General features: G+C 38.1%; 4 protein-coding genes across 4 annotated transcripts; 1 reads left to right on the top strand and 3 right to left on the bottom strand.

The window, feature by feature from the left end:
- Positions 1 to 21,440: 21,440 nt before the first annotated feature.
- LOC109217791 lies at positions 21,441 to 23,277 on the bottom strand. Its single transcript, XM_019382058.1, has 7 exons — positions 22,850 to 23,277; positions 22,714 to 22,797; positions 22,414 to 22,540; positions 22,242 to 22,347; positions 22,069 to 22,175; positions 21,870 to 21,986; positions 21,441 to 21,791 (listed from the first exon to the last, which is right to left on the bottom strand). The coding sequence occupies exons 1-7, from the start codon at positions 23,275 to 23,277 to the stop codon at positions 21,441 to 21,443; spliced, it is 1,320 nt and encodes a 439-aa protein (XP_019237603.1).
- A 1,772-nt stretch (positions 23,278 to 25,049) lies between these two features.
- LOC109217792 lies at positions 25,050 to 26,831 on the bottom strand. The gene is made up of 2 exons (XM_019382059.1): positions 26,354 to 26,831; positions 25,050 to 26,158 (listed from the first exon to the last, which is right to left on the bottom strand). Exons 1-2 carry the CDS (start codon positions 26,829 to 26,831, stop codon positions 25,050 to 25,052), a joined length of 1,587 nt encoding a protein of 528 aa, XP_019237604.1.
- An 18,806-nt stretch (positions 26,832 to 45,637) lies between these two features.
- LOC109217795 lies at positions 45,638 to 49,255 on the top strand. Its single transcript, XM_019382064.1, has 3 exons — positions 45,638 to 45,865; positions 46,859 to 47,447; positions 48,746 to 49,255. The coding sequence occupies exons 2-3, from the start codon at positions 46,997 to 46,999 to the stop codon at positions 48,793 to 48,795; spliced, it is 501 nt and encodes a 166-aa protein (XP_019237609.1). The 5' UTR covers positions 45,638 to 45,865; positions 46,859 to 46,996; the 3' UTR covers positions 48,796 to 49,255.
- A 407-nt stretch (positions 49,256 to 49,662) lies between these two features.
- On the bottom strand, positions 49,663 to 56,701 carry LOC109217794. Its single transcript, XM_019382063.1, has 7 exons — positions 56,615 to 56,701; positions 56,428 to 56,515; positions 56,132 to 56,330; positions 54,596 to 54,682; positions 54,054 to 54,440; positions 51,264 to 51,387; positions 49,663 to 50,720 (listed from the first exon to the last, which is right to left on the bottom strand). The coding sequence occupies exons 2-7, from the start codon at positions 56,493 to 56,495 to the stop codon at positions 49,870 to 49,872; spliced, it is 1,716 nt and encodes a 571-aa protein (XP_019237608.1). The 5' UTR covers positions 56,496 to 56,515; positions 56,615 to 56,701; the 3' UTR covers positions 49,663 to 49,869.
- Positions 56,702 to 72,089: the final 15,388 nt, after the last annotated feature.

The following is a 72,089-nucleotide window of genomic DNA, read 5'->3' on the forward strand; positions in this document are numbered from 1 at the left end:
ATTTAAGAGAAGTTTGGAAAAAAATTAAGAGAGGAAAAACGAGCATGTGGGTCATGGGTTCTAGGGCGGTTTGGAGTTTTTTTATTTTTGTACTGGTTCTTTCTCCTAAAATATGCACGTGTCCCGGCCGTTAAAATAGGGGCAAATATAGAACTTTGATGGAGGGCATGGGTAAACTTGGACGGAAAGTATAACGAGGGATAGGATTGAACAATAAAATAAAGTATAGGGATATATCAGGCCCTTTTCCGTATTCACAATATGCCACGTGTCCCGGCCGTTAAAATAGGGGCAAATATAGAACTTTGATGGACGGTAGGGGTAAATTTGGACGGAAAATATAACGGGGGACAGCATTGAACAATAAAACAAAGTAGAGGAATATATCAGGCCCTTTTCCGTTGTTTGAAACTCCTTGTTTATCGAGAGTGAATTTGATCTATTTTAATTAGGAGTGGGCATAGTTTGAGCAAATTCAAAATTCGAATTTTTTGAATTTTCGGTTTGGATTTTAAGATGATGGATTGGATTTCGGATTTAAATTTAAATTTTTTTGGATTTTATGATTTTGGATTTGGTACTTTAGATTTGTGGATATCTGAAAATTAAAAAATTGTATACTTTATATTTAGTCAATTATCCATATGCCAATATACAATAATAAGTTCAATCATGCATTATCTCATATATTCGATATTAATTACTAAGTTATTATCAGAATACTTTCTAGTTGGACATAGTTTTACTATTGCTACTTCTTATCGACCTTATTAATGTCTTTATTGTATTTTCTTGAAAATGATTTTATTATTTCAATATTTTATTTGAATGAATGCAGTGAGAATGTGGAGCTTTTTAGGTAATTTAACCTGAATACTTTGGATGTTCATTTTTTGTAAGAACAAGAAACATCTAAACTTATAGGGTAAAAACGAAAATCTGAAATATCCAAACCAATTAATCCAAAATCGAACTTTAAAAATCCGATCCAATCTGAGCTTATTTGGATTGGATTGGATTTGGATTGTCATTTATTTAATCCGAAAACCGAATATTCAAACTGAAATTTTCATATTCAATCCGAATTGCCCGAACACCCACCCCTAATTTTAACTACTAACTAAATCACTTTTACTTAGTATTAGTACTCCCTCTTCTTCCATATATTAGTACTCTAGTTGTTGTAGCAAAAACCAACTTGTTATTAAATATTTGACGTTTAAAGAAATAAGATGTCATTATAATATGGACAGAATGGAATGTTTACTTGAAGTTTAAATAACTTACAGATTTTATCATATTAAAATGGTGAAAAATACATTTTAAAACAACGCGCCTAAGCTCCTGTTTGGCATAGATTTTGGCTTCATTTTTTTTTTAAAAAAACATTATTTATTTATAAAATATGATCATGTTTTGGGAAAAAAAAATATCAAAAATTTTTAAGTTCCCAAAAATTGGTTTAGGGCAGTTTTTGGATGAAATTTTTTCTTTCACTCGCAAAACTTTAACTTTTCTTCAAATAAAATCTATGTCCAAACACAATTTCAATTTTCAAAATTATTTTTCAACATAGTTTCGACAATTCTTTTTCCAAGTTTCAATCAAATCTATGTCAAAACGTTAGCTAAGAATCTTATAGAAAACGAACAGTGACAACATTAATTGTGGATATATAGAGAGCTTGGTGATAGATGTGAAGTGAGGTTACTTTTTTCTCTTCAACAATTGATGGAGAGCGTACCCTACAGACAAACATATGACCAAGATGTTGAATCTGCCACCATACAATTTTCTTCTCAACAGTTAATAATTAATGCATCTTTCTCATTTTTCTCATACACTTATCTTCAGATTCTGCACTTCTTGTATCTTGCATGTGTCTCATTTAATGGTGTCACTGCTGAATATATAGTGCAGAGAAAAAAAAAATTCTAAAAACAGAAACTCTAGCTATAAGTTGTCGGCAACACAATTAGTATCTCTTTAATCCAAACCCTAGATTTTAATCTATTACTTATGGAGAAACATTTCTGTTTTATAAATAATTAACTTCCAATTAAACGTTCTCTGTTATATGAAAGAGACTCCGTCTGTGAAAGAAATCTTTTCTATGTTCCAGCTGCTCAGCATAGAAAAGTACCTTTTTATTTTTTTAATCAAAATGGCAATTAGAATTTCTACAATTTACGGCCAATGATTAGTACCAGGAGATTAATGCGTTTTAACTTATTGAGTAAAATAGCTTATCCAAGTAAAGTGATACGTATAAAAACTACGTCCAATAATACTACTAAGGATCAAATATCATTAGATTATGTTGCTGAGCAACTATCTGATCATGACATTTATCTGGAATTAGGTTAACTCTTAATAAAGACGATTCTGCCAAAAGTATATAGTAAATAAAATAACACTAAAAAAGATGGCCAGACATAATAAAACTATAATATCAGTATATGGGTACATCGTTGCTAGGATATTTTAATGGGAGAAATTCAAAAATAGCCAGATTTACAAGTGGTCATTGAAAAATAGCTATAGTTTCAAAAGTAATCGAAATGTATAACCACTTTTCATGTAAAGCTAAATCTGAACGAAAACACTGTTCAAAATCCGGAAAATATTCTAAGTATAATATACTGGAGTTCCAGCATATATAATATACTTGACTTCCAGCATATATAATATACTTGACTTCCAGCATAATATACTGGAGTTCCAGTATAATATACCGGTCCAGCATAATATGCTAGAAATTCATACACAAGTATTCCAATCTCCATTATATTATGCTGGAACTTTCCGCGTGTTGGAGTTCCAGCATAATATGTTGGAAGTTCATACATAGGTGCATCAATCTCCAGTATATTATGCTGGAACTTTTCGTGTTGCAGCAAAATAGTGGCTATTTTTCAATGACTTTGCAAAGGCCGGCTATTTGTCAATTACCAATCCGAAAACTAGCTAGCCCGTACTATTTTTACTATTTTAATCATCAAATCATTTGCTTAGTGCAAAGGCATGAGAAGCAACTGGCAGTTCTTTGTTTCGTTTGATAAGGTGTATTCTTCACGCGAAGAAATAAGCTCAAATAGAAATTATTCACATATCGCCTCGCCAGCAAAATTACACCTAATAAATTGGTTAGTTATTTAAATATTGTGTATATCATCACAGTAAAAATTTTGTGTCGAGTCAAACACCGCCATATAAATTAAAACATGGGAAGTAGAATGAAATTACTTGGTGATGAACTTCACCTAGACCACTGTAAAATTATGATGCAACTTACGCAGTTTGTCGATTTTGTCTTCATTATACAGTTTGTCGATTTTGTGTTCATTATTTGAATGAACAAAATTGTACAATATCGTACTGCAGGTAAATAAGAATTCTTACCAATGAGACGTGTATAATGCTAAAAAACGATGCCTTTCCACTGCATATATTATCCACTAACATGCACGTACCCTAGTTTGAAGAGAGAAACAAACGTCAAATCACGTGCACTACAGTAATGGGAGTGTTAGATTCACATCGCTGTCCAACTGCTTAATTCTATTAAGAGCATTACATATCATATGGTGCTTTGGGACAACTATTAGAAAGGACGACCAATACATGCTTAGGCACATGCAGCTGGTTTATTATATATTCCTAAGGCGGATGTATATTTGAGGACGTAAAAAATGCACTAACTAGAGGAAAATGACACTAACTGCGTACGTGATGCAATATTAAGATAAATAAAATTAGAAGAACTATAGATGAAGATAGCATTCTTGTTTAGTGGGAGGTTCCACGCTATCTCAAGTACGATCCTACCGGTGAAGCAGAAAAGGTATGAACAAGAGTGATTCAGCTAAGCTATCAAAGTTTGTTAATGGAGAAAAGTAGAGGCGGATCCAGAAAATTATATAAGTTCTAGACGAGTGGTATATGCAGGACTTTTCATAAGCGGTGCCACGACTTAAAAAAATGAACGTACAAATCCGAAACATCGTATTGAAAAAGACCATTCTAGTACGTTCCTATAACTCTCCTTGACAAGTTTTCATTTGAAATATACCTCCATAATAGTCAATTCAAGAATAACATCTTGATAAGTAATGTGTCTTTTGTTTTGATGAATTAATAAACTTCATATGAGAACCAGATAGGGGACCTGATACATTTGGTTCCTCCACGTTCAAAGCAACAATTCAAGGTCTGGCACAAGTCTCAATGAAATCAGATAAGGGAATAGCAGAGGGAACAAATAGAGATCAGTTCCTCCGGTCATAGTACAAGTCAACTCTAACAATTGTTAAAGCTGCAACACTGCACATGCAACAGTACAACATCACTGTTGACGCATGCTATGTATTGGACACTCCCTTGCATCATCTTTGAAGACCTCACTTATATAATACCAACATGAGGCAAGGGAACATACACACTTGCAAAACCTAAATATCATATACTCTCAAGTGTGCAGCCATCTTCATTCTCCCAAAGGCATTAAAGAACAAAAAAGCAACATAACGAAGGACCATCCCAACATTAATTACATCGTGTGTCCTTAGTATTGTTGTGTCTTTATTTATGTTATTTACTTGTAACTCCTACTCAACTTAATAAGATGCATCTCGTAGGACACTTTGTAAATCATAAACTGTGTGATTGTATTGACTAGAGTTAGTCAAGTGATTAGCTTTGTAATAGAGTTATTACAAAGAGACTTGCAATATAATTATTGTAAGTAGTTGAGAAATTAAGAGTTTAATTCCTAGGTTACAATAGGTTGTAATCTAAAGTTGCTCAGTTAGTGAGTATGCCGTGATTTTTATTCCCATGAGCTGAGAGTTTTCCACGTAAATATCGTTGTATTATTTACTTACTGCTGTATTCCGTGGGAACTGATAGAGAACCAAGTTCTCTATACAGTTTGGTCGGCTCTTAGTTTATATCAATTGGTATCGGAGCATGTTCTTTCTATAAGGCTAATACCTAGAAAGGATCTACATGGCTGCTCCACCACATTTTGAAGAAGGTCAATTGACCTACCGACCACCAAGATTTAATGGACAATACTATGGCTGATGGAAGACAAGAATGCATGATTTTATCATGTTAGAAGATTCAAAGATTTGAGAAGTTATCTGTGATGGACTCTTTGTCTCTATGAAGACCATTGGCGAGACAACAGTCACAGTTCCAAAGACAAGGAAGGAATATAATGATGCTGATCGTAAAGCCATAGAGAAAAACTTTAGAGCAAAGAAGATCTTCGTCTGTGGTATTGGACCAGACGAGTACAACCGCATCTCAGCTTGTCAATCTGCCATGGAGATTTAGGAGGCTCTACAAACTGCACATGAGGAACCACCCAAGTCAAGCAGTCAAAAATTGACATACTTACTACTGAGTATGAACTCTTCAAGATGAAGGAGGATGAGTGGAAATGTATACTCGCTTTACTTCCATCATCAATGAGCTTCACTCCCTTGGAGAAATTATTCCAAGAAATAAACTGGTCAGAAAAATACTCAGTGTGTTACCTGGTTGCTGGGAGAGCAAAGTCAATGCTATCACGGAAGCTAAAGATCTACAAAAGCTGACAATCGACGAGCTCATTAGAAATCTGAAAACATATGAAATGAAAAAGAAGAAAGATCATGAAAGAAAAGAACTCAAAAAGGAGAAGAACTTGGTTCTCAAGGCAGAAAACAGTGACTCAAGTGGTGATGATGCTGACATGACATATCTTACATGGAGTTTTTAGAAAATGATTCGTAGAAATGGAGGAATCCCTAAGAAAGGCAGCTCTAGCAGAAACACAAAAGGCTATGATTATTGTCACAAATGCGGGAAGCCAGGATATATTATCAAAGATTGCCCTCTCCACAAGCAAGGCCATTACAAACACAACGTGGACAAGACGGCAAAGAGGAACCCGGTCCCCGACAGGAAATTCAAGTGAAGAGATGTTGCTGATAATGTTGTGAAGCAAACTCTTGCTGCCTGGGGAGATTCCTCTAGTGAATCTGAGGGTGATGATGAACAAGGAGACACCTCCATGATGGCCGTTGAAAGAGAAGATGCAGAATATGATTCCATATTTGCCAGGAAAAATCTGATGAGGATGAAGATGATGACGACGACGAGGTAAACTTTCTAGACATTCAAAGAAATTTGAAGTCTTACTCTTAAAAGAAGCCGGTATCTTTAATTAGTATGTCTTAATTGATGCTTACCATAATCTCATAAATGATAACAAATATTTTAACTGAGGAAATCAGAGAGATAGAACATGAGATAGATGATTTGTTGGTTGTAATTGTTGATCTGAAGGAAATAGTAGAGCAATTAAAGAAAAAAATGTCCTCTTAAAAAATTCAATAGAAAATTACATGAACTCCTCTAAAGGAAAGGAAGTGGCAAGTGAGGCACACCTTAAGCTTGAAAATGAGCCCAAAAAGGTAAAATTGAATCTTGTTGCTGAACCTGAAAGAAATGGACAACTTCAGAAAGATTTAAGCATGGTTAAAAATGACCTAGATAAATCTCTGAAGTGGACCTGGTCATCTGACACAATCACTTCCATGTATAAAAGTAATGGGGGGAACAGGTAGGGAATCGGGTTCCAAAAGGAAAAGGCTCCCTATAATCCACATAGCAAGTATGTTACTGTGCTTGATAACTGGCCTTGCACTCACTGTGGTAATACTGATCATTACAAAGACTCATGTAAAGCAAAGTTTCAGTCCCAACAGGAAAAAAAAGTTTTTGTTGAGAAAGTGTGATGCCTGCATGGACAAAAAGAAGTTTGATTTGCCCCTTCCTTCATTACAAGGGACCCAAACTTGTTTGGGTTCCTAAGTCTAATATCTGATTCTCTTGTGCAGATAGTAGTGAAAGGAAGCAGTCAAAAATGGTACATGGATAGTGGCTGCTCAAAACACACGACTGGAAGAATGGATAATTTTCTTTCACTCAAGGCCCTGCAAGGTGGGAGTGTGGCCTTTGGAAATGGCAAAAAGGGATACATCCTGGGAGTTGGAAAGATTGGAAAAACACTCACCCACTCAATTGAATATGTGTATTATGTGAATGGCTTGAAATATAGCTTGCTGAGTGTCTCTCAAATCTGCAACAAAGGAAACAAAGTGAAGTTCTTGTCAAAGTCTTGCACTATCGCCAAACTTATAACTGGTGAAGTGGCTCTGATTGCAAAAAGATTAAAAAACATCTTTGTTATAGACTTTGATTCTCTGAATGGTGGTGATCTTACATGTCTGAGTGTTGTTGATGATGATGCTGAACTATGACACAAAATATTGGGACATGCAAACTTTACCTTATTGAACAAGCTGATCAAGAAGGACCTGGTTCGTGGGTTGCCTCAGTCAAAGTTCAAAGATCACCAGGTGTGTGATGCATGTGTGAAAGGGAAGCAAGTTATGTCCTCATTCAAGCCAAAGAAGGAAGTGAGCACCTCAAGGCCACTGAATCTTCTTTATATGGGTCTGTGTGGACCTATGAGGATGCCTAATAGAGGAGGAAAGAAGTTCATTTTTGTTATTGTTGATGACTATTCCAGATTTACATGGACTTTATTTCTCATAACCAAGGATGAAACCTTTCCAATCTTTATTGTTTTTGTAAAGTAGATGCAAGTGAAAATGATCCATAATGTTGTGAGCATTTGATCTGATCACGACATCGAGTTTGACAATGCAAAATTTGATGAATTTTGTGCTGATTGATAGTGGAGTACCAAAGAGTTTTTGGGCTGAAGCAGTGAACACTGCCTGTTATCTGATTAACAGGTGCATCATCAGGTCACTCCTCAACAAGACCCCGTATGAGTTAGTTAATGGGAGAAAACCAAATATGACTTACATGAGAGCATCTGGATGCAAATGTTTTGTTCTCAATAATGTTAAGGAAGCATTGTGAAAAATTGTTGTTAAAAGTGATGTAGAAATCTTTCTTGGCTACTCTTCACAAAGCAAAGCATATAAGGTCTAAAACAAAAGGACTCAATGTGTAGAGGAAAGGATACATGTCATCTTTGATGAACCACACCACTCAAGCGGGAAAGATTCACATGATAAGAATGGTCAAGATGGAGATTATTCAAAGGTCCCTGGAGAGGTTATTCATATGGAAAACGAGAAGGAAGATCTAATGAGTCAAGTCAAGGAATTCAATGAACAAGATGCATCAGAACTTCCAGCTGATTTGGACGAACCTGGACCCTCCATCACAACAACTGAATCTGACAATAGAGTTGTTGATGCTGTTTCGAGCACTTCTGATGCAAAGCAAAGAAGCGGTATTCACTATTCCATTGATGTCAATGATAGGTCTCACATGGCGGAACCTGGTCCATCACATCCTGAAACCCAAGTGTCTAACTAGAAGCATAAAAGCTCACATCCGCTCCTAAACGTAATCACTCCTTTGGATTCAGGGATTCTGACTAGATAATAAAAGTCAAGAAACATGTTTGCTTTTTCAATGTTCTTGTGTCAAATTGAGACGAAAATATCAAAAAAGCATTGAAAGATGCTGACTGGATTGCTAATATGCAAGAAGAGCTCCATCAATTTGAGAGGAATAACGTGTGACACCTGGTTCCTCGACTCTCAGATATAATAGTTATTGGAACTAGATGGGTGTTCACAACCAAGCTTGATGAGTTTGGAAATATGACAAGAAATGAAGCCAGGCTGGTGGTCCAAAGCTATAATCAAGGAGAAGGAATTGATTATGATGAAACTTTCGCTCCAGTTGCAAGAATGGAAGCTATCAGAATTCTCATTACTTTTGCATCTCATATGGAATTCAAATTGTTCCAAATGGATGTTGAGAATGCATTTCTGAATGGATATTTGAAGGAGGAAGTTTTTGTCAAACAACCACCTGGTTTTGAATTCCATGAGCATCCTGAACATGTCTTCAAACTTGACAAGGCACTATATGGATTGAAGCAGGTCCCTCGTGCATGGTATGAAAGATTGTCCAGGTTCCTTCGGGAAAATGGCTTCACTAGAGGGAAAATTGACAACAATCTTTTTCTAAAGAAAAGAGGGAGGAACATGTTGATAGTACAGGTCTATGTTGATGACATCATTTTTGGTGAAACAAATGATTCCTTATGTGAGGAGTTTGAAAGTAATGTGAAGCGAGTTGAGATGAGTATAATGAGGGATCTGAATTTCTTCCTAGGGCTACAAGTTAAGCAAACCTCTAAGGGAGCGATGATAAGTCAGCAGAAATACATTAATGAGCTTCTGAAAAGGTTTGAGATGGAAAGCTTAAAGACCGTTGATACTCCCATTGTTACTGTCACTCGTCTAGACATGGACGAACCTGGTTCTCCTGTAAGTGAAACTATGTATCGGTATCATTGGATCTCTCTTGTATCTAATAACCAGTAGACTTGACATTGTGTTTAGTGTTGGGTTGTGTGCTAGATTCCAACTAAGTCCTAAAGATTCTCATTTGAAAGCTGCCAAAAGAATTCTGAGCTATCTCAAAGGAACGCAGGACCTGGTCCTGTATTATCCCTCAGGAGATAATTTTGACTTAATTGGGTATGCTAATGCTGACTATGTTGGTTATCTGGTGGATAGAAAGAGCACATCTGGCATGGCACATTTTTTGGGATTATGCTTGATCTTATGGGTATAAAAGAAAATTGTGACCCTCTCTACTGCAGAAGCTGAATATGTGGCAACTGTCGTGCCCCATTTTCTCGCAAAAGCGGGTTTCGACGTGTGACAACTCCTTTTGGATGGGATATAGAGTACTAAAGGAAGAAGATTCGCCACCTAATGGTTTTTGAGGTGCGTTAGGGCACCTATTATGCAGATAACTCTATTTGACTAGTCAACGCCACCGAAGATCGGGTAAGGGCTCAAATTACCTCAAAGAGAAGGTGTTAGGCACTCTTCGAGGTCCACAACTGTGTGTCCCAACCGAACATAAGATTATGTGGATTACAATTAGGCTAAGTGATCAAATAAACAAAGAGAGTATAAAGGTCAAAGAATTTCATTACAACACGATTAGTACAGATCTTAGACGAATATAAGGATACATCCATTTAGATTCTAACAACAAACATATAAAGGAGGGGGGTCCTAAGTTTTTTAGCATAAAGGATCACCCCGTGCAACATAAATAATACTTCGCAACCCCCTTGAGGTAGGGAGTTACTCATATTATTCAGCGGGCACAGACTATCATCTCCTGCTACCCAATTACTATGTTAAAGTTGTTTACCTAAAAGCGCTCTAATTCAATTCTAAGTCGTGCTCTATGCGTGCACTACTTGTCCTATACCTATGGTCCAGGAGGTATTGGACCTCTACTTAGGTGGTTCTAGACCTTACTTAGGATGCTCAGAAATGTTAAAACTAGGCGACATGCAACAACAAATTGGAACTTCAAATACGGGCAGTTAAGGGCTCAAGTTAGCCTCCACACTTAAACAACAAATGCACGCGAAACAAGTTTTTAGGTTAGGCAGTTTTAGAATCAAGAACCTTAAGCCCTATAGACATGATTTCTATGTGACTTTGAATTAAAACACACATGCAGTTTCAGATGCAAGGCGCTGCTCATAGACAAGATTATACAGTTGTTCTATGCTGATTATTGAGGTTGTAGATTTCGGATTATTAAACCTATAGATGTTGTATCTAAGTGATTTATGCAGTAAAGGACAGTGAAATCTGTTGGAGAAAAGCCCAGAATTACTCATGCTTTCTGACAGCGGCATAAATAAGCAGTAAACGGTGTTTGACAAGTTCAACATTAACATTTTTAAGGCGAGTAGTAATACCCTATAGGCAGGATCTCTAACAATTGGTGATTAGAACCAATTTTATTATGCTTAGCCCCCTATAGACATGTTTCCTAAGTGAGCATTATGATACAATAGCAAATGGGGTAATTAAAATCCTATAGGCATGATTTCTAGTAGATATGTTGCAGTTACGCAAATTGAAAGAAAGTTCAGTGGTATTTGTTTCCTATATGCAAGTTTTCTAGTAAGACGTAGCAGTAGGAATAATTAAAGCATTTGAACACATGTTTGGCTAGTAGTCGAGTAGTGTGAGTGTGTGCTTCTCCTAATGACATGATTTCTACAGTGCACATAGAAATTGAATGGCATATATAAAAAATAAATCATTGAATCCTATAGGCATGTTTTCTACCCTTTCATGCAAACATTAAGTAGACCCATTTTCCTATTTTTTACTAACACTCCAATTGTTTATTACAAAGTTATTACAAACCCAATGATAAATATAATTATAAATATTGTACAAATAATGACAGTAGGCCCATAACTAGCCCAAAAGGAAACACCCAGCAATGCCTTGGCCTTTAACAACTCTCACGTGGTATACCCAGATGTCCAACAGGGATCCATAGTCATCGGCACAACCCAGAATCCATAGAAGAACTCAAGACAAATCACACAATCATAGATTAACCATATTACCCTGACATTGAATCACTTGAACCAAACAATTTACATATTCAGTAGACAGTAGGAAGAAAGAATTGAGTGTCAGAGATAACTCAGGTCTCAATAGTAGAGGGAGTGGCTAAAAGACCCCAAATCCTAGTGTGTCAGAGTTCACAAGGGTCTCAAATGGACCCCGAGTAGTGCTCACACTAGGGAGGTCAATAGTAAGAGTCTTGATGGCCTTGGCTTTCAGCTGGCCAAGAATGATAGGTTTAGAATAGCATAGGTAACAAATGAGAGTGAGTGGATAATGGTTAAGGGGACGGATTTGAAAAGATGTACTTAGTTTTAAGAGGCAGACACATCAAAGTTTAAAACACAGAATAGTTAATCGAAAAGGTCAACAAAACTGGGATGCATGTTCTACATTTAGCAAAAGTAGCACATTGGCAGAAATGTATTGAAAGAGTTAGGGAGAAACTAGTTTGTAAGATTAACAAAATCATCATGCGAAGGAACATAATACCAAACAAGTTTAAGTAAGGCACTGACTTAAAGGTTTAAAGCCTAAAAGTCCAAATTATGCTAAGGATTCATCACAATGTCATAAGACAACCATGTTAACTTATATTGTGAAGCAGAGAAGTCTCAAACATGGTATGGAGACTAAAATAACCATTCTAAAGGTTTCAAACAGTTACTAAAGATATAGGATTAAGCAAAACAGAGACATGCTTAATAGGGGAGCAAATCATAGTTGATAGAAAAGGTCATAACAAGGATTAGAACACATTACATAGGCAAGTCTGTTATTACAGAAACTCAGAATAGAGTGGGAAAGTAAACTCATGTCAAATAGTAAATGTAGGCATCCAGGCATTGTCACAGTAGACTAACTAACTAAAGAAGGTCCAAGTTATTCAGATGAAACGCATTCATATCTCAGAATTGACAGCTTTTAGGTAAAATTAAATACTAAAGAGGTTCAAAACAGGAGTAAAGCTGACAAGATCACACACAGAAGTAGCCCAGAACACATTTGGCTAAACGGACTTAAGAGAATCTAAATTATTCAAATTAGGCATAAGCATGTTTCAGAACTGGCAACATTAGGTGAAATTAAATGCTAAAGAGACTTAAAACGAGTGTAAAGCTAACAGAGTCGCACACAAAAGTATCCCAGAAACACATTAAACCATGAATTTCAAAAGTAAGAATATATGCAAATCATAGAAACAAAAAAATGAAATTGCAAAAGTCAAGTGACTTACCCGTTAAACGGACAATAATAAAGAGCAAAATTCCACAAGAACCCAGAATCTTAATGCGTCAAAGTTTTCAAGGGCTTCAAAGGAACCCCGGGCAATGCTCGCACCAAGAAAAGGTTGAATAATCGAATCTTAGTAGCCTTAGCTTTCAGCCGTATAAGAACCAAGGTATAGAACAAGAGAACAGTAAAATGATAACTCCAACTTTTAGTAAAAATCTAGCGATTAAGGTCCGTCTTAAAAGGGAATGGGGAGGGGTTTATATAGTGATAGAAATTGAACAAGTAAACAAGGAAATACTGTAAAATCAAGCATAAATAAGGAAATAATAACATGCAGAATCAATAAAAATCGGATTAGGGAAAAAATTTAGGTAAACCCTAGTTCACAGAAATCAAAGATTCGACCAAGGATTTTGCTGAATCGCCTTGTCATGAACGTATATAGACGGAATACCATCTAGATTTTGAAGATTGAGGACGATTTCCACATGATTCCAAGTCTGGTACTTGCCAAAAATAGGCAAGTACTAAGTAACAACAAAGTCGTGTAAGTTACATGGAGATGGAGCATATATGGAAGGAGAATCATGGAAAGATTCCATGTCAAGGTCGGAATCGGAGATAATTGGGGTGTTACGGCTAGGGTTCATAAAAGAGAAGGGAGTTGAGAACGTTTTAGGGCGGCTGAGAAGAGTGATTGTGAGGATTAGGGTTGGAGTGGTTAATTAAAAGAGGGGGTTAATCGTGGGTCGTTGATTCAGTATCTGGTGTCTCTGAAACCCCAACCGTTCAGGGGTTTGATCTGAATATCTTGTCATAATTAGGTAATGCTCCACCCTCTTTTACTAGTACTGCATTGTTAGATAATGAGGGTGAGAAAGATGAAAATTCTTTGACTGTTGTTGCTGAGGGAAGTCCAGTTGGGGATTCCTTGTCTGGTTGTATGAGTACTAGAATTTAGGGGGAAGAACGTGGGAATAGGGACCAGGTGCCTCAAGGTGACAAGGCACCGGTCAGTACTACGGGGGAGCTTATAGAGGGACCTGGTCCCTCTGCCCAAGAGGAGTTCTCAGCTCCTACTGGGATAAAACTCCATGCTCTACTAAACAGCCCTGGACAGTACTAACCCTACCTCGTCCCCTCACCTTGATGCAACCCCTTTAGACATTGTGTACCCTGCAATAAAGTCCGCCTTAGAAGGAGAAGGGGATGACAGTGAGGAGGACTACGAAACTTTTTCTATAGCCCAGTTTATCGCTTCTAGGAGTGGTGGGACAGCTACTCAAGATCCTAAAAGACCCACTACTAAGCAGCAGAAAAAGGATGCTCTTGACAGTGCATTAAAGGAGAATAAGGAGAAAAGAAATAGGAGAAAACTTGTGAAAAGTAGACTGGTTGATGATGAGGATGTGCCTCCGGCAACTGATGTGGAAGTAGAGGATGAGCAACTGAATGAGGAACATTCTCCTCTTATCCGTAAAACATCTAAGAAGGCTATATTTGTGAAACAGAAGAAGGTATCATCTGCAAAATCTGCTGAGTCTGGTGAGAAGGAGAAGTCTGTTAAGAAGGAGAAAGGTGTTGGAAAAAAGAAGTCTCTCAAAAGGAAACCAAGCGGCTGTGAGGAACTTGTTCCTCAAAGAAGGTCATAACTGATGTGTCTGAGCTTGAAAGGAATGCTAAACTGAAAAAGCAAAAAGTTCTGTGGGATAGAGTTTTTGACACCGACATTCTCGATCGGTGTGGAATAAAGGCAGTTGGTTGAAATCTACGACTTCGAAAAGTAGACTCATCTCTTTACTGTTCAGAGTCCAAAGGTTTATGAGGAGGAAGTTCGTAGTTTCTATACTGATTTGTTCACAGTGGAAGGTGACACCATCTATTTGAAGATCAATGGGGTAGATTTTGTGATTGATGAGGCTGTGCTAGGAGACATTCTTGGGGTGCTTGATGAAGGGCTCTCAACTGTGGAGGTAACCTGTTCCCCAGGTTTTAGGAAGATTATCCTCAAGCTGTTCAATAGGGGGAACGAGTGCACAAATAAGCACTGCTTCCAGATACCAACTCTTGTTCGAGTTGGTGAACAAGGTCCTACTACCAAGAGCTGAAAGGCGATCCATTGCCTCTTTAGCGGACCCACTTCTTTTGGAGGCACTGGACGGCCACACTCCTATCAAATTTCTCGATGAACACCTTGGAGGAATGCGAGTGTGTTGACAAAAAGGGCGGTATAAGCAGCAGTTCTACAATCTCTCAACTTATCGATGCTCAGAATGATGCTAATGAGGAAACCATGTGGTTAAAGGCCTAGAATGCTATTCTTGAGGGAAAGCTCAACCAAGCCAGCACGGAACCTGGTTCCAGTAGTGCTCAGGGTGCAGAAGTTACCCGCTTGAAGGCTGAGAATACTGAGTTGAGGAAACAGGTGGAGAACCTAAAAGAGCAGCAGATCAATGACAAGAGAGTTGTTAATGCTCGTGTGGACGGTCTCCTCAAGGCTCTTGCTCCTTCGTCCTTCCCTTCCTCATCCAGTGCCCCCTAATTTGTCCATTTGGCAGTGTCCTTGCCAAATCTTACAGTGTCCTTTTTGTTATCCATTCCCTATGGTTGTGGTACTCTATGTTTAATTTGTATATGTTTTTGTAATGATGGTACTACTACAATGGTTCTTTTTCCTTCAATTGGTGAGCATCTTCGTCCTTTTAAATGCATGTTATACTCTTATGTTATGTTTTTAGCTATATTGTGTGCACACAAGTGGCATGAGTTAACTTTGCTGGACTTCTTTTTGCATTTACTTATTTTTTTTAATGATGCCAAAAGGGGGAAGAAAATTGAAGGGGAGAAACAGGTTCTCAGGAAGAATATGGTTATTCTGCAGGGGGAACATTGTGGAGATCTGGCTTTCAGAAGGAATATCAATTCTATATTTGTCATCATCAAAAAGGGAAAAATTGATTAGTAATGTGTCCTTTGTTTTGATGAACTAACTAACTTCAAATCATGAGAACCAGATAGGGAACCTGATATATTTGGTTCATCCACGTTCAGAGCAACAAGTCAAGGTCTGGCACAAGTCTCAATAAAATCAGATAAGGGAATAGCGGGGGTACAGATAGTGATCAGTTCCTCCAGTCACAGTACAAGTCAACCCTAACAGTTGTTAAAGTTGTTGCACTGCACACGCAACAGTATAGCAGCACTGTTGAAGCATGTTGTGTACCGGACACTCCCTTGCTTCATCTTTGATGACCTCACTTATATATTACCAATATGAGGCAGGGGAACAGACACACTTGCAAAACCTAAATATCATTTACTCTCAAGTGTGTAGCGACCTTCATTCTCCCAAAGACATTGAAAAACAAAACAACAACATAACGAATGACTAGATCCCAGCATTGATTACATCGTGTGTCCTTAGTATTGTTGTGTCTTTGTTTGTGTTATTCATTTGTAACTCCTACTTAGCTTAATTAGAAGTATCTCGTAAGACACTTTGTAAACCATAAACTGTGTGGTTTTGTTGCTAGGGTTAGTCAAGTGGTTAGCTTTGTAATAGAGTTATAACACAGAAGCTTGCAATATAGTTATTGTAAGTAGGTGAATGATTAAGAGTTTAATTCCTAGGTTACAATAGGTTGTAATCTAAAGTTGTTCATTTAATGAAGTTGAAATCTTACGAGTGTAGGTCGTGATTTTTAATCCCGTGAGCTAGGAGTTTTCCAACGTACGTAAATATCTTTGTGTTATTTAGTTACTGCTGTGTTATGTAGAAACTGATAGAGAACAAGGTTTTTTATACAGTTTGATGGAATCTTAGTTTACATCACATCTTTTACACCACCTATTCACTGGTGCAGTTTAGATCAATGTTTCTCGACTTGGAGGATGTGACTAGTTCGAATCTCCATATCCATTTAGACAAATATATAGTTAATGAGGAAGGTTAAAATGAACTGCAAAAATAAATAATCCAGATAGAACGAACCCCCGACCTCTAAAGTAACAGACGAATGAGGCATCCGACCAGCAGGCTGTCTACATTGGTTTTGGAGTCCGTGTCGTTGTAATATGTTAAAAGTCGTTGTGATTCACTTGGTTGGGGCATGGTCAGTCAGGTTGAACAATACGTCAATAGTGATGTCGTCTCAAGGAGTAATTTTGCGGATAGTCACTCAACTAATTAATTAAAATTGTGCAAAATTTACTTTTCTATATTATATAATAGAAAATTAACTTTATTTTTTGTCACTTTCACCTACAAATTAAAGTTACTTTTCTTTATTTTGTAATAAAAAAGTCACTGTATTTTGACACTTCAGCAACAAACTCATGCATGTTGGATGATACGAGGAGTTGTGTCTGCCTAATTGGCTAAGCGTGGTTGGATTTGGTATGGGATTACTGTTGGGTTAGGGCCAGCCTAAATTTGGCCTCCACAATAATATTCATGCTAAGTGCCCTCACAAAGAAAATAGTGAGCGTAGAGGTAATACTTAATACACACTAGCTACTAATTAACTAACTTAAAATTCGTAATTTGCCACTGCATGTATGTATATATTTGTGACGACCCGGTCAGTCGTCTCATGAGTTACCGCTCCGTTTTCCCCATTTCTGCTTCTTTATGCTTCGTTATCCGTGTTTTATGTGATCAAGTTGATTAGTTTGCGTTTGGAGTGGATTTGGTAAGAAATGAGACACTTAGCCTCTTTTAAGAAGGTTTAAGTTGGAAAAGTCAATCGGATGTTGACTTATGTGTTAGAGGGCTCGGATGTGATTCCGATGGTTCTATTAGCTTCGGGAGTTGATTTGTGACTTAGGAGCGTGATCGGAATTGGTTTTGGAGGTCCGAAGTAGAATTAGGCTTGAATTGGCGAAGTTGATATTTTGGCGATTTCCGGTTGGTATGTGAGATTTTGATCCGAGGGTCGGAATGGAATTCCGAGAGTTGCTGTAGCTTCGTCGTGTCGTTTTTAATGTGTGTGCAAAATTTCAGGTCATTCGGACATGGTTTGGTTGGGTTTTTGATCGAAAGCGTATTTCGGAAGTTTTTAGAAAACTTAGGCTTGAATTCGATGTGAATTGATGGATTTGGGGTTGTTTGAGGTGTTTTGATGATTGGAACAAATTTGAATGGGGTTTTAGGATATGTTGGTGCTTTTGGTTGAGGTCCCGGGAGCCTCAGGTGAGTTTCGGGTGGTCAATCGGACCATTTTTCATGTTGAAATGTTGCAGAAATTGATCATCAGCTGTTGCAGAAGAATTAGCCTTCGCGATCGCGTGAGGTCCCTTGCGATCGCGTAGAAGGAAATTGGGTTGGCCTGAGTTTGGCCTTCGCGTTCGCGTTCGAGGTCTCGCGTTCGCGTATAAGTAATTGGGGGTCCAGTGGTTTTGTTCTTCGCGTTCTCATCAGTGGGGGCGCGTTCGCATAGGTCTGGGAAAGCAAGCATCGCGTTCGCAGTTAAGGTATCGCGTTCGCATAGTGTATTTTGAGGTCTTGCAAATTTTTCTCTTCGCGATCGCGAGTCTTGGGCCGCGATCGCGATGAAGGAAGTTCAGTGCTGGGCAGTGAGTTTATTAAACATTTCATCCGCGATTTTGAGCCATTTTTCCTCCATAGCTGAGCATTTTGGGAGCTTTTTGAAGGTGATTAAAGAGGGATTCAAGGAGAATTGATTGGAGGTAAGATTTTTGAACCTAAAACGTGATTCTATTGTGAAATTAACCTAGAAATTCATGGAACTTAAGCAAAAATGGAAGAAACTAGGGCTTGGGATTTTGAAATTTGATTTGGGGATTTGAAGGACCAATTGGGGTCGGATTTGAGAACTTTTGGTATGTATGAACTCGTGAGGAGATAAGGAACCCGTAGATGTGATAATTTCTGAGTTTCTAGAAGTGGGCCTGGGACTCGGGTTTTGCTAATTTCGGGATTTTTGATATTTTTCAATTGTTTTTGCTTGGGCTTTGTTCCCTTAGCATATTGTGACGTATTCATTCTGATTTTGGATAAATTCGACGCGCGTGGAGGCCGATTTGAGGGGCAAAGGCATCGCGAGCTAGAGATTTTGCCGGTTCGAGGTGAGTAATGATTGTAAATGATATTCTGAGGGTTTGAAACCCCGGATTGCACATCGTAATTCTATATTGAGGTGACTTGCACGCCGGATAGCAAGCGTGGGGTAGAGCACCGTTGGGGGCTGTGACTTGGTCCGTCCCGATTGATGAATTTACCGTGTATTTGACTGAAACTTACTTGTTATCATCATGATTTGGGTTGATTGCCATATTTCGGCTTCGTGCCAACTATTTGAACCCTTCGGGGATTATTATTACTGTTTCTTCACTGTTTTGACTTATTACTTGAACTCAGTCATACTGTTTTCCACTGTTTTACAACTCAGTCATTTTTTACTCAATTTTGAGACTTAAACGATATTTCTAAATGATGTTTTGGGCTGAGAACTATTGTTTTACTAATGCCCGAGGGGCTTGTGATGATTTTATCTGACTGAGTGAGGCCGATGGCCTGTGTTGTGAGGATACTATGGGATCGGGCTGCGTGCCGCAGCAGTGTTATACTGGTACTGATATGAGGCCGAGGGCCTGGATTTGATGCCACGAGATGGCTTGATCTTACGCTTGGGCCGTAAGGGGCCCCTCCCGGAGTCTGCACACCCCCAGTGAGCGCCATCGACGATATATGGATCGGGCTGCACGCCGCCGCGATATATGGATCGGGCTGCACGCCGCAGCGGTTACTATATGATACCGATTGATGTGTTTACTTTGCTTCATTTGTCTGCCATTATCTGTTGTCTGTGTTACTTCACGGGGTATCTACCTGACTGCCTGACATTATCTGTTGAGTGAGTGTTGTGCCCAAGGGGCGGATTTCTGTGCTTATCTGCACTATTTTTTTTTGCATTCATTTGCATAACTGTTGAAAAAGCCATTTTCAAAAGAGTCTTAAACTGAGCTAAGGCGTTTCCTAAAGATTTCACAGCTTCATTATTTTTCTCAAAAAGTTTTACACCGCTCTATACAGCATGATGGTTTGTCTTACGTGATTTCCTACTGCTCAGTTATTATTTACCTTTATTACTCACTGAGTTGGAGTACTCACTTTACTCCCTGCACCTCGCGTGCAGATGCAGGTATTTGTTTCCCCAGTAGCGGGTTCTGAGCTGATCGGAGGCTAAGTTATCAGAGCTTAGCGAAGTGACTGCCAGCGTTCGCAGCATCGCGTTTTCTCCCTTTTGTTATCAGTCCTATTTTGTATATTACAGGCCTTGTAGTCGTATTCATACTCTAATAGATGCTCGTGACTTGTGACACCCCGGTTTAGGCCGTGTTTGGGTTGTATTCCGCACTTAATAAAGAAATCTCTGTTTAGACTGTGGTTATTTTAATTATGTTAAAACTGTGAATCAATATTTAACTATTCTGAAAAGGCGAAATGGGTTGGTTGGCTGGCCTTGTCTTCACGAGAGGCGCCATCACGACCGGATCGGGATTTGGGTCGTGACAATATTCATCAGTACTGTTTGGAATATAAATGATTGTGTTTACCCTTAATATTGGATAACAATTAAACTTATAAATAGATTTTAAAGACACGTGATTTCACCTAATATTAATTGATAAATGTATAGATTAATAGTAGAAATTAATTCGAGTTAAAGCAAACCAATGTTGAAACGTAATTTGGCCTTCGAGCTTGAGTGCTCTCGAACTGATCAGTACCCGAAGAAATAAGCAAACTGATGAACAAGAACATAAGCTAAACAGAAAGTATTGTATTCACTACTAGAAAATGGCAGATTTCCGACGGCCAAAACGGTCGGAATTCGGTCGCAAATCACGTATTTCCGACTACTTTCCGACCGAAATTGGTCGGTCGGAAAAATGTTGGTCGAAACACAATTTTCGACCGAATCTGTCGGTGATTTCCAACCAAAGTGGTCGCAAATTTCAAAAAGGTCAAACAACCAAATAATTCACGTTTCCGACTAAAGTGGTCGACATTTACCGACTGAATCGGTCATAATAATACAAGTAAAATTAATAATTAAAAATTAAATTTTATTTAATTTCCGACGGAATCCGTCGAAAATTATTAAATATTAATTTTTTTTTTGTTGAATTTCCGACCGAATCAGTCGGAAATTAATAATTAAAAATTAAATTTTATTTAATTTTCGACGGAATCCATCGAAAATTTATGAATTTTTTTTTACATTTCCGATCGAATCAATCGAAAATCTGAGAATTTATGGTTAAATCTGGGGAGCTGTCTGACCGTTTTCGTCGAAATTCAGTCGGAATTTTGTATAAAACTGGGCAGAATTATGCCCAATTTCGAGCTACACCACATGTCAAACTATCACAAACAAAAAAATACCAACCAACAATACATTAACAACAATTTAAACCAGCGATACATTAATACAGTAATACGAACCAATAATACATTAACACAATCTAAATTAACAATACATTAACAAATTCTAAACCAACAATAATGCCAACCATTAACACAACTTAAACCAACAATACCAACCTTTAAACCTAACAATTTTGGGCATAAAAACATCCAAATAGTAGCCCACATTCAAGTTTAAAAGTAATACATAAAGTTGTCTCTCACAATCAAGTTTACCAATCAACCAAAACAGCACAACTAAACTACTACACATCAGATTCAGTTTGTTCATCCTCATCATCAGATAAATCATGCCCATGTTTACGCATGAATTTCTGCATCTTAACAAATGTTCCGTATTGGGAGTCCAATATTTGCTTCAATTCACGGATTTCGTTTCTCATATCTTCCATCTGTTCTTGATTTTGAGGAGAAGAAGAATTGGCTAAGAGTGGGTTTGGATGACCTGTAGGTCGATGTACTCCTAGTCCGTAGACTCTACATTTGTTTGCTCCACCCGCTGCCTCTGTCCACAATGAAGCCATATCATCAGGTGTTGGTTGAGTTGAAGGAGGCTGAGTTTGTTGCCATTCTTCCAACCTTTTATGATAATCTTCCTGAAATGAAAAACATAACTATTATGTAAACAAACTAATATTAATAAACCATAAATAATTATGAAGCTAGAATTTTACATATGTGTCTGACGCACGCGTCTCCACCCAGTGTTCTCTTGTACCATCCTTCTTCTTTTTCTTATGCAACTTCTCGAAGACCTCAGCGTGACTCATATCTCGCCCTCTTTCCTTTTCCTTCATAAGAAAAAGTATGAGTTAGACTTTACAAACATAAAATTCTATATGTAAAACTAAGAAATTTTTTATAAATAATTACCATTCTTAGTTTATGGGCCTCAAAAGTAATCGAACCTCCTGTGTGCAACGAGCCACCTTTTTTAGAGGCACGGTTTGCCTTTGCTTGTTCATTCTTTGCCTTCCATTCTGGGGTATTCCATTTCTCAAGAAGTTTATCCCAAAAATCTTCTCTTAATCAGTCCGGCATTTTACCGGAATTTCGAGCAGCGCGCATAGTATCTTTAATCCTTATACAAACTTTCTTCTCGAAAATACTATTTATTGCATTTTGATGCTGAGGATGCCATGTACACCTTTTCTGCATTATAATAAAGTAACATTAGATGAAGACGATAATTATTAAATAAATATAATTAATTTTTACCCTAAATTGATTCCACATTTTCTCTCTGATGCTGTACGGTATCTTTCTCCAAGAAGTCCACGACTCATGATAAAATGGCTTCATAGAATCTGTAACCAAATGTGTAGCTTGAAAGGATGGCAAAAACCTGCATTAAAGTTAACATATATATAATTAATCAACATCTTTTAATTGCAAATAAATACTCCTTAATGTTAACATATCTAAAAGTAGATTTAAAACATAAAAATTTGTATAAGAAACTTATTACCCGTCCTTGTGGGGGACGATTATCAATCGATTATAACTATCAAATTGTACATCCCCTCCAAGATCTGCCTGCGTCTACGAGATGGTGCAGAAGCAGCACTAGATGTAGCTGGGCGAGAGCCTCCAATATCCAACCTAGATATGCTGGGAATGGATGATATGATGGACTGGAAGATGATGGAGCAACAAAAGACGATCATCATGCTGACTACCATGAAAGCTCGGGGATGCAGCAGCTGGTGAGCCAGTATGCTGACTACCATGAAAGCTCGGGAGTGCAGCAGCTTGTGAGCCAATATGTTGACTACCATAAAAGACCGAGGGTGCAACAGCTGGTGAGCCACCATGTTGACTACCATGAAAGCCCGGTGAAGATGGTATAAAAGGTGTGGGTACAAAGTTAAAAATGGTGTTACTTTGACTGCCTTTAGCAGGCATAGAATAATACTGAATTGAATTATTAGATGGAGGGGGGATAGTGAACATGGTAGATGGAAATGAAGTCGACTGAGGAGGATGAGGAAGAGGATGACTCATATTTGGCATAGTTGAGGAAGTTGGAACATATTGTTTTTTCTTCTTAGATTTCATTTTTTCCTTCCCCTTAGATGCCATATCTGTAATATAATCATAATAAAATACAAAACAAAAAATACAACAAGTGATAGTAAATATAAAATAATTAAACGGCTAAAGAAATAAATAAACAACCTAACAAGTCGTAAAAATATAAAATAACTTTGCAACATAATAGATAATTAAAGGAATAACATAAAATGTTTAACATGTCATAAAAAACATACAACAATTCTGCAAAATATTAAATGATTAAAGTCTTCATCATCGCCTGTTTCACTTTCATCTAGTAATTCTTCCTCATCACTTGTTTCATGTTCAACACCTCTATCTCGTCCTCATTTGTAGCAAGGACAGAAGGATCAAATTCTTCATATATCCCTTCATTATGCTGCAATTCATCTGCTAATTCATCATTAACTATTGATTCAACATTTGAAATGTCATTCTGGTACGCCACATCTAATGCATCTTCGACTACCACTCTACCCACGGGTTTGTTTTCAAAACTACCCGCCATGCAGACTTATTCTTGCTCAAAGGATAAGGAGCATAATACACTTGTTTCACCTTTTGTGCAATGACAAAGGGATCATAAAGTCTATATTGTCCCGTGTGTTTAATTTCAACTATGTTGTATTGAGCGTGCACCTTTGTACCTCTATTTGGTGTTGGATCATACCATTTACATCGAAAGAGTACCAACTTTTTCTTCGGCTAACCTACAGCATATTCCAATTCCAAAATCTCTTGAAGCACACCATAATAATCAACATCTCCATCACCTTTCGCCCACACCCCACTATTGTTGGTTTTCTTTCCATTAGACCATTCATCTGTATGAAACTTGTACCAATTGACCACGTATTTAAACATCATTCTTACTCTAGGGTTAGGTCCCTAAGCTATATCACGTAAAAATGGGTCTTTAATGCCATTAGTTGAATCATGAACCTATATATATAATTTAGAATTTTAAAAATATATATAATTAATTACATATAATAAAAATCATGTTAAATAATAAGTAACACTTACAAATTCTTTAAACCACTCTGAAAACTTGGGATAAACAAAATCTTGCCCATACATACCCACAAAGTAACTGCCATTATAATATTTATTAGTTAAATTAGTGGTATATTTAATATAAAAGTTCGTAATACATACGAATATATACTAACCTTATAATAAGGTTGGACCTCAGGGCAATTTAACAATACATGTGTTGTAGCTGACTTTAGCTCCATCTCAGACAACCTTCGCTTTGGACTATTTTTGGACCTCCTTTACCTGGTTGATTAAAAATGAAAAAGGGTGGTGCCAAAGGAACGATTTCGCCTCCATCGTCATGCCGATTCGGTCTATTTCTCAAACATGGCACATCATGTTCAAAATAGTATGAATAGAAATAAGATGTTTCTTTAGCCACATATGCCTCGCATATCGAACCTTCAATTCTTGATCTATTTTTTATGGTCCATTTACATTTGCCAATAGTCCTGCATAGTGTTATTTTTAGACAAAACAATCTTTAAAGCAAATATAAAAGGTAAATGATTAAATTTCATTACCTCTCGAAGGGATACATCCATCTACATTGAACTGGCCCTCCAAGCCGTGCCTCTTGTGCAAGGTGAATTGGAAGATGTTCCATTACATCAAAAAAACCAAGAGGGAAAAATTTTGCCAGCTTGTTTAAAGTTAAGATAATGTTACTCTCCATATAAATTAAGTTCTCCACCCTCAATGTGATAGAACACAAATCCTTGAAAAAATAACTTATCTCTGTAATCGGTTTCCATATTCGATCAGGCAATGCATTGAACGCAATAGGCATCAAACGCTTCCATGAAAATATGACAATCATGGCTTTTCATTGACGCCAACTTCCCTTCTTTCATGTCAACACACCTGGATAAATTTGATCCGTACCCATCAGGCATCCTCAAATTGTTAAACCAACTACAAATCTCTCTTCTCTCATCCAAGATGAACGTGTAACTGGCTTTGGGCTTCTGTATCTTGTTGTTAAAGTATGTCAGATACAACTCAATTCGCCTACAATATTCCTTTAAGTCCATCCTGGCCTTCAAGTTATCTTTGGTCTTGTTAGTAACATCCATAATAGTGTTAAACAAGTTGTCAAAAAAATTCTTCTCGATATGCATGATGTCCAGATTATGCCGAAGAAGATTGTGCTTCCAATAAGGTAATTCCCAAAATATGCTCCGGTTAGTCCAGTTGTGTGTGACACCATAACCTGGTATCTTAGATGGTGGAGACTCTGTTACTTTAGGCATATCCCATACTCTATTCCAAATTTCTTCTGAACACAAGCAGGCCGGTGGCTCCTCAAAATTAGTTCGGTTCTTCATAAATGCACTTGTATTTCGCCTAAATTCATGATTCATTGGCAAGAATCTACGGTGGCAGTCGAACCATGTATTTTTACCTCCATGTTTTAAAGTAAATACTTTAGTGTCTTCCATACAACAAGGGCAAGCAAACTTTCCAGCAGTCGACCACCTGGACAACATTCCATAAGCAGGAAAATTATTTATAGTCCACATCAAAGCAGCATGCAATCTGAAGTTTTGTTTGGTTGATATATCATATGTTTCCATACCTTGATGCCATAATAATTGTAACTCATCAATCAAAGGCTGCAAGTATACATCAATCAAACTTTTCGGATTGCGTGGACCTGGAACAATACAAGTTAGGAACAGATATGGACTTGTCATACACAACTCGGGCGGAAGATTATACGGAGTAACAAACACTGGCCAACATGAATATGGTGAAGCAGAGACAGCAAATGGAGTAAATCCATCTGTGCATAATCCCAACCTAATGTTTCTTGGTTCACTAGCAAACTCGGGGAACACCCTATGAAAATGCTTCCACGCTTCTCTATCTGACGGATGGTAGAATATACCAGGTGGCCTTCTATGTTCGTAGTGCCATCTCATATGAGGAGCAGAGCTCATTGATGCATACAACCTCTTTAACCTAGGTATACGAGGTAAGTAATGCATCGCTTTAACTAGAACTTTCTTTTTTGTATTGGCATTTATGACTTCCTTAAAACTAGGCTGATTACAAAATTTACAATTCTCTAGAGGTGCATTATCCTTATAGAATAATATGCAACCTTTCTCACAACAATCAATTCTCTCTGATGAAAGACCCAACTTAGAAACCAATTTTTTAGTAGTGTAGAAATCTTTTGGTAAGTCAATGTTACTCGGATTAAGTTCATTCATAAGCCCAATAATAGAATCCATGCCCGCTTGGGAAATAGAACTATCTGCTTTAATACTTAGCAATCTAACCGCAACAGACAACTTGAAATGCACCGAGCCTTCATACAATGGATGACTAGCTTCTAGTAACTGTTCATAGAAATGCTTAGCCTCATCATTTGGTTCGGAATGAACCCCAGAAAACGTCCCAAAAGCATCCCTCATCATTTTATTGTATCGAGAATTTTCAACATTATGCTCCGCAATGGGGCTAACCTCACCACTAAAAAAATTATGAAAGTTAGCATCATCTAAACTAGCATGATTCTCCCGTGAGTAGTCCATATATAATAATTTTCTACAAACCCTTTCTTGTAGAGATGGACTTTAACTTCGTCTGATTTCAATAACTTAACACATTTACATTTCACACAAGGACACCTAATCCTTCCACCAATAAGAAAATCATCAAGTGTTTGAGCCTTAGCAATAAATTCAGCAACCCCTTCATAAATTCATCCCTCAACCCCGCACGATTAGGATGATTCCTATTATACATCCATCTACGATGCACAAATTCCATCTACACAAATAGAAATCTATAAATGAGATATTTAAAGTAATTTGATTTATTTAAACTAGTTATTTAACACTCGAAATCTCACATTAATCCCTATTCTAAATAATATAAGTCTTTAAATATACTAATTAAATTTGAATAGCTTCTTAAATGTTCATATAATCCAAATTAATTAATGATTTCTCAACAAAATAAATAGTCGTAGCTAACAATTATTTAGACTATTTCAACATATAAAAAAAATTAAAGAATTCAAAAAGAATAAAACTATGGAGTAGTCATGCACATATGGTAATCTTTCTCTTCTTGTGGCTAACTCATAATTTAGAAACAAGGAAAATATAGTCTACTCTAAAGTCTAAAAGGCTAAACTGACTTCAATTATTTATTATAAGAAGCCATTTTTTTGAATACCTGAAAGCTTTTTCAATCAACACATGAAAAATATCACCAAAAGCATCTATCCTTACCAAACACAATCTAAACGGCCAATAAAAATTTTTAAACGGCCAAAGAAAGAGACTGTTAGAGGACAAATTGAACCAATTTTTTTCTCATACCATAGACAAGAAAGTTATTAAAAAATAAATAGCCAAAGCATTCAGAAACAAGAAACTGAAGAAATATTTAAAATGATTCATAGTTTCTAATTCCTTATTTTATGCTAAGAAGCAGCAGCCATAACCAGGATACAACATTGTAAGATGATTTTGTGTAGCATATTTTCCTTATCAGTCATATTTCCTATAGATGATTGGTCTAAATACCCAACCAGTGAGGTTACTAATTTTAATTTCAATTCATGCAGTAGAAATAAGACTGCACCACCTATCAACAACAGAAAACGAAAAGAGGACAAGAACAAGATGAGAAAAAAAGGTAAGGGTTTAAAGGTAAGATAAATACTTTAATACTCCATTCCTCTTTTAAAGTTGGATGGTTACTCTATATATCTCAACTTAATACCTAAATGGGAAAATATGACAGATTTCACATATTGTTTTATACTAAAACCACTAATTTTCTTTCTTAGTCAGTAATATTAACAATGCAATCATAAATATAATATTCTACAAATTGGTGTATACCAAAACAACAACTTTACTTCCTTAATCAGTAGTACAGATTATACACTCATGACTATTTATACTAGTTAGTCAACTAAAACATTCCCATGTCCTTTTTCTCATTTTCAATTTGCTCAAAAACTTAAAATCAATTGTTCACCATTTTAGTTAACTCAAAAGAGAAACTTCCTTCAAACAAATCCAATCTCCTTTATTTAAAAAGAATAAAACTTTTTATAAAACAATCATCTAAGCGAATAGAAAATAGGCTAATTTCGTAATTTTTAATTTTTAATTTCTCGGTTCTATACTAAGAAGCAGTATTTATAATAGCAATAGTGTATGTGTCACTCTGAGGAAGAGAAGAATTACATGGAAAAGAAATCTTGGAGACGGCCAAACGCAATCTAAACGGCCAATAAATATTTTAAACGGCCAAAGAAAACTTACCTAGCAGTGGAGACGGAGCTTCAGCGGGTTGGTGGCAGCAGTGGGTTTGGGTGGGGGAAGTTTGAGTGAGAGAGAGAAGAGAGAAGGAAGAAAAGAGGGAAAGGAAAAGAAAGATGGTCGCTGGTAGGGTTTTTAAAAAACCTTTCCGACTGAATCGGTCGGTAATTTGGTCAAAGTAGTCAACCTCGTTTTACTAAAAGTTTCCGACCGAATCGGTCGCAATTTTTTTTTAAAATTATTTCCGACCGAATTGGTCGCTAATAGTGACGCGGAATTTTCCGCCAAAATTTACGACGGATATAGACGGAATATTAGTCGTAACTATTATTAAGAATTGAAAAATAAATTTTTATGTAAATTTTCCGACCGATTCCGTCAGAAATTTTCGACCACTTTTTTCCGTCGGAAAATTGGCCGTTTTTTAGTAGTGATTGCTTTGATATGCGTGAATGCCAGATGTCTATAAAATGATTGGAACCCTCTTTATATAGTAGAGGAATCCTACCTATGGTACAATTCTATTTACGGAAGTAAATCCCATGATTAGCCTAAACAACCGTCCTTCATTTGATCTGTTCCGGGATTATCGCCATGATCTTCGACCAGTCACGGATATCTCGCCTTTCCGTAATTATGCAATCATCGATCTTGCCTGATGTCTATCCCATTTGACCTCGATAACTACTAGCCTCGATCTCAACAGGCATCTCGAACCCCGAACTCGGTACCCAGTCTTCGTGCCTTGTCTTCGATCCTTCGCCTCGACAAATCAGTAAAATCGGGTGGGCCCAATTTTAGCCGTATACAGATAATCCCCTCATTTTTTGGAGTGTAATGACAAGAAACGAATTGAGGCTTCGAACTTGCCCTTGATCCACCATGACGTAAGCATCGTGGCGTAAGCGACAGAGGTGACCGAAACGTCTTATCAGTTCGTATATCGAGGCATTCAATGACTGTCAGCTACTGTCGGCCATTTGGTTCTGAACCGTCATCTTCATCCTATAAAGGTGCTTTCCTTCTCTTTGCCCAAACTTTACTCTTAATGTCCGCTCCAATCTTCAAATCCTTTTACATCTTTAAAGTTTTTCCTTTCTGCATAATCTCCAGGTTTCGTTATCAACCTTCTCTTAGAACACCAAGTCTTATTCTCTTCTTCTTTCTCTAAACTCAAACCCAAAATGGCAAAAACATCCAAAACTGTGCCACAGAAGGAAAATGCTTCTTCGTCTAAGTCGGCTGATGAATAACCGGCGGCGGAGCCACTCCCCGAAGAATTCTTTCCTCTGCCGTGTGTCCTTGCCTCTGATTTCAAAGTTGAAAAGACCTCCTCGGTTCCAGGCCGATGTGAGCCGACGTTGAGGTACATATGCACAATCACTAGTGGCCTTTTAAAGCAAGTTAAAAAGGACTGCAACTGGGTAGACAAGCACGTGGTGGTGCCCTCGCCCGAAGAGTCAATCACTACGCGTGTGGAGGGGTATTTGAGTGTTTACACCTACCCTTTCATATTCAGTCCTCTAGATCCAATCATTGTGGACCTGCGAGAGGTACGAGGTCACCCTCAGCCAGAGTCATCCTTCTTTTTGGAGGATAGTGACATTGCTTTGATTTTTTGTGAGCAAAGTCGAGGGGATTCCTCGACCATCTCATTCGTATGTATGGACCCTGACTTTATCGAGGTGGGCTAATAAAGCTTCAATGTCGATCTTCGAATCTTCTTGAGCACGGACGACGACAAGGACCGGGGTTGGATGAGCTGATTTGTCCGAGTGAAGACCTCGGACCTGATCCCAGCCGAGAGCATACCATTTCCAGAGAAAGGGAATATGAAACGTGAGTATAATTCCTCCTTTTAACTTCTGCTTATTATCTCCTTTTTTTATCCTTTCTTACCCGTGTTTTACTTGGTGCAGTCATTGCCTAGATGTCGGGTGCAATTCCCCATCTAGAAAACTAGGTCAGATAATTGGTGTCGACGTCTACACACGCTAAGCGTGTATGGCGCGAATTGTCGAAGGGTCGGTGGGAGGCGTGAAGCCATGGTAAGTTCTCGTATATCTCGATAACCTTGATCGTTGTCTGAATTTCTCCTCATACTTATTTTTCATTTGCAGGTCTCGAGAAGGATGTGCCGATGAGGCCTCCGTTTGCTGAGGAGGATACTTTTCCCCCGGGCCCGAAACCGGTGAAGGATAAGAAGAGGAAAAGGATCTCAACTTCCGAGGATCCAAAGCCCAAGAAAAATCTGGCTCGTAAGCCAAATAAAGACACTGCCATCCTGCCTGCGGAGGTAGTTCAACGGCTAAGAGAGGAAGAAGAAGAAAATAAAGACGATGGCTCTGAGCTATTGGCTCGAGTGAAGAGGGACACCGAGGCCCCAAAGGCCTCTGAGTCAGTGAGGGTTGGAGAGATTTAGCCCCGAATCGAGGGGGTCTTGGAAGAGGACCCGGGCAAAGTCCCCGAGTTGTTAGAGACCGAAGACGTCTCCTACCGAAATGAGCAGTCGGCGGGCATGTCCGAAGGGGCCAACTCCGAGGCCCTTCGAAATGAAGAGAACGCCCCAAGTGACTCACTTGGGGCAATAGAAATCGGAGACTCCCCACTGCTTCCTTTATTCTCAGAAGGGGAAGTTCGGGAGGCTCAGGTCGTGAAGGCCCCTCAGGTAGAAGGCGCCCTCAGAAGGGAGGACCTTTTCCAAGGTTGTTTTGCTGCGGTTGATGATGTCGCTGGCTTGAATAACTTGGAAGAACCGAGAAGGAGTTTGGGCGAATCTTCCTCGAGTTTCAGATTGACCAGCCCATTTCTGGCCCCTATTGTTGATCCCGAGTGCAAACGAACTATCATTATTACGATCCCAGAGGATGCACGAGTTTTTGCCGCCCCCGTAGGGGTGTCCAGTTACCTTCAAGGTCTGGTCACCGAGGAAGATCAAGCTCTGATGGATGAGGTGGGAGCAGTGTGTCTCTTCAATGAGGCCCAGCAAGCTTTGAATCGGGTAAGCCCTAACTTTCTTTGTTAATGTTACTCTACATACTTGTGTTTTTCTCTCCTTGCCTAATCCTTTCCCTTCTATTTGTGTAGGGCTCGGTACTTCATCATGAGGATTTATTTAAGTCTCGAAGAGAATTAAGCCGATATGAGGCTGAAATTCGTGGGCTTACCAAGGAGAAAAATGCTCTCAGGCTTCTCGGTGAGCATAGAGAAAAGGAAATCAAAGGCCTTCGAGCTGAGTTGGTCGTGGCCCAGAAAGAACAAAGTGAACTGACCGAGCAGGTAAACAAAGTCTTAGACGCTTATGGCTTCGATTTGGGAGTGATGGCTAATGATTCGATCTAACAGGTCCAGCGACTGCACGAAACGATCGTGCAACTCCGAGGAAAGGTAGATGAAGTGAAGTTGGAGACTTCAGTGTGGAAGCAAAAGATGGACCACATTGCCTCAGAGAAAGAGGATGCTCAAGCTCAGTTGTCCTCAACTGAAATCCAACTCCAAGGCATAAGGGAGAAGAACTTGGAACAAGCCAAGAAAATTGAGGAGCTACAGGCTCGGTTGGACACGGAGCTTGCAACGGCAAAATCTGAGCCCAAGACGGCTAAGGTCGATGCTGAGGCGATCGTGGCTGTCTACCGATCTGACGCTGAGGCTGCTCAAGCTCAAGCAAAAAGAAGTTGCTGATGCTGCTTAGACTCGGGCATACTGGGTTGCCGAGCATGTCAAGTGCCAGTCTCGGAGGGAGACTCTTGAGGAGATTCACACTTGTGGCTTTGACCTTGCCATCGAGATCAAGAACGCAAAAGAGCTCGAGGCTGAAGCCAAAGCATTGCCATTTTCTGATGATGATGATTCCGGGAGCGTGAGTGGATCCGAGAGTGGAGGAGATCCCGATGGCGAAGATGTAGCTCCCTAGGAAAATTAGGCACTTAGGATTTTTCTTTTTTGAATTTTCGTATAGGATCCTGATCGGTCCTTGTAAATATTTTCATATATATAAAAGATTTCTTTTTTCTTTGACTTGTCTTTATTTCAATTTCTGCCTCGTAAAAATTCCGTTTCGTCCATGTCTTGAAAACTTTCATAAGCACGAGGTTCGGGCAATTCGTTCGAAGCTGGACTACTGTAGTCAATATAATCGAGCGAGTACTTGCTCGAACTCGAAGTAGGATATCCCTTAGGTTTTAGTTGAGTAGGAATAACTTCTCGAACTCAAAAAATGGAATGGCCCTTAGGTTCTTGAATTAGGCCAATATGGCCTCAAAAGAATGGCTCTTTTCCCTTTTCGGCTTAAAAAAGTTAATCATATAAAAATTTGTTATTCCTTAGCATGAAATAAGATTGTTCGAGAGTTCGAACAATCCGGTACCCCTTAGGGTTTTCGAGGGTTGATGTTATTGAAAACCTTTATAATTTTACCGAGGGTAGCCCTTTTAACCGGTTTTGTAAAGATATTAGAAGGCATGTTACATTACGAAATTCGGACATCTCCGAGCCGTGTTAGTTTGGTCGTAGCCTTTAACTTGGGATTTGCCCCTTGGGCTTGTTTCCAGATTACACTTCGAACTTGTTCGAAATGTCAATTCCCGAGTGGGATGGGTGGCCGTGGCCTATAAAAAACGAGGGTTGCCTTTTTAAGGTCTTATGATCTCGATATTTTAGTAGTTCGATTACATTAATTTTTCAGACGGCGGTCCCCGAGTAGGGGGTAAGCTGTTTGAACTTCAGTTGCGGTTGGCCCTTAAGCATGTTTCCACAACAGACCAAAAGTGAGAAATTGTAAAGTTAAATTTTCTCTAAGGCATGAAATATTTGGCAAGGAAAAATACTTTTCTCAATAGATTATACATGCGTACATGTTTCCTTTAGGGCTCGAGTAATCTACATGGGCATGGTTCGTTTGACCGTTTAGCCCTTACAAAGTTTTACCTATCGGGACGAAGTATCTTCCTTGTAACAAAGCCGACATCCGAGGGTGATGCCCGTAGTATTCAAGGTTGATTGTAATGAAGCCTCTGATACTGTTGAATTTCTCTAAGTTAGCACAAACAATGGTTGCCTCATTAAAAACGTCGCCGGAAAAACCCATTTGGGACAAAAATCAGTCTAAGGAAAAAAGAGTACAACGCGTGCTTTCAGACCTAAGGACTTTATTATGAAGAATCCTTCGACGTCTTCGATTGAACACGTGCAATTGGTTGGTATAAAATATAAACGAAAATGGAGAAGATCATACCTTAATAATAATATCGTTTGAGGAGTGATACGTTCCAATTGTTTGGTAATTGCTCGTCGTCCATCATGCCAAGTTTGTAGGATCCCTTTCCGACGATTTCGAGGACCTGATATGGTCCCTCCCAGTTCGGGCCAAGTTTTCCTTCATTTAGGTCTCGAGTATTGAGGGTGATCTTTCTCAGAACTAAGTCCCCAATTTTAAAGTGTCGAAGATTGGCTCTCCGATTGTAGTACCTTTTGATCCGCTATTTTTGTGCGACCATTCGAACGAGGGCGGCTTTCCGTCTTTCATCTAGCAATTCTAGGCTCGTATTCATAGCCTCGTGATTTGACTCCTCCATTGCATACCGAAACTTAAAGCTAGGTTCTCCGACTTCGAATGGGATCAGAGCTTCGGCACCATAGACTAAAGGGAATGGTATTGCCCCCGTACTGGATTTTGGCATTGTTCGATACGCCCAAAGGACCTCGGGCAATGCTTCTCTCCATTTTCCTTTGGCTTCGTTCAATCTTTTCTTCAAATTTTGGATGACGGTCTTGTTTGTCGATTTAGCCTGTCCGTTCCCACTAGGATGGTTCAGTGTTGATAGGATCCTTTTTATTTTGTGCTCTTCGGAAAACTTTGTCACTTTGCTACCGAAGAATTGCTTTCCATTATTGCATACGATCTCGGTAGGCATTCCGAATCAGCATACAGTGTGCTCCCAGATGAAGTCTATGACTTCTTTTTCTCTGACTTTCTCGAAGGCATGTGCTTCAACCCACTTAGAAAAATAGTCAGTCATAAACAAAATGAATTTAGCTTTACGTGGGGCCGATGGTAGAGCTTTACGTGGGGCCGATGGTAAAGGTCCGACGATATCCATCCCCCATTTCATGAACGGCCATGAGATAGGACCGAGTGGAGTTGCTCTCCGGGCTGGTGGATCATCAGTGCATACCTTTGACATCTGTCGCACATTCGAACAAATTATTTAGTGTCTTTTATCGACCCAATAGTATCCTGCTCTGATGACTTCGTGAACCAATGATTCGGCACCGGAATGATTTCCGCAAGTGCCCTCATGAATTTCTCGTAGAACGTACACTGGTCCCAAACATTTCGCTAACGATCCATCGAACGTTCTCCTATAAAGTGTTCCATCCTCGGCCAAAGTAAAGCGTGCGGCCTTCGTGCGTAGAGTCCTTGATTCTTTAGGATCCGATGTAAGATTCCTGTTCTTTAGGTATTCGATGTACTTATTCCTCCAATCCCAGCTTAGACTTGTGGAGTTTATTTTGGCGTGTCCTTCTTCGATTACTGACCTCGAAAGTTGTGCGATAGTCCCCGAGCTAAGTTTATCATCTTCGATCGACGACCCCAAATTTATAAGGGCATCGGCCTCGCTATTTTTTTCTCGAGGTACGTGTTGTAGGGCCCATTCTTTAAATCGATGTAGAGACACTTGCAGTTTGTCCAAGTACCTCTGCATTCGATCTTCTCGAACATCGAAAGTTCTGTTGACTCTATTTACCACAGGTTGGGAGTCGCATTTGGCCTTGATGACCTCCGCTCCCAAGCTCTTAGCTAGCTTAAGACCTGCAATCATGGCCTCATACTCGGCCTCATTGTTAGTTAATTTCGAGGTTTTGATAGACTATCTAATTGTATTACCTGCGGGTGGCTTCAAAGCGATGCCTAGACCGAACACCTTCATGTTTGAAGCGCCGTCTGTGAAGAGGGTCCACACCCCCGATGATGTACCTGATTTTAATAATAGTTCCTTTTTAACCTCGAGTATGAGGGCTGACGTGAAGTTGTCCACGAAGTCTGCCAATATTTGAGACTTGATGGTCATTCGGGGTTGATACTCTATATCATACCCGTTGATATCGACAGCCCATTTGGCCAATCGACCTGAGAGTTCAGGCTTGTCCAAAATGTTGCGAAGGGGGTAGGTGGTTACAACATAAATTGGGTGACATTGAAAATATGGTTTTAATTTCCTAGAGGCGCTTATTAAAGCAAGCGCTAATTTTTCTAAGTGTGGGTACCGGGTCTCGGTTTCACCTAGGGTCCGACTTACATAATAGACAGGAAATTGCGTACATTGCTCTTCTCGAACAAAGATCCCACTTACCGCTATCTCCGAGACCGCGAAGTATAAGTAGAGTTGCTCGTCCGCTTTTGGGGTGTGAAGCAATGGCGGTCTCGACAGGTATCGTTTGAGTTCCTCCAAGGCCTGTTGACATTCCGGGGTCCATGCAAAATTGCTCTTTTTCTTAAGCAGTGAGAAGAACCGGTGGCTCCTATCTGAGGACCTTGAAATAAATCGACCTAGGGCGGCTATGCGTCATGTTAACCTTTGTACAGCCTCGGCATTATCAACAATTGTGATGTCTTCGATTGCCTTGATTTTATTGAGGTTGATTTTGATCCCCCGATTTGATACCGTAAAGCCGAGGAACTTGCCCGAACCGACCCCGAATGCATATTTCTCCGGGTTGAGCTTCATGTTGTACTTTCTCAGTATGTCGAATGTCTCCTGCAATTGTTTTAAATGGTCCTCTGCTCGCAAGGACTTGACTAACATATCATCAATATAAACCTCCATTGATTTACCTATTTGTTCTTTGAACATTCGATTCGCTAGGTGTTTATAAGTAGCAGTAGCATTTTTTAGTCCAAACGGAATTACATTATAGCCGGAGTTCATATTTAGTGATAAACGAAGTCTCTTCCTGATCCTCAGGGTTTATTTGTATTTGATAGTACCCGGAGTAGGCATCGAGAAAACTAAGGATCTCGTGGCCGGTCGTGGCATCGATCATGCAATCGATGTTCGGCAAAGGAAAGGAATCTTTAGGGCATGCCTTGTTTAAATCCTTATAGTCTACGCACATCCTAAGTTTGTTTACCTTTTTAGGGACTACAACCACGTTTGCTAACCATTCGGAATATTTTACCTCCCTAACGGATCCTATATTGAGAAGTTTTGTTACCTCGTCCTTGATGAATTCATGCTTAACCTCGGACTGGGGCCTTCTCTTTTTCTTTACCTGTCAGAACTTTGGGTCCAAGCTCAATCGATGGGTATTGATCTCCGGTGGGATCCCTGTCATATCTAGGTGAGACCAAGCAAAACAATCCATGTTAGTTAAAAGGAATTGAACGAGTTTTTTGAGCTCGGGGGTTAACCCCGTGCCCAGGTATACCTTTTGATCAGGCAGGTGCTTAATCAGTACGATCTGTTCCAGATCTTCGACTGTTGACTTTGTTGCATCAGAATCTCGGGGATTACAAAGGTTTGAGGTATCATATAATCGTCATCCTCGAAAATTTCCTGCTCCTCCGATCGCGCCGAGGCCGGTGACTGTGGTTGCTATTTGACTTCATACTTTCCCTTCGACTCCGATCTCTTTGTTGATGAAAGCACCGATACTGGTACTACCTCATCGATTGCAAACATTTCTTTAGCGGCGGGTTGCTCACCGTACACCATTTTGATTCCTTATGATGTTGGGAACTTCAGGACTTGATGAAGCGTCGAGGGTACTGCCCTCATGTTATGGATCCAAGGCCTCCCGAGCAACATGTTGTACGTCATGTCACCTTCGATCACATGGAATTTTGTTTCTTGAATGGTCCCGGCCACGTTTACTAGAAAAATGATTTCCCCTTTGGTGGTTTCACTTGCCATGTTGAAGCCGTTAAGTACCCGAGCTGCAGGCACAATTTGATCTTGGAGACCGAGTTGCTCTACGACCCTTGATCGAATGATATTTGCCTAGCTACCTGGATCAATCAACACACGTTTAACTTGAACTATATTCATAAGGATAGATATTACCAGTGCATCGTTGTGAGGTTGTTCGATCCCTTCTGCATCCTCATCGTTGAAAGACAAGATTTCTTCTTGTAAGTAGTCCCGAGTTCACTTCTCCCTCGTGATTGTCACCTTGGTGTGTTTAAATACCGGTCTTTGAGGAATATCGATCCCACCAACGATCATGTGAATAACATGTTGTGGCTCTTCCTATTCTTCTGTCTGTTTGAATCTCTGTTTTTGAAGTGGTTCTTGGCTCGATCACTTAAGAATTCTCGAAGGTGACCCTCGTTGAATAAACGAGCTACCTTCCCCCTCAGTTGTCTGCAATCTTCGGTTTTGTGACCATGGGTACCATGGTATTTGCAAATTTGATTAGGGTTCGTTTGAGCTGGGTCGGTCTGTAGAGGCCTGGGCCATCTAGTATCCTTGATCCGTCTAATGACTTATACAATACCCGATGCATCGATGCTGAAGTTGTATTCTGATAGTCGCGGTGCTTCCGCGGGCTCGACATGTTTATCGAAGCCATTGCTACTCATGAGCCCTCGGGAACTCTGTCCTCGATCATTCCTTTGATCATTTCGAGCGGGGTTAAGTCCTGGGCCGCTGTTTCTACGATCTGCGCTGTATGGTTGGTACCGATCTCTGTTCGATCGGGGTTCTTTGTCGATGTCCCTTTGAATTCCACCGACGGGCCTATTCGGGTAAACGGAACCGGAAGGAGTTCCCAATTGATAATCCTCGACCTTAATCTTTGACTGGTATCGATTATGTACATTGGCCTAGGTTACAGCTGGATATTCAACTAAATTCTACTTTAGTTATCATGATGTTGTCGAACTTCGCTCGTTCAAACCTTGAGTGAAGGCTTGAACAGCCTAATCATCTGTGACCGGGGGTAGGTCCATGCGTTCCATCTGGAACCGAGATACGAATTCCCTTTACATTTCATTGTCCTTTTATCTCACTTTGAAGAGGTCTGACTTCCTAGTCGAAACCTTTATTGCTCCGGCGTGTGCCTTTACGAACGAATCTGCAAGCATGGTGAAGGAGTCGATGGAATTGGGCGGCAAACTGTGGTACCATATCATCGCCCCTTTTGATAAAGTTTCTCCAAACATTTTCAATAGAACGGATTCAATCTCATCGTCTTCTAAGTCATTCCCCTTTATTGTGCACGTATAAGAAGTAACGTGCTCACTAGGGTCGGTGGTCCCATTGTATTTGGGAATTTCTGGCGTACGAAATTTCTTCGGGATGGGCTTCGGAGCCGCACTTGGAGGGAAAGGCTTCTGCACGAACTTCTTCGAATCTAAACCCTTTAGAATCGAAGGATCCCCTAGTATTTAGTCAACCCCTGAGTTGTACGTTTCTACTTTTTGTCATTAGCCTCGATTTTATTTTCACCAGATTCGATCTGTTTAATGAGCTCCTCGAGCATCTTCATAATGGCAGGGTCAATCCCCGATTCATTGGCGTTCGATGTCTCTGGTACATGTTCGATTCTATGAACAACTTCTTGTGATGTTTCGAGCTCAATTCTGCTTGGTGCTCGATTCTGATTTTGGAGTTGCGCTATCGCAGCTTGTTGAGTCTGCAACATTTCGAATATCATTCGAAGGCTAATTCTGCATTCTTCACTGCTCTATGCATTTGATCGGCTGTTCGGGCATCTCTGCTGATGCTATTTCCAGGGACGACGCCCAAATTCCCATTAATGGCAATCTGAGAGCTGACATCAACTAGGTCTACAGCCGATGGTCCATTGGGGTTGACTAGAGGTACTCCATTTCCCGGGGCGACTATGTTTTCGTTCTCACCTGGAAGACCAAGGCCGTTGTCTGTGTGAGTGGGTGCTACTTGAGAGTTTGACATGTTGATTCCTGAAATCAAAGACACTTACGAGAACAAGCGTAAAGCAGTGTATGTTATGGGAATTAATACCAGGCAATCACTATTATCCTTAGCCCCACGGTGGGCACCAAACTATTTACCCTTAAAATTCGATAACAATTAAATTTATAAAGTGGTTTTAAGGACACGTGATTTCACCTAATATAAATTGATAAATGTAAAGATTAATAGTAGAAATTAACGACGAGATAAAGCAAACCGGTGTTGAAATGTAATTCGGCCTTCGAGCTTGAGTGCTCTCGAACTGATCAGTACCCGAAGAAATAAGCAAACTGATGAACAAGAACATAAGCTAGACAGAAAGTATTGTATTGCTTTGATATGCGTGAATGTCAGGTGTCTATAAAATGATTGGAACTCTCTTTATATAGTAGAGGAATCCTACCTACAGTAAAATTCTAATTATGGAAGTAAATCCCATGATTAACCTAAACAACCGCCCTTCATTTGATATGTTCCAAGATTATCACCATGATCTTCGACCAGTCACGGATATCTCGCCTTTTCGTTATTATGCAGTCATCGATCTTGCCTGATGTCTGTCCCATTTGACGTCGATCACTACTGACCTCGATCTCAACTAGGGCTGTGCATAATTTGGTAAATACCGAATTTCCATACCGAAACCGAAAATTTTGGTATTTGGTATACGGTATTTTGGTATTTGGTATGGTATTTGGTTTAAGTTTTAAAAAAAATTGGTATTAGGTATGGTATTTGGTATTTTAAAATAAAATACCTAAATACCAATACCATACCGAAATATATATTATATTACACAAAACACATATTATCAATTATAACATAAATATAAAATATCTATAATTTAACTTTCCTACATTCTCTAAGTTCATCAATTTACTCTAAACAAGTAACAAGACATTTCTAATGATCAAATATTCTTTTGTGTACAATTTTCTCTATTTGGGTCGATATTTGCTAGTTTTGGACAAAATTTTTGTCAACAAACATTTTCAGTTTTGTATTTTTCAGTACTTTAATTAAGAATATTAGAGTCATGGCTCTATGCACTAGTTAGTATTCAAACCGAATAAACCGAAGTTACCGAACCGAATAAATCGAAACCGAAATGAGAAAAACCGAACCATACCAAATTTAATTAGGTACGGTATTGGTATAGGATTTTAAGAAACCGAATACCGAAAATACCGAACCGAAATATCTAAATACCATACCGTACCGACCGACGAACACCCCTAATCTCAACAGGCATCTCGAACCCCGAACTCGGTACCCAGTCTTCGTGCCTTGGTGCCCAGTCTTCGATCCTTCGCCCCGGCAATCAGTAAAATCGGGCGGGGCCGATTTTAGCCTTATACAGATTGGCTAGAAATTATTGAACATGCATGTGGCTAATATAATGTCTCTATATCCATAATACATGGTTGCTTCGGTCTCTGATACTGTTAGGAGCAAAATGAATGTGATTGTTGACATGTTCCACACATCATTTATGAAAACTCCTTCCCCACTACTTAAATATTCCACTACATTCGGTCCCAGCCTTCTCACCAAAATATTTCGATGCCTTAATTAACTATTTATATCCCTAAGAAGCTATTTTGATTTGAACCTTTTTTTCTTATTAAAAGAGCTAATGCTTAATTATTTAGAGTTATCACCATGAAGAAAGTCAAATACTTGATGGAGTATCATTTTTCGATAAAACGATCACTGTTAATTTGTGGATATATCAAGCAAAGGTAGCAAACATGTGTAATTGCCTTGAAAGAAATTAGAAGTTATTTAACTTTATAAAAGATTTCCTTGGATACTAATCTACGAACTGAAATATACTTATATAAGCTAAAATGGGACGTAATTGACAAGTACTTAAAACGAGGAAAAAATATCAATAAAAGCTCTCTCCATCTTTATTTATATATGTTGCATTTAGCCTAGAAACGAGCATTTACTTTATAATTTTGATATGGTAAATTTAAATAGTGAAGACAAATTTTGAAAGTTTTAGCTACAATAATGAAACTCAAGGATATATTTATTTTATACGTACTACTGTAATAAAAAGTTCATAAATATCAGTGTTCGTATTAATTCTTTTTCAGAATAAAGCAGAGGATCGTATTTGTGGCAGTGGCGGGGGGGGGGGGGGCTATGGGGATTGGGGAACAAGTAACATGGAGGAACGTGACTTTCCCCTAAAGTGGCCACGTCATCATCTTTGACATTTGTAGCCTTCTTTCTGTACGGACTATACGGTGCTTATGTGGGGCTTCAAAACCACTTTCATACACATTTTTCTTCTTTCTTTTCCAAAACCAAATTCACACACTTGGACACCTTTGTCATCACCTTTTTTCTTTAACTATGTATATGCTCTTCCTAACTTTAAACTACGAAAAGAGAAGATTAAAAATTAAAAATCAACATTAATAGATAGTGTACTCTCCGGTTAAGTATTTTTGTTGTTGTCTATAATATTTGATCTTTTTAATTATCAAGAAATAATTAAATTCTTTTTTTCAAAGTTTTTCTTGGAGTAAAGAGCCTAAGCATATTTGTCGTATTTTTAACGAACAAATTAAGGTTAATATGGTAAATGATGTCTGAAAATAACTAAAAAATCACTTAAAATGGATCGAAAGAAATAGTTTTTAAAGAATCAAACCGAACATTCTGTTTATTCGATTTTAAATCTTTGCTGGTAAAAATAAAAAATAAAAAATAAAAATAAAAAAATCTTTTTTGGCTATTGGTAAAGTTACTAAGTACACTTCACATTCTAGTTCTAGTTCTAGATATAAAGTAAAGGTCGATGCTCTCTATAGTGTCCCATTTATCCTCCGTAAATTTGAGGCCTCACTCTCCAAAATATACACACTCCCTCCCCCTCTTCTATATCAATCAATTCCAAACAAAATGAGAAGACATTTGTCGAACTAAACAAATTAGGGTTCTTCAATTCGAAAGGCTCTCTAATTCCATTATGTTATGTTCCTAGTTGAGTCTATTAATTTTGGTAAATTGAATTCCTTTTGACACCTCGTGCAAGGTGGAGGTGGCAAAATAGTTAAAAGAAAACAGTTCCACCTATATTATTCATTAAAAAGTGAGTTGAATAATAAATTTTTTAAAAACAGGTCGAATATGGATACAAACCATAGTATCCACTTAGAAAATAGTTGATCAAATGGATAACCAATGGATAACTAATTGTATTGGGAAAAAACTGAATTTAAATATTGAAGATGACATGTCATGACACGTGGACCGGTCAAATAGTCAAAGCATGGCAAACAGTTAGAAGACACGAGCAACAATAGATGCGGGAGAGAAGATACTTAAAGGTACGAGCTATTATCCAGATGAAACGAGACTCGTATCTGTTCGAGCCATTTAAAGCTCGAAGATCAGAAGGAATTGAAGATATGAATTTGATAGCGTAAAAGAGTCCAAATTCAACATTAAATGCCAAATACGTTAGAGAATTTGTATTTAATAAGAATGATTGAATAACGTTTCTTTTAATGTCATTTACTGCTCGTAATTGCCTCATTAAGACAAAGGTATTACACTTTCTCTTAGAATTAACTATAAAAGGAGAAAGTCACAACATCTGTAGGGGACACGAAATATCATTCCAATTATACTGAAATATACTCTTATTCATTGCTTTATTGTTGTTCACAAAATCTCTTATTTCTTGATTATCAGTAACCCGATTTCTCTATTAAATTCTAGTTTAACCAAATATTCAGTTTTTTGGTTAAACAACAATACAATACAATACGATACGATACATTATCAAACGATACGTCACAACCATCCAAACAAGCTGTTAGAACTTTTGAATGTTGCAATAAGTTTTATAGCCATTAATATTAGTAACCTAAATAATGCTAACAAAAGCCCAAATCAAAATCAAATCAATACTAATGCTAACAAAAGACATTCATTCAATACTACGGAAGGCAATGTATTGAATATTTATTTTTTGTTTTGCAATAATTTAGATAAAAATGCATAACCTATTTTTATTTTTTCTTTAGCGCTTAGTCATGTAATTAATACTCTCTTATTAGTCTACTTATTTTGGCATGACTTAGTACCTATAGATTATTTTTATTTTTATTATGGCTTTTTAATTAGCAATATTTATATTACATAATTTTATTGTCTTTATTGTTGAATATTTTAGGATAATGCCATGACACATCTTTTGTATTATTTTTTTGAAAAATACCTTATATAGTTGTATCTTACTAGGATTAAAGAATTATTTTGAGCACAAGTTATATGTTTTGTGCTACGAAGATTTTACTGGAACAAAACCCGAATAACTCGAAAATCCGAGAAAACCTGATTAAATAACCCGAATTTTATTGGTTTGGTTGTTTGGTTTTTAGATTTAATAATCTGACACATTTAGTTTAGTTTGGCAACTATAAAACCCGAACCAACCCGACTTATGCATACCCCTAGCTCCAATATACGTATCATTGCTCTATTGTCTTTTGGAAGTTGACCGTAATCAAAGGTAACACACAAAGTCATAAATGTAAACCTAATTGTACTAATTCTCAAACTGTCTTGATAGAATTGTCTTTATCTAACAACTGGATACATTTCTTTATGAGAGGCAAACATGGAGGCATTTTCAAAAGGTGTGGCCAACAACAACTAGGCTTCTAGTTTAATTTGTACTCAAGTAACTCGTGTTGTCCTTAACTAAACTAGATTTACCTTTCCCATTAATTTTACAGCGACATTAGAGCCCCTTACCAAAACTTTTGTATATAAAATGCTATTTATTATTAAAATATGTAACTTATAATACTTTTATTTATTTTTTAATTATATAGATTCAGTTTTCGAAAACATTAAAAACATATGTCCAAGTAAACACAAACAATTAGGATATTTAATCTTTATACTCCGAATTTGTTCATTATTTTTTAAAAACAGATGAATTATTTTTATTTTCTTGGTACACTAAGACATTAGAGGCCTACTACTCAATCTAGGAGCGGCCCTTCTATAAAGCAAATAAAGCCTCCGCTGTAGGGCCCTTATTTGTGGGGTTCCCATTTTTGTTATACAGTAAGTAAAAATTTGATGCGAATGTCGATAATGAAATCTCAAAATCTTTCGAAGAGTCCTTTAGAATTGATTACTTTTATACATAATAGACAACGCTATTTTTTCACTTCAAAATAGATTTGAACAATTCGAAACATATGAAAATATTTTTGGATTTTTATTTGGCAGTAAAAACTAAGATCACTAGATGTTGAAAATTTGAAAAAATATTGTCTTAATCTCGAATGTTCCTTAAAGCATAATAATCAATTCGATAGTGATGGTTTGAATTTATTTTCTGAATTAAAAGTATTAAGAAAATAGTACAATTAAAAGATAACAGTTTAATTGATATATTTAATCAAATAAAAAGATTTAGTTCTTTCCCAACTGCCTAAATTGCTTATGGTATGTTCATAACTCATGTTACCGTTGCTTCAGCGGAAAAAAGTTTTCAAAAATTAAAATTAATAAAATTTTACCTAAGAACAACAACGTCACAAGAAAGGTTAAATAGATTAGTTATATTGTCAGAAATACTTATTAGGAGTTATTGATTATAAGAAAATTATTAATAACTTTGTATCTAAGAAAGCTAGAAAAAACAGGCTTTAAATAAATAATAAAAAAATAAAAAAAGTTAAAGTCCCTCGTAATGTTTGGCTTTAAGCCACAAATTCGTCGGTCCGCCGTGGGTTCAATCCAACTAGCTAACTAGTGGCCAAATTACTTGAACCACACACACAAGAAATTGACAAGCAACGTTATCCTATCTCCTGGTCCCACTACCACCGTGGCATATCATCTGACCTGGCAGCACTTTTCTTTTAATTTGACTTATCTTTCTTGAGTTGCTTGCTCACCAATCATATTCATATCCAATCATACACAATTTTTTTAAAATTCTAGAACCACCCTCAGATAATTTCGCAAAGACAATTGTACCCTCATTCCTAATCAATAAAAAATCAATTTCACCATCTTCACCTGTACCTTAAAACAGACAATAATTGCCCTTTCTAAATTCAGAACTTAAAGCTGTGTTTTATATAGACTCAGCTTCAGATTTGGTAGTTGAATACTTGAAGGAAACTATCACAAACGTTCAAGAAAACTGTCTATTCCTATTTCTATTTCTATTTCTTTTTCTCTCTAATTTTTTTTCTTCAAATTGAAAAGAAAAAAGACCCCTTTTCCTTATCAAACAGGAAAAAAGAAAAAGGAAGAAAAGACTCCTTTTAGAATTACATGTAAATTCAGGCTTAGCAGGTATACATATTGGCCTAAGTATTTCAATGTTTATGAGGAATTCCTTCTTTTTTTTTTCTGCAACTGAAACTTTTGATCGACTTATGAAGTTTGATAGAGAAGGAATATTTAAGGTTCTTTATCAGATAGAGATAGCCATATTGGAACTCTCAAAAGAGTTGCTTTTTTCTTTTTCTAAAAGATATTATTTTGTTTATTTCTGAAGAGTTTTAGCTAATTGCAAAGCTATGATTTTTTTCTCTTTGAGACGCAGTACTGGGTTTCTGATTAAAGTCGCTTTCTTTTTGGTTGGATTTATTAGTATCCAAAGTTTGAATCTTTTAAAGGTTTTTGTTTGTTTATTTATGACGAGTTTTAGCACAGCTAATTGCAAAGCTTATGATCTTTACTGGGATTCTTGTTTATTATTTTTTTGTGTTTTTTTTCCTTGTACTTCCTTTATATTTGGTGGCTTTTGTTTGACTGGCTAAATTGGAATTTTAATTCTTATTTTTGTGAAACACCACTTTGTACAATTCCTGAAATAGAACTAAATTTCAATTAAAAAAAATTGAGCTAATTAATAGGGTCAAAATATCTGGTTCTAAATTGCTATAAGGACCTATTCTAGGGGGTATATTATAATTTCTTATGAACCTTTGCTATTAGCTGATTGTGACTGATTTATTGCTATGGGAAAGTAGAAAAGGAAAGGAGGAAAAAGGGAAGAGCTTTAATTTTCTTAGAATGTTTTTAGAAATTAAAAAAATGGTGATATATACCATCTTCTATCACAAAGATGGCAACATTATGAGTCATAATGAATGGACTAAAATGTCACTTTATCTGTGTTCCATGTCTTTATTATTGTTCTTGCTGTATTGAAAATTGATGAACTTAAAAAGAAAGATCAATTTGTTGCTGGTCATTCAATTGTATAACATGCTGTGTTAATACTGTTTGTATCATTTTCATTGTATTCATCTTCTAACTACCTGAATTTCTTTGGAACAGGAACAAATAACACATTTAGTACCTTCAATTGTCATAATCTTGATTCATTGTATCTGCCAACAGTTTTGTTCAAAAACTCAACAGTCCCAGAATTTGATTTCTATTTTGGGTTCAAGAAATTTCTTGATTTAGTAAGATATGGCCTTCGCATTTACCCCTTTGTCATGGTGGCTTTGGAGTGGAAAGCATCAAGAACCAAAAATCTCGAAAGGGACTTGTTTAAATTCATCACCTGATTCAGGGTTGTTGGAATTGGATACTTTAAAGTTCCCTCGGAATATTGCCTCCTCATCTGGAAGGGTTAAGAGAAAATGGCAGAGTCGAGAGGAGCGCAAGATCGATAGGGAGTATGATATTGTTCTTGTGCCATCGGACGGTGGATGTGTATCAGGGTCCGAGTCCGATGATTCAGATTGGTCCATTGGATGGTTGGAGCCACATGGCCCGGAGTTCCACAGTGATGAAAATAGAGATGATAGTTTTGCTGTGCTTGTTCCTTGCTATGGACGTGGACGCGCAAACATGGAAGATAATGCACAAGACAAGTTTCTGCAGGGCATTGGTAACTTCAAGGATATACATGCTTCTGGTAAGAGTCAGTTTCCGGAGATATTCTGTTTTTATTTGGAAATACAACTTCTGCTTTTGTTAGTTTCTCTTTGGTGCAACAGAACCAATTATATATTTTTTTGTTTCAGATAGTTAAATTTATATTCGTCTCAGACAGATACCGCGTATTTAAAGTATATGAAACTCCTGACATAAAGAATTCTCTCCACTTGATAATATGCTGCTAGCTGCTAATGGCTTACTAAGTAATTCTATGAGAAACATATACATTGATGTAGAAGCTAGTGGCTGCTTGGCAAAAACCAGATAAAACATGGACTTTTACTTTTTGAAGGTTCTGTCAACTTCCCGTCGCTACAACCAAAATTTTGAACCGAGAGTCAACATTTTGTTTCATGCTTAGAAATTGATGAATTGAGCTTTCCTGCTTTTTGCTCCATTTCCACTTTGTTAATGTGCTGAAAGTATAACTAGCAGATCTAGTGCAAGCTCCAAATGTTAAGATTGCTGAAAGCTTCCTTTCATGTAATGTGGTGACTGAATGAGGTTGCTTTGGTTGGCCTTCTTTATATTATTGAATGTTTTTTTTTCATTTCCTATAGATCCTGTAATCTAGAGAAATTAGAATGAGTTCAAGATTCTTTTCTCCCCTTGTCGTTTTCAGAGGGAAGGGCAAGGATTGGTGGTAGGGTTGATGATGATTATTAACGAGTAATCTTAACTCATTAATGCAGCACACCTCCAGAATGAATTTCTCATTGATAACCTGTTATACATTAGTGCGATTCATATCTAGCACCGTATCTTATGTGCTACACTACTCCGATCTTTGCCCCTTTTTATTTCCGTTTTGAAATTAAAAGTTAGATTTTTTCCTGTGTCCTACACGGCTTGATCAGTTGAGAAGTATTTAGTACCATATTCAGTTAGTAGAGTCTATGTGATCGTTAACAAGCCAGTTATAGGATAGCAGGGGTTCTGTTTACTGGTTGAGATGTACATATCTTTACTTTCTTGGCATCGGAAGACTTCACATTTTTGTGCAACTCTGTTCATTAGCCATTACAGGACTGCCAATTTGAAATCTTTATTCTTCTTAGATGTAACCATTTTTTCTGGTCGAGCATTACGATTTCCACTCTTTTGTTTCCTTCCAATTCTTGACATGTTTCACTTTTTGAATGATGCATTGATTTAGACATGGGATAAACCAAAAACAAATGTCTAAAGAATTAAATAGTGGTATAGTTGCTGGCTCAGTTCTTAATTTTGTGTTCTGCATACTTTATGCTTATTGATTTCATTTTTTACATGCAGAGAATAAGAAGTATACAGAGCAGTGGCTCTCATCTTTGCGGTACAGCTGACATACTGCAATAGCTGAGTTGATTCGATTTCTTTGCTGCTGCCCCTCCAGATTGATCAAATTTTAGCTGTTTTTTGTTACCTATTACAAGCTTAAATATCGACTTAGGAGTGAAATGAAAATAAACCTGTAAAAAGGGATCGTCTAGGAACTCGTTAGGTACTTCAATGATCATAGCGTACTTTGTATCTCTGATTTTTTCAGAATTAGTTCAGAAGAAGTAATCTCTACTTGCCTCCTCCGATTGGTGTAAATTTGTGATTTGAAACTGGCTGGAAGGAGAAGAGAAGAATGATGGTTAAAGAAAGACAATTATGCTTGTAATATTCTTTGATGTAAATATATCTGTGAATAGGTTCATCCAGTTGTCAATATCTCTGTCTGTCTTTGAAAATAATTGGATACTTGTGATGTTATTAGCAAGTATGATGTCATTGTGAATATCAATGCAGTTTCATCCAGTTGTAAATTATTTCCGACTGAAATAAATGGGAAGTTCAAATGTTGTTAGTAAGAATAATGCCTCTGCTTATTAATGGAAAGTTCAAATGTTATTAGTAAGAAAATATGGCTGGGAAATGTTGTTCTTTACTCGTTCATTTTTTTCAAGACTATAAGAAGAGAACAAATATCTCAATAAAAGAAGCTTAGTTGAGCTAACTTTACTTTTTACCTTCTTAATTCAAAAAGGAAAACAACAAAGACAAGTGCAGCAAAATAAGATAAATAAGTTAGTGTGGTTGTCTAAACAGTTCAACTACGTTGCACGTATGACTAAATCTGACCAATTTCGCAAGTAAAAAAAGAAAATTAGTTTTTGCCATAGTCTCTTTAATATAAGATTGCACAATTTGCGAAAGAGATATCATGATAACGAAATAATAATGCATGGAGATAGTCAATAATTAACTCAAGGAACTGTAATTTGTTACCCAAGTATAGACAACACCTAGGAGAAACCTACACATTTACATTAAAGAAGCAGGAAGAAAGCCAAAATACCAAAAGGTAGATAAGAATAATTAACATGAATCTAACTTTACATGCATAGTTGGTCCAACCCAGTCACTCCATTTCATTCTCTCCTATTCTCAGTTCTAGTTGGTGCCTTACTAGGCTTACTTGTATCATTTATTAACTTTTCTTGAACCTGAATGCCTGGAACAGAATCTTGATCCTCTTGTCTATGCTCATTCACTTCATCACCGAATGATAAAGTATGATCTTCAACTTTTTCTATCAAAGGGTTGCTTGATGCAAGAAGTTTATCTTGTTGGACTTGTGGTGGTAGTGCTTTATCACCAGAAGCACCTACAACTCCTACTTGTTTCTCACTTTGTGCACTAGACAGAGCGGTAGTTTGACTTTTTTGAAGAAGCTTTTGCTTAGTATTTTCGTCAAGCTCAGCAACTGGAGCACATATTGAGGCATTAGGTGCAGCTGAAGCATTTGGTCTAGATGAAGTACCAGCTGGGCTAAGTTGAAATGCCGGTGATACACGTTTCAAAGAGTGGCCAAGCACCTGCTGAGTTCCAGGCCGTGAGGCATTTGATGGGCTTGTGGAATGGGACACCAGGCCGGTACGAATAAAGTGCACATTACTGGGCAAGCCATTTGTACTAACTGGGATATGAGATTTTACTGATGGACCTCCTCCAGGTATTTGGACGGTAGATTTGGACTCTACTGTCTTGAGCAATGAGGCACCATTTGAAGGGGTAGCAACGCGAGCACCTGCAGCCACAGCAGCAACTTTGACCATTGAATCTGGGCTCGTATTAGGTTTTGGCAATGGCTTTTTTGGAACTATCCGAGATTTTGACGACAACGGATCTTGCTGATGCTGGGATTGTGCACCACCAGATGCAAAGTCAGCAACAACAGAATGTGAAGAGTTACTAGGTCTAGCGCCTGAATTTTGACCCACTGAAACAACACAATAACCTGGGTTAAAACTGTTGTATGCAAGAATGGCATTAACGTCTGATATACAAGGTTAAGAAGTAAAGAGTTCCCATGTTTTCTCCACCCATTCAAATAACCCAGCCATGCTGAAAAGAGAAATTGCTCCTAATCCACTAGAATTTTTGCTTTTCCTAGATCAATGTGCAATATCTTTTATATGTATTTTGCATGCAGACAATATTAATTGGAATATAGGACTCAGACCTTCTAAAGACTCTTGAACAACTGAAACTTCTTAACTAATGAACATTGAGCAGTTCCAGGAAAAAAGAAAACATTGAACAATTGAATAATTAATTAACCCTTTGCAGACAAACTGCAGATACTGTAAACGACAACATACATTCCGATTATCAGAGGATACTCTCAGCCATCTGACACACCCAATGCAGAGTTCTAGACAGTATCAATAACTATCCTCCCCCTAACCCTCAACCTTTTCCTTTTCCCATCAGGAGTGTGGTAACAGATACATTTACATCATAGAGGAGTTGAGAGAATTACCGCTAACGCTGATTGGCATATCAAGAGCCAGTGACATTGCGCGACGAGTTGCCAGCTGAGCCTCTGAAAGCTGCGAGCCATTCCCGACAATGGTTCCCTGTCGTTTTCTAATAATGGCCCACCTCTGCACAAAAAAAATTCATAATCTCATAGTAAATTTAAAATGCAAAATGACAGTTGATAACAGTCCACAAAATATTTACAACTTCTCTTATTTACTTTTTTCACATCTAGTTCACGCTAGCTACACCAATACACACTTCTGAATCTCATTCCGTTGCCGGGATTCGAACCCGGGAAACCTGGGAATAACCCAGACATCCTAACCATACTAGATAACAACGGACATCCATGGTCTATTTCCAACTATATGTTTGACATAGATATCACTAGGAGGATTCTCTTTAGGACAACCAAGATGCTAGGTTGAAGTTACAGAAACAATATTTATTTTAAATGAAGACAAAAACAATACTTAGATGTAACTTCACCACTAATTAAGTTTAATCCATCTACCATTTACATCAATGTCACCTAAATTGTCAATAAATGATTGCATACCAAAACTTGTTAACACTTTGGAAGGATGGAGCTTGCAACCTAAAGGTCTCACCAGTTTTGTCAATGGTGAAAAACTGCCAAAAGCGCCAAATTCCATTAACGCTTAAAGCGTAAAAGCAATTAAAGCACACATTTTAGATAATAACACAGCGGATGATGAAAAGTTGATACGTGTGTACATCTATGCGCGTGCACGTGTATAATGCAAGAAAAAATAATTATACACACAAGAAAACAATTATATAGATAAAAGAATTGGAAAAACCTACAACTAAGTGAAATTATGTAAAATGAGTCATGTCAATTAGGAAGCGAAACCACATTAAATTTTTTATTCTGATGCAAAGATGTAGTTTTAGCTTTTACTTCAGATTTCATGACTAGCTTTCTTATACTAAAGTTATAATTTCCTGTTCCTAATAACAACATTCTCTTTTAGTGGGTTCTTTTAACAATTAATATAAAATTCTACTTGCTACATTATCGTTTAGTGTTGTCCTCTTGAAAACAGGGGCATGAGAATTAATATAAATTTATCAAAAGGAAAGTCAATTACTTGGTTAGTTCTTGTTGAGACGCATGATTTGGTGCAAGCACTACCTAAATGTGGCGAAGAACGGAGGAGAAGTTATCTCTAAGGAATGTACAGTGCTACATCAGAACAAGTATAAAGTTTTCCATTTATATCCCAAAACTGAAAGAAATTTCTTGAAATTGGCTGATAACCTAATACCACATGGATGAGAGGATAATTGCTCCACTGCTTCTCAGGGTTTGCCGAGAAGCAGTGATCTTATATGATTGAATTATTATTTGGTCCCAAACTAGTAGCTGGCATTCAGTAAGAAGATTCATTAGATATTGAGGAGTTAAAGGGAGGAGATGTTATCCTCTAAGGAATGTAATAATCCTACATCAGAAGTATAAAGTTTTCAATTTATAACATAAAACTGACACAAAAATTTCTTAAAGTTGGCCCATAACCTCACACCACATAGATAGAGGTTAACTGCTCCATCACAATCAGGGTCTATCGATAAATAGTGATCCTAAATAACTGGACTGTTATTTTGTCAAGTACAGCATCCCCTCTTCCTTAAAATAGGTAATATCATTAGAAGCAAAGCACCTTGGGCATGCTACTTGTACTACTGACTGCATTGTGCAACTGCCAAAAGGACATGGCATCATACCATTTTTTAAATAATCAGAACCTAACGCTTGAATCAAGGAAGTCAGTCTGAGTGGAGGAACAATATATTCCAAACTGTTAAATTTTGGATATTGCAAGACATGAGTTGGTTGTTGCCTTATTCAAGATTGAGTAAACACACCAAACTGTTCAAGATTGAGGAAAAGCAGGCATACGAGACTTTTCTATGTTCCTTACTACCATCTTACCATTTGACACAGAGGGAGCTATTCTATTCAACTTTAATTTAATTTTATTTCTTTTTATTTCCTTCTCAGTTCTCCTATCATGTGTGAAGCACTAGAAACAGCTCTATTTTCTCAATCTGATAAGATCTTTATTCTGTCTCTCTATCAATGGGTTCAGAGTGAAGCAAACTCTAGTTATATAGCTGGGATGATTCATGAAAATATCCTGGATACAGGTGTCTTTTTTACTAACAGGCAAATCTACAACTAATCAATTAGCTGAGCTGGAGAACGATCTAATTTCTTGGTTTTTACTCTTTGGAGCAAATAGAAGGGGTAAAATTTTGGATGAGATCAATTTAGTGAGCTGTGAACCAAAGGACCCGATTAATTAACATTCTTTTAACTCCAAGTCAAGGATTAATCTAAGCAATAAAGATAGACTACTTTCTCTAACAATTTTTTTTTTTTTTGAGAAGGTAACATTTTCTGTATATTAATATAAAACACCAGTACAAAGATTGTGCTGATATCCAAAAATAGGTGTTACCATCAGGAAAAAACCTATGAAATGTATCCTCCTTGCTCTTCTTACAAGGAATTACACCAAAAGCAAAAACGAAGAATGCAATTCAACTATGATGTTATTATTTTTACCTATAAAAGTTAACAGAAAGAGAATTCCCAAATACGATGATAAATAGCACCATGTTTGTGCTAAACCTTATGGCGGACAAGGCTAAAAGCATTTACTAACTAGAGAGAGTAATTAAAACTAGAGAATATATTTAGATATATTAGTCAGTATTTTGATAAAGATAGATATACTAATCATATACAAAGGAAAACCTGAGAGAGTTGTGAAGCTGTTCTATCTCCCTTGAAGTCCCCTTTCAATATATTTGCCCAATTTCCTTCACCGCATTTTTGGACCGCAGCAATGAGTTCCAGGTCTTCTGTGTCTGTCCATGGTTTACGCTTTCGCCGAGGAGGCAAGTTGGTACAAGCTGGTCCATGGGTATCCAATCCCTCAGCAGCCGCCACAGTTGACAATGGTTGTTTTTGCACTGCAACTGGGACGGTAATATTTGTCCCGTAAATAGAAGCACCATGCAATGAATTATCCACACCAGTTCTAGAAGTTTGGCCATTTGGTATATTTATAGTCAATGGAGCCTCAACCGTTGAACCATTTAACATATTGGTATCATTTGGAACACCAGAAGCAATCAGTACCTGTCAAAGGCCAAGATTCCCCCAAACCACACAATTGGTTATCCAAAAACAAACTGAGTGTCAATGAAAGATGCAAGCTGTTCAGCCAAATAATTGTTCACAAATACAGTGTTTGCTAGAGGAAATTACTACTATGGGCAGATTGTTTGACTTACCTTCACACATGCTGCAGCTTCTGCTGAAGCTTCATTGCTTATAGTAGGGAAAGCTTCCAACTCATATTCTAAATCACTATCATCATCCTGTCATCAAAAAGTACAAAATTGAGAAAAAGTCATGAAAGTATAAATCACCAACATAAGGTTCAAGATATAAGGTGGATATTTCACTACCATACATCACTATCAATACATGCTCCCAAAATTACTGCCACTTAATAATTCAAACAAAGATCACAAAAGAAAAGAAAAGAAAAAACACTAAACTAGGGACCAAAAAGTTGTTTTCTGGGTGCCACTTATTAAGCACTCAGCATTCCGTAAAAAAAAAAAGATCCTGCCGGGCACAAGATAAATGAAGATGTCCACATATTTAAGCAACAAGCTTAACAATATATTCACAACGTGCACATTATTAAACCCCAACACCTAATAGGCCATATTTATTCTCAATCTGGAGAAAAGGAAAAACTTGAAAATTAATATCTGTACACTTTATTCTCAAATACAAATATGCAAACAGCATAATTTTTTTATCAAAATACAACACGTAGAAGCCAGGCGATTGAGATAGGAAAGGAAGGAAAGATAGAAAGCTGGAAATGCTCTATTCAGCCATTCTCACCATCCAAAGTTCAGCAACATACAAGATAAAGCGCAACTCCACATTGTAGACTGAAAAACTAGCAACATCTGAGGAACACATCTCCACTGTAACACACATGACATTTCCCAAATTTATCAATATTGACTTAAATTATGCATAACTTTGACGCCCTTAGCAGTAATGTGGGTACTTTGGAGAGAAAGGAACAAAAGAGCTTAACGGGGAAACACTACTTCCTACAGCTTAGGGCCTTTTCGTTTTTGCTTAAATTTGGAGCATCCACTACTCTTGTCGGTATAGGATTATAGATGATTGGGCGTCTTTTGTAAAGAACCATATATTTCATGTAGGTACTCTACTTTTGGTATACTTCTTATATAGGGAGTTTTCTCCTACTATCTCAATAAAATATTACTTTCACTAAGAAAAAATTAGCATACAAAACTACAACTACGGCTCAATCTCAAACTAGCTGATTCAACTATGTATATCACTTATATCCAGTCTGCTTTCTTTGGACTGTTTCTTCCAAATGAAGAACCCCCTCCACCCCCCACCCCACCCCAACCAAAACAAACCCACTCCGACTGTACACACAGGGTGGAGCTAGGGCGCGCAAGGTGGTTCAATTGAATCGCCTTCATTGGAAAATTATGATAAGCAATCCCCTTAGCGTAGGGAAAGATTATAGTGCAATGGCAAAAGGTTTTTATTTGCGGGTTCAAATCCCAGGTGTCACATTCTTGTATTTTTTTGAACCCCCTTGACAGAACTCCTAGCTCTACCGCTTCCCCCAAAAGTACACACACACACACACACACACACACACACACACACACACATATATATATATATATATATATATATATATATATATATATATGCGCGCACAGAAAGACCTAACAACTTGCCGATGATTGACATACCAAAGGTTGAGCAGCATCATCTAATTTATCAAGCAAATCATGTCGATAAGCCAAATGGCGCCATAGCATTTGATACTCTCTTGCATTAGTAATCCCAGTTGTAGACTTCTTCACCAATGCATTCCAGTCGATTTTATCATCTGCTGCAACTTGTGCTGCCACCTCACCCAACACTCCCAGCAATGTTGTTGCATTATACCTTCAATATTAATCACCAAACAAAAATATCCAAAATTTCAATACCGGAAAGCAAAAAGAAAATTCTAAAAATAAGTGTGAAGAACCAAAAAAGAGACCTTTGTAAGAGAGTGGATATATCTTCTTCAGTCACAAAACACGTTTGTTTCTTCGATTTCTCGAACATTCTCAATCCCTTGATATTCTCTATTTAAAATCAAATTCGATTGAAGAGGGAGAAAGGTGAGTAAGAGACGAGAAAAACCCTAGCTAGAACGAATACGACGACGTCGTTTTCTGACTGACCGTTGAGAGCGAAGCAACGCGTTACTCGTAACGGAGAGAGAGAGCCGTGTCACAGTGTGTTTTCAGAGTTCGAGGAATGCGTAAATGCTAAAAAAATGGCCTAATAATGTATCCTTTTTACATTTGCCTTTATATCTCTTTCAATAAATTTCATTATTTGGTAAAAAGCGCAGTAATTTGCAAAATTTTATTTTGTGTCTCACACAATTAATATTAATTGTGTAAGATTTATACTAGTTGTGTGAGGTTTTATTTTATCTCGCAATCAAGTGGACCTACGATTTTGTAATATAGACCCAAATATATAAAAATTGGGTTCACTTTATTATGAGATAAGACAAAATCTCACATAACTAATATCAATTGTGTAAGTCACACTCGGAATTTGCTAAGTGATACTCTGGTAATGTGGTGTAGTTTAATTGTGCGTCAATTTTAGAAGGAAAGCAAAATTACTAGAACTTGTAATTTAAGCATGTTATGATATTTTTGTCACTATAAAAATATATTATTAATTATAAAATAAAAAGCTGAGTTAAATTATTTTGAATATGAAAAGTTGACATTCTTCTTGAATCTGGCTAGTAAAAATAGTTAGAGTATCACATAAAATAGAGTAAAAGAAGTAGTAACTATTTGGGTATTAAAACATCAGCATTTTCGATCCAAATAATCCAGTACAATGAAGATTAATTTCAATATAGATGCAAAAAAATAAATTATGTGGTTAATAAACAAGATGGTTAATAACTTTTATATAGATGATAATTTTGATGCTAGAGGCGGACCTAGATATAACCTTGAGGGGTCACATGACCCGTAAACTTCAGTAAATATCTTTTATATGTATATTGATAATTGTGGATTTTGATCACTTATTAACACTTTTTTGCTTCTGTTTTAATCCGAAGTATTGATTTATGTTCCCAAACTAATAAAAGTATGCAAATGACCAAGACTTGAAGCCTTGCCTGAAGTGGGGACCGCACAAGAATTGTGCGTCCTCAGAAGCTGACTTGTAGTCGCAGATCAAATTGTGCGGCTGCAGAATCCAAATCTCTGCAAGACCAAGCAATGTGCGGACTGCACAAGAAATTGTGCGGCTGCAGAACCTTTCGAGGGGCATTTTTGTCAGCGAATTTTAGGCCACCATAAATAGACGGGAATCACATTTTTATGTCAAGTTTTGAAGGTCAAGCAGTTGTTGCCGTTGTAATTTCCATTTTAGGAAATTTGTGTTCATTTTGGGATTTAAACATCATAGTTTACCATTTTAATCTTGCATTATGAGTTTAATTAGTATTTCTTCTTTGTTTTCTTCATTTTCTACTATGAGTAGTTAGACTTTTACTTGGGTTGTGACTCAACCCTAGTGTGTAAATCTTATGAGTATTTAATATAATGCTTGTTTATGATTGAGTGTTGATTATTTAGCCTTATTTATGCTTAAATTTTAGAATTAATAGTATATGATTGAGTGTTGATCACTGTTTCATGCTTTTTTGACTTGGTATTTACTTTAGAAAGAGGAATGTAGTCTAGGAAAACTTGGCAGGAATTGGGATACTTAAGGATTTGATTAGCATAATTAAAGGTTTAAACTAGAGATAGGAAAAACCCAACTAGAGCTCATATCAACTATTTAGCTTGATACCCATTGGGCTTGAGAGAGCCAAATTGGGCAAAGTCACTCTATGACCGAGAGGTATTGAGTGGGTAACTTAAAGTTGTGAGCTATCATATACCCCGATCAATAAAACAAGTGTTAACGTACTTAACCGATTAGGCAAACACCTAGGTAAAGGTCACATCCCTATATTTTTTAACCATTTGGTAAAACAACAAAAATAATCATTTGCTTTCTAGTTTCTTCTCATTAGTTTATAATTATTAGTGATAAATTAGAAGTAGAAAACAAAAACCATTTGTTTGGAAGCGCAATTTTATTATTTTATTTGCTCTATATATCTAACACCCATATTAAACTCCTGTGTAAATTGATCCCGACTCTTGTTGGGTACTATTCATCCAACGACCGTTTTCACTCACTATTGCATGCGAATTGAACGTGGATCATATACACGTATACCTTGAAAATGGTTAATTTAAATCAAACTGGCACCCGGATACTAAAATCCATAGGGGCATTGTTTGATGTAGTTAGTTCATCTCTATGTTTGGCCAACTCCTATAGCAAAATCCTCATTTTGTCCTGCGCTTAAAATTTTTAAATGACAAAGAGAGCCTTCTAAAATACATCCATTTACAGTTATATTTTCATTTTGGTTATTCGAATACTCTTAGACTTGTAGGAAATGACACCAAAAAATAACGATAATAATAATACTGTAATAAAATTATTTGTGAGCGGAAATACCCCAACTGGCTTGAGTCGTGCTAGGCACTATCCTAAGAAACTATTTCAGCAATGTGAAATATTTTCCCACATAAATCAGCAAAATCAAATAATAAATCCAGCAATTTGGAAGAGAAAGAGCAACTAATATCTTATGCCAATTAAAGTATTATAGAAGAAGAAATTAGAAGGAGAGGGACGTATAGGAGGGAAAGAAGAAAGAAGAATTTCTTCTTTGCTAATGATTAGCTTTTCTTGGTGTTTGATGATTGAAGAATGATGGCCTAATCATGGCTATTTATAAACCTAAGGAAAGCTTCTTACATTGCCAAATGTTTGATTGCACGAAAGAGGATTGCCATTTGTTTATGGCTTAGCCATTTGGCTACATATCTTCATGCAAAGTGCCACATGGTGTGGTATTCATAGCCACTTGGCTTAGTAGAGCCATTTGTCACACAATCTTCTAAACCAATACCACATGTAAAAAATCTTTTGATAAATTACAACAATCTCCCACATCAAAAGACTTTTTTTTTGTTTAGGAATACGGAGTAGGAAAGAGTAAGACTTGCTGGATTTGCATGGTCCAAATGTAATAGGTTTGGTGTCTTCTGGACTATGAACCAAACTTAGACCAATAAAATTTAACTCACAAAATTACTGGTGAAATATAATATTTCTATGAACCAACAATTCTTATTGTAAGTCAGAGATTTTATCAATCACATTTTGACCCCCGATAATTTTGCTGTTCAACGCGGTTGTGCGCCCAATAGGCCATGCGCGTGCCTGGTTATTCATGAGAGCTCTAGAGACTAGGCCAAAATCTCATAGGAGCGGCCCACTCCACTCTCATATATGTGAATTCATCAAAGTGTATACTGCTTATAAATACACCATCCATGAGGACTATGAATTTCATTAAGAGTTATAACTCAGCCTCTCAATTAGTAGCAGTCAAACACTCTCTTTTAGTGCATCAGTGCCAATATTGACTTGTTATTACCCATATGAACCTACTTCATGGGATCTCCAATCACATAGGTTGGGTTACCATCTCTATTGACAACATGTTGGCCTTAACCCCATCTCTTTTGAGGTTTGAAGAATTAATTTTCTTCCCATAGGTTTAGCCAGAGGATCGGCCAAATTTATCTCTGACTTCACATAATTAATGAAAATTATTCCATCCCTTAGCAGCTGCTTTATGACATCACGTCTCAATTTCATGTGTTGACTTTTACAATTATAAGATTTATTCTTTGCTATAGCTATTGCTGCTTGGCAATCACGATGTATAGACACAGGAGGCAATACGTCCTTTATTAAAGGGATATTAGCTAAGAAATTTCTTAGCCACTCAACCTCAGAACCAGCTAATTCCAGAGCTACAAACTCTGATTCCATAGTCGATCTAGCAATGATCGTCTGTTTAGCTGATTTTCACGATATTGCACCACCACCAAGGGTGAATACATAACCACTAGTGGATTCTGTCTCATCTGAATCAGAGATCCAGTTTGCATCACTGTACCCTTCTAAAATAGAAGGAAATCCACTATATAGGATACCATAATTCATGGTTCCTCTCAAATATTTTATTCTATCTAATGCAGACCAATGCTCCATGTTGGGATTATGAGTATATCTACTAAGTCTACACATAGCATAGGCTATATCAGGCCTTGTAAAATTCATTAAATGCATCAGACTCCTAATAATCTGAGCATATTTAGACTGAGCAACTGGCTCACCATTATTCTTTTTCAACTGAGAGTTAGCATCAAAAGGAGTGCTCACAGATGTGACAATAAAATATTCAAACTTCTTAAGAAGTCTCTCAACATAATGTTCTTGTGACAACATTATTCCACCTTCACTCCTTATAACTTTAACTCCCAGTATTGTATTTACTTCACCCAGATCTTTCATATCAAAATTAGCTGACAGAAATAATTTTGTACTTTGCACAATATTAATTTGTACCAAATATAAGCATGTCATCAACATATAGACATATTATCACATAATCATTGTCTACAACTTTAGTCTAAACACATTTATCCACCTCAACTGAAGAAAAACCGTCTCTCAGTAAGACTTGTTCAAATTTCTCATACCACTGCTTAGGAGCTTGTTTAAGGCCATAAAGCGATTTAATTAATTTACAAACTTTATTTTCTTGTCCAGGAATGACACAGCCTTCAAGTTGAACCATATAAATCTCTTCTTCTAAATCACCATTTAGAAAAGCAGTTTTCACATCCATTTGGTGGATAAAAAGTTTACAGATTGAAGCTAAGGCAAATAAAACTCGAATAAAAGAAATTCTAGTCACCGGTGCAAATGTATCAAAATAATCTATATTTTGTTTTTGAGAAAATCCTTTTGCTACTAACCGAACTTTATATTTATCTAAAGATCCATCAGGATTAAATTTCTTTTTGAAAATCCATTTACAACCAATAGGTTTTGCACCAGGAGGTAAGTCAGTTAAAATTCATGTATTATTTTTCATAATGGAATCAATTTCAACTTTTATTGCCTCTTTCCAATATTTAGCATCTGAAGAAGATATAGCTTCAAAATAATTTGACGGTTCATTATTGACAAGAAAAGTTTGAAAATCATTTCCATAAGAAAAATATTCTTTCCTAGGCCTTTTGCTCCTTCTCAGTTCCTCATTAGAGGTAATTTTTTATTTATTTCAACAGGTGTATGAGAAATTTTTTCAGACAGTGGATAAATATATTCAATGAATTCTGCATTCTTTGTCTCAATTATAGTATTGCAATCAAGCACATCACTTTATAAAACAAGAAATCTATACGCAGCACTATGTTCAGCATATCCAATAAGCATGCAATCAACAGTTTTAGAACCTATTTTCCTCTTTTTAGGTTCAGGCAAAAGAACTTTAGCAAGGCACCCCCACACTTTTAAATATTTTAAATTAGGTTTATAACCCTTCCACAATTCATAAGGAGTCTAGCCTGTTCTTCTATGTGGTATTCTATTTTGTAAGTGACATGCAGATAATAGCTTCACCCCACAAATTATCAGGAGCATTAGAACTAACTAACATAGAGTTCATCATCTCTTTCAATGTTCTATTTTTTCTTTCAGCTACTCCATTTGACTCAGGTGAATAAGGCGGAGTTACTTCATGAATAATTCCATTATTTTCACAAAATTCATTTAAAGATAAATATTCTCCACCTCTATCTGATCTAAGTCTCTTGATTTTTCTTTATATATGCGACATTAAGATGTTCTAGTCTAGCATGCCATAAAGAAATTGACTCAACCATATAAGCAGAAGAAGATGCATTTTCATTGCTAGTATCAGAAATATTAAGCACAAATAAACCATAGTTACAATATCCATTGCCCACAAAAATATCATTTTTGGTCAATACGACCTCATTATTTTCAAGTGAAACCTTTACTCCAACTTTTCCTAATAACCCTACAGAAACCAAATTGGTTTGGATATTAGGAACATGCAATACATCACTCAATGCTAGAGTTTTACCAGATGTGAGTTTGAGAAGAAATTTTTCTTTCCCAAGAACACGAGTTGTTCTTGAGTCACCAAGATAAATAGTTTCTTCTCCTTCCTCAACTTGGGTGTAAGACAAAAATTCATTTTTGTTTGCACAAATGTGCCTAGTAGCACCAGAGTCTATCACACAATCTCTCACACTAGCCACATTATTTATTTGGGAAATGACCGCAATAATTATATTATCCGCTTTAGTCAAATTTAATTTTGACTTAGTGAGATTATCATTTATCCCAACTCTTATATTGCATTGAGGTGCATTTTTCTTGGAGGTTTTAATTTTAACATTGGATATGTAACTATGTCTATTTACATTCCTGTGTTTTGACATTAGTGTCTGCCAAAGTTGTGGATGCAATAACGTATTTGCAACACCATGGATATCTGGCGGGACAGCTGGAACAGTAGCAGCAGAGACAACACCAAAATTGGTAGCACCATCAAAAATTTCTGCAGTAGTATTACTTGCCATAGTTTCTTAGATTGTAGGGAAATGACACCGAAAAATAACGATAATAATAATACTGTAATAAAATTATTTATGAGCGGAAATACACCAACTGGCTTGAGTCGTGCTAGGCACTGTCCTAAGAAACTATTTCAGCAATGTGAAATATTTTCCCAGTATTAAACAAGCCTACCTCTATTTTATTTAGAGGATACAGGAATCAGCAAAATTAAATAATAAATCCAGCAATTTGGAAGAGAAAGAGCAACTAATATCTTATGCCAATTAAAGTATTATAGAAGAAGAAATTAGAAGGAGAGGGACGTATAGGAGGGAAAGAAGAAAGAAGAATTTCTTCTTTGCTAATGATTAGCTTTTCTTGGTGTTTGATGATTGAAGAATGATGGCCTAATCATGACTATTTATAGGCCTAAGGAAAGCTTCTTACATTGCCAAATATTTGATTGCATGAAAGAGGATTGCCATTTGTTTATGGCTTAGCCATTTGGCTACATATCTTCATGCAAAGTGCCACATGGTGTGGTATTCAAAGCCACTTGGCTTAGTAGAGCTATTTATCACACAATCTTCTAAACCAATGCCACATGTAATTTTTTTTTGACAAATTACCAATAATTACCAACAAGACTATTCTATTTACTTGTAGGACCTCAATCATTCATGGGAAGATAACATTATGATATCATTAGGACACTGTTTGGCTGCACGTTTTGTAATGTTGTCTATGGACATAGCAAAATCGCACCAAAAAAGTTTTTCCTACTCTGCAATTATAGGTACGAGGAATTTCACTTTTGAGAATTAAAGTAGAACCTTTACCTTAAAAGGGGACAACCTCAATCAACAAACATATGACATAACCATTGGCTATCACTAATGTAACATTTTCAGTTTCTCATTGGACCAAAAATTAGTCGTAATAAGTAAAGAGAATTCTATTTTTATTTTATTTTAAAAATGATAAGTTGTCTTTACTAACGCAATAATTAAAAGGATAAGAAAGTTTAGATGTATTTATATTCTCTATTCCATGTGAAAGCGAATGCTACTTAAATCATTTTTTCATAAATGAAAACGTGAATGACATATTTTGTGTTTAAAGTTTAGTTTGTTATCTAATTTAGCCCTCTATCTTTTAAGTTTTAACAAGTATATTGTATCGGGTAAATATGTTTATATTAAATGATCACACGAGAAAATGACACATGGAGCCAAAGACAGAAGGCAGTCGGATCCGGAGGCAACGACCTCAGCTGTTACCGGCCTGCCACCCGGTAGCATTAAATGAAGAATATTCTAAAATATTAAGTATGCTGCCCGCTAGAAAGAATATGGCATTCATTGCCTGCCGTTACACATTCTTCAATGGCCCTCATAGTTGTCATTAAAGATGGGCTTGATCTTAAGACCTTGTTCCCTAGGTGCAGCAATAAATAATGAGCTCTATTATCATTGTAAGGGATACCAATTTTCTGACAAGCATACACTATATTATATCAAACGCTCAAGAATATTTTACTTACTTGTTTATTTATACTGTTCCTACCGCCCTTAGTAACTCTGTGCCCAGGATTAAGATATCTGCTTTTTCATTTCAATTTCAAGGCTAAATCATACACTTTTGTCTAATTCATCTTTTATTTTAGGATCAAATTAATTCACTTATCTATAAATCACGTATAAATTCAACTGTACCGTTTTATGGGTAAACAGTTTGGCGCCCACCGTGGGCATAGACAATTGTGTAATTGAATTGTTCCCTTCATCTATTACTAAGTTGTTTGATTCTTTGTCCTTAACAAAAATCATTAAAAATGGAAAATTTTTTGAGACCTAAGGAAATCAGCCTTTGCACGAATATTCTATCAGCGATACCTGCAACGAGGGGAATGAGGCCATGCCGGTTTACGGCGGCCGATATCCGCGACATGTAAGGGAGGCGAATCTTGATGATGTTGAAGAAAATCACGCCGTCGAAGCAGTAAAGGTCTTGCAGGAGAAACAGGAGGCCATTATAGCACATCTCACACGACATGATAAGGTCATGACGGAGCTGAAGCAGTCGTTGTCGGGTTCTTCAAACAACGCGAATGGACGAGGTCCAGTTCTTCCCGGTGCTCCCGCAAATTAAACAACATAGAGGGTCGACAACAACGCCCCGAGGGGCGAGGTCGTCTTTGATGGGGCCAGGGGGTCCGGTCACAACAACGAGAGTGGTCCCTTTAAAATCGAACTTATGTGGTTTATGAGGGAAGTAATGTCTAAATGGATCAAATTCTGGGCGTCGGCCAAGGGTTGGGATCGGGAGAAGAGTAAGGAAAAATCAAAAGATGATTTAGACACAGATCGACGGTCTTAAAGGAGTCGGTTTTTGCCCTATTAACGGGCCAAAGGACGCGGTAGAGGTTTTCGATCGACGGATAGATTCGCTACCGATAGGAGTACTGATCACAGCCAAAATAACAAGTCTATACAGGACAAGGAAACGTTAGGTTCTCGAGATTCTTCCTACCCTAGGCTTTCTGAATACAACTTCAACATCAGCGTAGTGGGGCCGGTGTCGTCCATGAGAAACATTAAAAAAGCTTGGTTCTCGAAGCCAATGAGATCCTATCCCAAGATCCTAACTTATGGTACGAATACCACAGGACAAACGGTCATTAGACTGTGGACTCTGGCATCTGCGTGAAGAGGTGGCGACATTACTAAAAAACGGCCATCTAAGGGAATTTTTAAGTGATCGGGCTAAAAACAACTACGGTCAAAAACATGATAATACAAAGCCTTCAAAAGTAGGTGAAGATCCTTCACGCCTGACGATCAACATGATTTTCAGGGGGAACGAGATTAACGGGGTTACATTCTCGACAACAAAATAGCCGAATGTGTCAGTAACCCACAGCAAGAGACTCTGGGAAGTCGCTGAAGACGACATTACTTTCATGGAGGAAGACGCAGATGGATTGCTGCTACCGCATAACGGTACATTGATAATCTCTTTAAATATCTTATATTTTAAATCTGGTGGATCTAGGAAGTTCGGCCAAAATCATACAATGGAGGTGTAGACATGTAATTTTTGACCCTCCCCAGGATTTTACATATTTTTAGCATTTAAATATTTAGTTTAGGTTTAGTATCGCTATTCTAAATAGTTTTGTCTCTTTTACTTTATTTTATCACAAAAATAAGAATTATAAAAATATTTTTTTATTTAGCTAATCAATATTTTATCTAGTTATGTTTAGTTTATCTACCTTTCATAAAATTCAAAAATACAAAAATAGTTCCATTTTGTTTTCAGGAATATTAGTAGTTTGGTAGGAATATTATTTTAATTTTACAAAGATTTTAATCTAATTCCATTTTTTATCTTTTAGGTTAATATTAGAAAAATACCAAAAATAGGTTTGTTTTATTTTAATAGTTATTTTACTTAAGTAGGATTAATTAGTAAAAAGGTAGTATTTCTAGTCTTGTTTAAGGAGAAAAAAATAAAATTTGGGCTCAAACAACCCATTTTTTAGGCCCAATTTCCGGAGCCTTAGCCCAAATAACCTTAGCCCAATACCCACTAACCTAACCCTAAGACCTAAAACATAGACTCCTTTTAAAAGACCTAGCTAAGACAAAATTCCTACACTAATAAAGAGGGCAGTCGTAGAACCTGAAGAGACCCCATTCCAGTGCCACCCTCGCTACCCAGCTCACCGAAAAACGAAAGACCACCCCTTCTTCTTCGTCCAAAAACCAGTCAGCTGCTGACCCCCAGCTCGTCTCCAACTTCTCGCCGCACACCCTCCAGATCAGCAGCACCACATAACACGCACACATAGGCAGAGAAATGAAAAAAGGTTGCTGCAACAAATGATATTTTTGAATTTTCTTAGTTTTAGGATCATGAGAGTGAGATAAAAGCTATTTACAATGGAAATAAGTTCTTGGAAAGTGCAGCAGGTGGACTGGTGGTGCTATTGCCATGATTGATGATGCTACTACTGTGTTGCACAAGAAAATAGTATTTGAACCTTATACGAAGTTGTTGTTAGTGGTGGTGTCGTTCGAGCATTGTGGTTCGCGGTTCCGTCTGCATTTGATTGCCATTTCGAGTTTGGTCGTAGCTTTGCTTCATTTCCTGTCCGATTAATCGTTAGAGGTTTGCATATGTTGGAAAGCACTCTCAGGTTCAATTCTTCCCACTTTTACTTCTATTTTGGAGTCAATTTCCAATGTTATATGAATAGCGTTCTTGACAATATTTTGTTTGGTTGAAGATTATTTAAGGCCTGCTGTTTGACTCAAAAGATGTTAACTCTTTTTAAGCAAATCAATCAAAAAAGATGAAGGGTAAATCGTAGTAAAAAATAATTCATATCGGATCAAAAGATAAAGAAATGGCGATTAGATATGGAATAGATGAAGCATCAAAATGTCTTATTTATGATAGAGTTTTGCCTTGCCCCTCCTTAGAGGGGGAAAAGAATTACAATCGTTGTGTTCCTTTCTTCTTTTTTGCAAGATGGAGCTTCCCCCCCTCTCCCTTCTATAGGTGAAGGATCCTATCCTTTCTAGGGTAGAGTTCTGTTCATCGCCTTTTATCTGCTGGAGCATTAGAGAGGAAGTAGAAGAGAAAAAACCAAAAAAGTCCCCTTCTTCGGTTCTCTTCCCTTCATATTTATAGTCGAAAAAAACCTTCTTGTGTTTGCCACAGCCTGGCGTGGCTGAGTTGTTGAAGCTTACCAGTCGGGGGGGGGGGGGGGGCTTACCCTCGTCACTCATATCGAATGTCGTAATGATGGAGTCAAACTGACTTCGTTGACTTCTTTCGTAAGATGACAAGGATGGGGTCGTGGTCGCACCGATCGGGGTGGTCAGATTTTGACCAATACAGTTAGTCCCTCTGTTCGTCGAGGTCGTACCTCGCTGACTTCGACGGGCGGATCATGTATGCAACGTAGTCGAAAGGAATCTGACCCCCATTCTGTTCCTTGATCGTATTGTGAACTTTGGGATTTTTTTGGAGATATCTTTTCAATACTCGTGTACCGTTACGATGGTTTCGAAACCGAAACGCCGGTTAGTAAATGGAGCATTGCTTCGCGTAAGCAGTAATTATGACGCACGTTTCTGATGACCTGAAATGTTTCGCGTCCCATCGGATTTGAATGGCGACTATTAAGTTTCGCGCTTGGGGAATTTATGCCTCTTATAAATAAGGAAACCCTGCCATTAGCTTCTCACACTTCATCGTTAATATCGAGAGAATTTCCAGGATATCCTCTTTTCTGTCATTTCGACTTCAGGCTCTCTCGTGCTCGTTGCGATCTTTGATCCTTTAGCTTCTTCCTATGAGTTCTTTTTCCTCTTATTGCTAAAAATGGCCGGTGCTTCTTCCCGTGATAATCTTCCTATTGCTCCTCTGGCAACTGAGAACTCTGCTCCGGCAGCCGGAGATGTGGAGTTGGTGGAGGACGAAGAAGTTCCGTCTGTAGATAAAATTTTACCCCACCGGAGGAAGGATGTGGTCGACTTTAGTGTTAACGGTGATATCGCTCCCCTCATAGGAGAGGTAGGTATAGCGGATTTGAGAGAACGATGGGGAATTCCTGGCTTTGTCGAGATGGTACCGGCGGGGAGAGACGACCGGGTTCAAATTGACCGTCCCAGATTTTGTATGTTCTATGCCTACCCCTTCCTTGTGGGGTACACGCTCCCGCTTCCTATGCTGGTGGTAGATTTCTGCTGCTATTATGAGGTATGCCCCGCCCAGCTTTCTCCTTATTTTTACAAGCTGTTCCGCATGTTCATCAAGTATGCAGAGCTCGCCGGTCGCGAGGTTACTCTGGGCCATGTGCTTAGCCTGTTCGCTCCCCAGTTTATTCGAGGCTCGATGATCCACGCGCGTCCTCGAGGGTCGAAAGGCCTAGTGGTAAAGATGGACGACAGGACCAATTGTCGCTTTTATGAGAACTTTTTCTATGTGCGGACCAAGCACCTCGTGGCAGACCTAACCGGATTTCCTGAGGTGTGGAATTTTGCCCGTAAGTCTACGCCTCTGATTAGTGGAGTGCCCGATTTTTCTTTTTTCTTTTGCCTTTTATGTTGTGTGTACTGACCTACTCTGTGGTTTTGCAGCCGAGAAGCTGCCCCCACTGCCTTTGGAGGGGATTCGCGAATGGGTTGAGGCCGTCCTTCCCCATACAGCGGGGGTTCGCACTTGGTCAACCTTTCACGAGAGATTTGGACGTAGGCCTCTTGCAGGTGAGATAACGTCCTTATTTTCTATCTGTCTTTTTCCGTTTTCGTCTTACCTCTTGAACGTCGTTTGTCGTTACCAGGGAGAGTACGGAGAGTCAGGGCTCCCAAGCTAGCCTTCCGTCGGCTGGCTGCATCTGCTCGTCTTGTTGCAGCACCTGCTACTCGTTCTTCATCGAGGGCGGCTTCGGTAAGGGCGGCCTCTCAGGAAGCCCCATTCAGTGTTGTCCATCCGGCGAATGGATCACCATCGACCGGGGAAAAGGAAGGGACGTTGAAGAGACGAAGGGTGGCATTCGAGACGGCACCTCCGATTGTGATCAATTTGGATGAGTCTCCCCCAACGGGCCTAGGAGACGGTGTTGCTGCGCTGTCTCCCTTAAAGATGGAGCGAGTTGTTGAAGTTGGTGCTGGCAGCCAGTGCCCGTAAGATTCGGCTGTTATAATGACCCAACCCGGAGTTCCCATTGCCGGTGATGATCAACGTCCTTCCGGAGCAGAGAGCCAAACCCCTACTGCCGCCGTCACGACTTCGAGTGCGCCTTCTTCATTTGTGGAGGGTCGTATCCCCCCTTCGGCGGCAGAAAGGGGGAAGAGTGTGATGGTCGACGAATATGAGCCTGAATTTGATTTGGATCCTGATGATGTCAGGATGTTCGAGGAGGGCCTCACTCATTCGGTGTTTCACGCAGGTGGATCGGCTCATGTTCTTGATATCCCTTCTGATGTGAATTTCTTGTTACAAGGGGATAACTTGGTGTCGCAGCTTAGCTTGCTGTGTTCGGAAGCCGAAAATGAGTCCCTGTGGAATGTCCCTGATGCCAAATTGAGGAATGAAGTGGCCGTCATGGGTTTAAGGGTATGTTGTATTTGACTCTTATTTCGACCTTTCCCTTTATACGAACAAACATTGGTTTGACTGCTTTCTTATTTTTCAGACGTATCTGGTGGAGGTGGAAAGCATTTGTAGGGCCAACATTCGATTGAGGATTTTCTTGCAGTGGCTGGAGAAGTACCGCCGCTATCGCAACCGATGTCGCGATCTGCACGAACGGTTGAGGACGGACCCTTGTAATCGGGCTCTGGGCGGGAAGAAAAGGGATTAAGAGCTGCTGCAGACGATTCGTAGCAAGAGCGAACTTGAAGAGCAACTCCGCCTTAAAGACGAGGAGCTCGAATTGGGTAGAGGGGTCGCTGCTGAGTGTGAGTATCTGCAGAGCAAGTTGAGATCGGCGCAGTTAGAGATGGATCAGAGCCGGATTAGAATCGAGGAGATGGGCGCAGAGTGGAGAGGGAAGTTGACTGTGATGGAGAGCAAGGTTGCCGATCTAGAGCGTATTGAGAGAGCCTGGTCTGAAGCTTCGGCAAAAGCGGCGGCCCTGGAAGATACGATTCGGGTGCTCCAGTCCCAGCAAGAATCGGAAAGGGCAACAACGACCCTGATGGAGGCGAGGCTCGAGGAGCGGATTGACACGATTGATCAGGAGGCTTCGGTTCTGGCAGATCGAGTCGCGGCCTTAGAGGCGGAGAACCAGCGGCTGAGGGCTAAAACTGGGCCATCCCGCGCTGTCGTTCCCCGCCAGGCTCATGAGCTCTGGGTCTACGCCGAAGCCCAGCGGGATATATTCAAGAAATTGTGGGAGGCAGGCACCGTGACCAAGGCTACTCACGAGGAAACGCGAGCAAAGGCTCGCGAGGTTCGTGCCATTTGTGGGTATGATGTTGTGACACCCGAAGCTGATGGGGGTGAAGACGGTGATGAGGGTGAGCCTCATGGAGATGAGGATGAAGACGACGGTGATGACGCCGAGTGAAAAGAGTTGCACTTTGTTGCTTTATTTCGTTGGCCGGTTGGCGTTTGCTTATTTCTTGTTGCCTTTTTTTTATATTAGCCGTCTGGTCTCCGCCGGAAGTAAGCGGCGACAACCCGCACCTATGACTTCATGATTAAAGAATTCTTTTTCGCCACTTTCCTTGCGTTTCAGTTCACTTTCTCGTGATTTATGATCTCGTCAGAAGGCAGAGGCTTGTCGGGCGAGTCCCGGTTTTGCTCTACCCTTTTTGTGATGAAGGCTCCTGGCCTTGTGTGTTATTTCAAACTTATCGAAATAACAGCCCGTCTTGAGTTCGAGCGAGGCCGAACCTCTCTATCTTTGATGGCGAAGGCCCTTGGCCTTAAGGGCGTTATTTCGAACTTATCGAAATAACAGCCCGTCTTGAGTTCGAGCGAGGTCGAACCTCTCGATCTTCGATGGCAAAGGCTCTTGGCCTTAAGGGCGTTATTTCGAACTTATCGAAATAACAGCCCGTCTTGAGTTCGAGCGAGGTCGAACCTCTCTATCTTTGATGGCGAAGGCCCTTGGCCTTAAGGGCGTTATTTCGAACTTATCAAAATAACAACCCGTCTTGAGTTCGAGCGAGGTCGAACCTCTATATCTTTGATGACGAAGGCCCTTGGACTTAAGGGAGTTATTTCGAACTTATCGAAATAACAACCCGTCTTGAGTTCGAGCGAGGTCGAACCTCTATGATTGCGAAGGCCCTTGGCCTTAAGGGCATTATTTCGAACTTATCGAAATAACAGCCCGTCTTGAGTTCGAGCGAGGTCGAACCTCTATATCTTTGATGGCGAAGGCCCTTGGCCTTAAGGGCGTTATTTCGAACTTATCGAAATAACAGCCCGTCTTGAGTTCGAGCGAGGTCGAACCTCTATATCTTTGATGGCGAAGGCCCTTGGCCTTAAGGGCGTTATTTTGAACTTATCGAAATAACAGCCCGTCTTGAGTTCGAGCGAGGTCGAACCTCTATATCTTTGATGGCGAAGGCC

The sequence above is a fragment of the Nicotiana attenuata genome, unplaced genomic scaffold, assembly GCF_001879085.1.
Source record: "Nicotiana attenuata strain UT unplaced genomic scaffold, NIATTr2, whole genome shotgun sequence".
NCBI lineage: Eukaryota > Viridiplantae > Streptophyta > Magnoliopsida > Solanales > Solanaceae > Nicotiana > Nicotiana attenuata.

Excerpts from the sequence above, each read along its gene's own strand:
- LOC109217791 (XM_019382058.1), bottom strand. The coding sequence starts at position 23,277 with ATGGCATCTAAGGGGAAGGAAAAAATGAAATCTAAGAAGAAAAAACAA. Across the intron at positions 22,176-22,241 it reads GCGCGCTGCTCGAAATTCCG|AATGGAAGGCAAAGAATGAA; the intron begins GTAAAATGCCGG and ends GGAATACCCCAG. Across the intron at positions 21,792-21,869 it reads CGCGTGCGTCAGACACATAT|GAAGATTATCATAAAAGGTT; the intron begins GTAAAATTCTAG and ends TTTTCATTTCAG.
- LOC109217792 (XM_019382059.1), bottom strand. The coding sequence starts at position 26,831 with ATGGACTACTCACGGGAGAATCATGCTAGTTTAGATGATGCTAACTTT. Across the intron at positions 26,159-26,353 it reads TAATGCACCTCTAGAGAATT|ATAGAGAAGCGTGGAAGCAT; the intron begins GTAAATTTTGTA and ends ACCATCCGTCAG.
- LOC109217794 (XM_019382063.1), bottom strand. The coding sequence starts at position 56,495 with ATGTTCGAGAAATCGAAGAAACAAACGTGTTTTGTGACTGAAGAAGAT. Across the intron at positions 54,441-54,595 it reads AAGCTGCAGCATGTGTGAAG|GTACTGATTGCTTCTGGTGT; the intron begins GTAAGTCAAACA and ends GGCCTTTGACAG. Across the intron at positions 51,388-54,053 it reads CAGCTTCACAACTCTCTCAG|AGGTGGGCCATTATTAGAAA; the intron begins GTTTTCCTTTGT and ends TTTTTTGTGCAG.
- LOC109217795 (XM_019382064.1), top strand. The coding sequence starts at position 46,997 with ATGGCCTTCGCATTTACCCCTTTGTCATGGTGGCTTTGGAGTGGAAAG. Across the intron at positions 47,448-48,745 it reads CAAGGATATACATGCTTCTG|AGAATAAGAAGTATACAGAG; the intron begins GTAAGAGTCAGT and ends TTTTACATGCAG.